This window comes from Somniosus microcephalus, chromosome 6 (assembly GCF_052327205.1).
Source record: "Somniosus microcephalus isolate GS21.2 chromosome 6, FLI_Smic_1.0, whole genome shotgun sequence".
Taxonomy (NCBI): domain Eukaryota; kingdom Metazoa; phylum Chordata; class Chondrichthyes; order Squaliformes; family Somniosidae; genus Somniosus; species Somniosus microcephalus.
Genome location: NC_140992.1, coordinates 102727125 through 102799213, shown reverse-complemented (window position 1 = coordinate 102799213; position 72089 = coordinate 102727125).

Sequence of the window (72089 nt, the reverse complement as noted above, 5' to 3'; positions counted from 1 at the left end):
AGAAGGGTAGCAGGGATAAACCAGGGAATTACAGGCCAGTGAGCCTAACATCTGTGGTAGGGAAATTATTGGAAAAAATTCTGAGGGACAAAATTAGTCTCCACTTGGAGAGGCAAGGATTAATCGGGGATAGTCAGCATGGCTTTGTCAAGGGTAAATCATGTCTGACAAATCTGATTGAATTTTTCGAGGGGGTGACTAGGGGGGTGGATGAGGGAAATGCTGTGGATGTGGTTTACATGGACTTCAGTAAAGCTTTTGACAAAGTCCCGCATAGGAGACTGGTCAAGAAGGTAAGAGCCCATGGGATCCAGGGTGCCTTGGCGCGTTGGATCATAAACTGGCTGAGTGGCAGGAGGCAGAGGGTGATGGTCGAAGGTTGCTTTTGTGACTGGAAGCCTGTGTCCAGTGGGGTACCTCAGGGATCGGTGCTGGGTCCCTTGTTGTTTGTGATCTACATAAATGATTTGGATGAGAATGTAAAAGGTATGATCAGTAAGTTTGCAGATGACACGAAAATTGGTGGGGTGGTAAATTGTGAGGAGGAAAGCCTCAGGCTACAGGACGATATAAACGGGTTGGTCAGATGGGCGGAAAAGTGGCAAATGGAATTTAACCCTGAAAAGTGCGAGGTGATGCATTTTGGACGGACAAATAAGGCAAGGGAATACACAATGAGTGGTAGGACCCTAGGAAGTACAGAGGGTCAGAGGGACCTTGGTGTACATGTACATAGATCCCTGAAGGCAGCGGAACAGGTAGATAAGGTGGTTAAAAAGGCATATGGGATACTTGCCTTCATTAGCCGAGGCATAGAATATAAGAGCAGGGAGGTTATGATGGAGCTGTACAAAACGCTGGTGAGGCCACAGCTGGAGTACTGTGTGCAGTTCTGGTCGCCTCACTACAGGAAGGATGTGATTGCTTTGGAGAGGGTGCAGAGAAGATTCACCAGGATGTTACCTGGGATGGAGCGCCTCAGCTATGAAGAGAGGCTGGACAGGCTGGGGTTGTTTTCCTTGGGCAAAGAAGGCTGAGGGGGGACCTGATTGAGGTGTACAAAATGATGAGGGGCATAGATAGGGTAGACAAAGAGGAACTTTTCCCCTTAGTAGGGGGGTCAATAACAAGGGGGCATAGATTCAGGGTAAGGGGCAGGAGATTTAGAGGGGATTTGAGGAGGAACTTTTTCACCCAGAGGGTGGTTGGAATGTGGAACTCAATGCCTGAAAGGGTGGTAGAGGCAGAAACCCTCACAACATTCAAGAAGCATTTGGATGAGCACTTGAAATGCCATTGCATACAAGGCTATGGACCAAATGCTGGAAAATGGGATTAGACTGGACAGGGATGGATGGGCGGCGCAGACACGATGGGCCGAAGGGCCTCTTTCTGTGCTGTAAAACTCTATGACTCTATGACTCATAAAACCATGCTGACTTTGTCTTATTAAATTATGATTATCCAAATGTCCTGTTACTGTCTCCTTAATAATGGACTCCAAAATTTTACCTACCACAGATGTTAGGCTAACCGGTCTATAGTTTCCAGCCTTCTGTCTACTGCCCTTTTTAAATAAGGGTGTTACATTAGCAGTTTTCCAGTCTGCCGGGACCTTTGCTGAGTCCAGGGAGTTTTGGAAGATTATTACCAATGCATCCACAATCCCTACCGCCACTTCCCTCAAAACCCTGGGATGTAAGCCATCAGGTCCAGGTGATTTATCCGCCTTGAGTCCCATTATTTTACCAAGTACTACTTCCTTAGTGATTTTAATCGTATTTAGCTCCTCCCCCCCTATAGCCCCCTGCTTGTCAAGTGTTGGGATATTCTTGGTGTCCTCTACTGTAAAGACTGATGTAAAATATTCATTCAGTGTTTTTGCCATCTCCATATTTCCCACCATTAATTTCCCGGTCTCATCCTCTAAGGGACCAACATTTACTTTAGCCACCCTTTTTCTTTTTATATAACTATAAAAACTCTTACTATCTGTCTTTATATTTTTTGCTAATTTACTTTCATAATGTATCTTCCCTTTCTTAAGTGGACCCTGGGGCTCTTCGCCTACTATGCCCAATGGGTGCCGAATTATGCGGACAAAGCCAGACCCCTCATGAAGTCCGCCTCCTTCCCCCTGACGGCAGAAGCGTGCGCAGCCTTCTCCCTCATTAAGGGAGACATTGCTAAGGCCACAATGCACGCGGTGGATGAGTCTATCCCTTTCCAAGTGGAGAGCGATGCATCCGACTTCGCCCTAGCCGCAACCCTTAACCAGGAGGGGAGACCGGTGGCCTTCTTCTCAAGGACCCTCCAGGGCCCTGAGATCCGACACTCCTCGGTCGAGAAGGAGGCCCAGGCGATCGTGGAGGCTGTACGACGCTGGAGGCATTACCTGGCAGGCAAACGATTTACCCTCCTCACCGACCAGCGTTCGGTCGCTTTTATGTTTAATAACAAGCTGAGGGGCAAAATCAAGAACGACAAGATCTTGAGGTGGAGAATCGAGCTCTCCACCTATGATTATGAGATCTTGTACCGGCCTGGTAAACTGAACGAACCCCCAGATGCTCTATCACGAAGTACATGCGCCAACGCGCAAATTGATAGACTGCAGGCCCTCCACAACGACCTCTGCCACCCCGGAGTCACCAGACTTTACCACTTCATTAAGGCCCGCAACCTGCCCTACTCCATCGAGGAGGTCAGGACCATGACCAGGAACTGCCAAACCTGTGCAGAATGCAAACCGCATTTCTTTAGGCCGGACAGAGCAAGCCTGATCAAGGCCACCCGCCCCTTCGAGCACTTGAGCATCGATTTTAAGGGGCCCCTCCCGTCCTCTGACCGTAATGGGCCAGAAATTCCAGAACGGGGCTTGCAGCGCGTGCAAGCCCCGTATTTGCACTTACCCCACGCTCGTGCCGATCAGCCTCTGGGACACCTGAACTTGCAGAAATAGAAAGCACATTCCCGGGCAGCGTATGACGTCACGCCGCCCAGGAGTGCAGCCAGCGCGAAGCCAGGAGCGTGCAGTGTAAGTGAGACACGCCCCTTGAGGTCTCAGTTTCACTGGACACGCCCCCAATGTTTCTGTCAAGCTGCTAAAGATTTTTACATGCAAAGCAGCAGTTTAAATAGGTTTTTGGAAGTTTTTTGAAGATTTTGGTAGCTTTTATAAACTTTTTAAAATGTTTACATTATTTTGAGTAATCTGAAGTAGTTTTAAAGAGAATTAAAGCAATTTAAAGACTTTTAAAAGCCCTAAAAGAATTTTTTAAATTCCATTTATTTATTTAGCAATGTCGTCGTCATACGTGTCTTCACACTGTTCCCTTTGGGGAACTGTATGAAGTGGTGGAAGGATTTATGGCCATGATTAATGCTCATTCCGTGACCGTAACCATCTTTGAACCAGCCATTAGGGCGGTTAGCCCTATGGCGGGAGGGTTTTACGGGCTCCCACAAGCTATACAAGGAGGGGGGGCCACCCACACCCACAGACGCAAATATCCCACTGGATGTCAACCCAGAATTTAGAGCCGGAGCTCCGACTCCACTTGCCGGGACTGTCTGGAGCGGGGTTCGAAACCCTACCCTGATCTGGCCCAGCGGCGGGGATCCTACCGCTATGACAAAGGCCCAATCCAATTAGCAACGTGAAATGGCAGCATAGGGCTCCAGTCACGGGGAGGGAAAAGGCGCAGAAAACGTATGGGTGTCACCTTTTGTGCGGAGTGGGCCTTTTGCGTAGCAGTAAGCATCCCCGCCGCTGGGCCAGAAGGAGTAGGGTTTTGAACCCCACTCCAGACAGTCCCGGCAAGTGGAGTCGGAGCTCCAACTTTAAATTCTGGGTGGACATCCAGCGGGATGCTTGCGTCCGTGGGTGTTGGTGGCCCCCCCCCCCCTCAGATGGGTTGTGGGAGCCCGTAAAACCCGCCCGCCATAGGACTAACCACCCTAATGGCTGGTTCAAAGATGGTTACGGTCACGGAATGAGCGTTAATCACGGCCATAAATCCTTCCACCACTTCATACAGTTCCCCAAAGGGAACAGTGTGAGGATACGTACGATGATGACCTCTTGCGCAATGCACCTCCTTGGACCCTCAGTCGCAGATGCGAGGGGGCAAGTCGTGCAATTGTTAAATTTTTTATTTTATTGACATGTAAAATGTTGGCCCAGTAATTCCCTTCCAAATGCGCTAGTACGGTCGGGGTACTTACGCATCTGGCCGGATGAAATGCCGGTTTTCAGCATGCACAGTGCATGTGGGGAAAACCGGCATTTCCTGTCCTCTGAACGAAGGGGTTCAGAGGCAGAACGCGTGCGACTGCACAGGCAGCGCGTGCGCAGTATAATTCGCCGCTTTCATTAATGCTTTCAGTGAGGTCCAGTCATTACAACTTACACATGAAAAAAGCATGGGTACAGTTGCTCCAGAGGCTGCGGAGGAAGATATTTCTTATCGTGGAGCTTCTGAAAGTATGTATGTCTGTATATATTCCTTTGCGTGTTATGTATATATTCCTTTACTTATGTGTATGAATGTATTATTTAATTATGACTTTCAGAGAAAGTAACTTATTGGAAAATCATAATTAAAAATATACATTCATACACATTAGTAAAGGAATATAAAACATACATACATATACGTAAAGGAATATATGTGGACATACATACATAACTCATTCTCACATTCCATTCACACAGCCACAATTGCTTCTTCTACCTACCGTTCTGAAAACCCGTTTAAAAAAAAAAAATTAAAGTTTAAAACTTAGTTAAAATTTCTTAAAATAACTTCCCTCCCTTTCCCAAACCTAAATATTGCATTTCATAAGCTCCTCCATAAAATATATCTCCTTCCCCAGCCAATGAACAACTTTACACTTGCTTTTTGCAGGTGCAAGTTCTAGGGACTTACCCTCACTGAATCCATCAGTGAAATCTACAAAGTTCACTGCGCAAGCGCTGCCTGTGCAGTTGCACGCACTGTGAATAGACCTCGGGTCTGGAAATGCCGGCGTTCCCCACATGCGCTGTTCCTGCTGAACGCCGGCATTTCCAACGGCCAGATGCGTGAGTAACCCGACCGTACTCACGCTTCTGGCCTGGAATTTCTGGCCCAATGTGTACTTCCTCAACATCATTGACGAGTACTCCCATTTCCCCTTTGCCTTCCCCTGCCCAGACATGACCAGTACCACGGTCATCAAATGCCTGAACGACCTCTTCGCCGTGTTCGGGTTCCCGAACTATATACATAGCGACCGGGGCTCCTCCTTCATGAGCGAGGAACTTCGCCAGTTCCTACTAGCGAGAGGTATTGCTGCAAGCAGGACCACCAGCTACAACCCCCGAGGGAATGGCCAGGTGGAAAGAGAGAACGCGACTGTCTGGAAGGCCGTTCTCTTAGCCTTAAAGTCCAAGGGCCTCCCAACCTCTCGCTGGCAGGAAGTCCTCCCGGCAGCGCTGCATTCCATCCAGTCACTGCTTTGCACTGCCATTAACGCCACCCCCCATGAACAAATGTTTGTTTTCCCCAGGAAGTCGACTACGGGAACCACGCTACCAACTTGGCTGACCTCTCCGGGGCCCGTCTTGCTGCGAAAGCACGCGAGGGCCCATAAAACGGACCCCCTGGTCGAGAGGGTGGACCTCCTGCACGCCAACCCCCAGTACGCCTATGTGGCATACCCAGACGGGCGGGAGGACACAGTTTCCTTATGAGACCTCGCACCCTCGGGCATCCCTGAGACACCACCGTTACCCCCTACCACCCACCCAAATCCAGCCCAGGTAGACGGCATGCCGGAACCCCACGAGCCTTCGCCGACCACGCAGACACCAGCATTAACATCGGATACTGCATCACTGCCGCCGCTGCTGCGACGATCGGAAAGGCTTACGAGGCCTCCAGACAGACTGACATACCCGAACTGGTAGTACACTTCACCCCGCCGGACTCAAATCTAAACAAGGGGTGAATGTGGTAAACCACTTTTATTGTTCACTATCGTTACACTATGGTTATCACTGTTATATCGTTACACTATGGTTATCACTGTTTACACTGTTGTATCACTACACGAGGTCACCTCTTGTCACGCTGTTATACCTGGGCTGACCACTGCTGACTCCGCCCATGGCTCCACCTACTTGCCCAGGTATAAAGGTGGTCGACTGGCTGGTATTCCTCCTTGTTGGATCCGATCACCCACGAGGATGGGCTCTGTTATTTAGCCAATAAAAACCTATAGTTACTGTCTTAACTCGTCGCTTTTCATTGGATGAATTGATAGGTATATCACCTTCTTTAACCAGTAATGCTACCCCACCTCCCTTTCCTTTTTGCCTATCTTTCCTGAATATCGAATACCCCTGGATGTTGAGTTCCCAGTCCTGGCCTTCCTTGAGCCACGTTTCCGTAATCCCAACCAAATCGTATTTGTTTACTTCTATTTGCGCAGCCAATTCATCCACCTTATTACAAATGCTCCTCGCATTAAGACACAAAGCCTTCAGGCTTGTTTTTTTAACGCTCTTAGACCTATTAGAATTATTATTTACTGTGGCCATGTTTGATTTAAACCGTTAATTTCTCTGACTGCCACTTTTGTTTTTCACCTTCCTATCTTTTGCTTTTATCCTTGTTTCCCTTTCCTCTCTCTCCCTGCTCAGGTTCCCAACCCCCTGCCATTTTAGTTTAAACCCTCCCCCACAGCACTAGCAAACACTCCCCCTAGGACATTGGTTCCAGCCCTGCCCAGGTGCAAACCGTCCGGTTTGAACTGGTCCCACCTCCCCCAGAACCGGTTCCAATGTCCCAGGAACTTGAATCCCTCCCCCTGGCACCATTCCTCTAGCCACGTATTCATCTGAAGTATCCTTCTATTTCTACTCTGACTAGCACGTGGCACTGGTAGCAATCCTGAGATTACTACCTTTGAGGTCCTGTTTTTTAATTTATCTCCTAACTCCCTATACTCCGCTTTTAGGACCTCATCCCGCTTTTTACCTATATCGTTGGTGCCTATATGCACCACGACAACTGGCTGTTCACCCTCCCCTTCCAAGATGTTCTGGAGCCGCTCGGAGACATCCTTGACCCTTGCACCAGGGAGGCAACACACCATCCTGGAGTCTCGTTTGCGGCCGACGGTGGTAGACACAGCCACGATGGCAGCAGTCAGAGCTTGCGTGGCATCAAGCTGAGACTGCATGAGAGCAGTCTGAGAATCGATGGCACCAAGCATGGACTGCATTACAGCACTATGACATTGCGTTGCTTCCACCTGTGCTGCAATGGAAGCTGCCAGATTGCTCATCACACACAGCATCAGGTCTGGGTTGCCACAGTCTCATTGGGAGTCTACCATCCTTTGCAGACTGGAAATGATGGGCTCCATGTTGTGCGCAGAGCCATGTGCAATGTTGGAAGCAGACTTCTCCATGCTGCTTATCATTGCCGAGAGGCTCTCGGACACCCTTGCCATTGCACCTATCATCTCCGTGTTTATGTCCATCTCCCTTCTTCTAAAGGCCTCCCCATCGAGGCCCTCATCTGAGTCCTGTGCAGCAGAACTTGCATGCGAACTCGCCCTCCGGGGAGCTGGCCCCCGAGCTACCCTTTCCCCCTGGCCTTGCTGCAGCCCACTGGTCCCCGGTGCCTCACCCTGTGCAGATCTTATTACTCTACTAGCCTCTATAGAATGCGTAGTGCCGGTATCTGAGCTGGTGCCTGTCGGTGAGACATGCAGTGACGCGGTGTGTTCTTCCTCCTCCTCTTCCCCCGCCTTGCTCTCTATGGTGCCCTCAGGGACAGGCCACTCAGGTGCTTGCTCATTACCTGAAAGCATAAAAGCATAAGAGTCGGGTTAAGGTGAGGGAAGGGGGACAGGAAGGGGGAAATGCATGCACATAGCATGATTAACTGGAAAGTGCGAAATGCTTGTGGGGTGAGGGGGAAGTGGCATGTGAGAAGAAGGAGTAGGGATGAACATACCTTTGTTGTCCCCAAGGGGGTCAACATCGCCGATGGCCATGGCATCCACTACCTGGCGCCCAATAATCTGCAGCATTCTATTTTCCAGTGCAGACAGTGGTTGGGTGTCAGCTTGTCCCTGACTGTGTGCTCTTTCTCCCTTCTGTTCTGAGCCACCTTGGCCTGCAAGAGAAAGGAAAGTGTGTGAGTGAGTGTGGAGCAATGTGTTTGTTCATGTGCCTGCCATAGTTGAATAGCTGTCATTGTGTGCAAGGTATGAGATGTGGGCGTGAGTGTTGATAGGTAGAGATTGTTGCTGGATGAGTGCTGGGGGTGTGGTGCTTTGGGCAGTGTGTGAAGACTGTGGTTCAGATGGTGGTATGTAGCATTTGTTGAAACATTGCCTCACCCTGACCACCCGAGAGAGATCATTAAATTTCTTCCTGCACTGTGTGCGGGTCCCGGGGACCACAATGCTGCCCGAGACGTGCTGTGCTACCTCCCTCCACATGCTGCGGAATCCCTGGGGCATGGATCTGCCATGAGTGCAGCTGCTTCAGTCCTCTGGCTCCTTCTCCTTGGCCTGCTGCTGCTTGCTGAGGCTGTTGCATAGCCAGCAATGCTGAGAATGGGGTTCTGCAGCATCAATGAACCTCCCCTTTAAGTACTGAATAAAGCCCGTGTCAATCATGACTTGCGATTAGACTGCACCTGATATTGGTCCACCTTTTGAGTGTAACGCCAATGAGCTTGGGCTTAAAGACTTGAATTAGGACTCCAATCATTTCTTTGAGCAGTGAGCATGAATTATGCATGCAGCCTAAAGCATTAGCGCCTGGCACTAATTCTCCAACTGTTCTAATGACACTGCCCATACCTGAGCTACAATGAATATCTAGCCCAAAGAACTTTACAAACAAAGTTGTGAGGCTGAGGAATTCACTATCAGGGTTATTAGTTGAGGCAGTAACTATATCACATTCAAGATTAGACTGGATAGATGGTTGAAGCAAAAGGTGTTTAAAATATATAGGAACAGGATGGATAAAATACCATGTAATACAATATATGTTGATGGGGTTTGATGAATTCGGGTGGGAGGAGGTTTCTGTGGAGCATAAACTGCAGCATGAACCTTTTGGACTGAATTGCCTGTTTCTTTACTGTAAATACTATGTAAGCTTCCTTCTCTGGCTCCCATGTCAGCTGACATTGTTAACGATTCGCTCCCCTCAGGTACTGTTCCCCTCTTCTTCAAATCTGCTGTCATCACCCCTCTCCTCAAAAAACCAACCCTTGACCCCTCTGTACTTGCAAACTACCACCCCATCTCCAACCTCCCTTTCCTCTCCTAAGACCTTGAACGTGTTATCACCTCTCAAATCCATGCCCATCTTTCCCGCAGCTCCATGTTTGAATCCCTCCAAACATGTTTCCGCCCCTGCCACAGTGCCGAAATGGCTCTCATCAAAGTCGCAAATGACATCCTTTGTGACTGTGACAAAGGTAATTGATCCCTCATCCTTCTCAATCTGTCTGCAGCCTTTGACACGATTGACCACACCACCCTCCTCCAACGCCTCTCCACCATCGTCCAGCTGGGTGGGACTGCACTCGTCTACTGTCATTCATATCTATCTAATCATAGCCAGAGAATCACCTGCAATGGCTTCTCTTCCCGCTTCCGCATCGTTACCTCTGGTGTCCCCCAAGGAGCTATCCTTGGCCCCCTCCTATTTCTCATCTACATACTGTCCCTTGGCGACATCATCCAAAAACACGGCATCAGTTTCCACATGTACATTGACGACACCCAGCTCTACATCACCATCATTTCTCTCGACCCCTCCACGGATGCGACATACAGTACTGGATGAGCAGAAACTTTCTTCAATTAAATATTGGGAAGACTGAAGCCATTGACTTCCGTCCCCACCACAAACTCCGTTCCCTAGCCATTGGCTCCATCCCTCTCCCTAACATCTGTCTGAGGCTGAACCAGACAGTTCGCAACCTTGGTTTCATATTTGACCCTGAAATGAGCTTCCGACCACATATCCACAGCATAACTAAGACCGCCTATTTCCACCTCCGTAACATCGCCCGTCTCCGCCCTTGCCTCAGCTCATCCGCTGCTGAAACCCTCATCCATGCCTTTGTTACTTCTAGACTTGACTATTCCAATGCACTCCTGGCTGGCCTCCCACATTCTACCCTACATAAACTTGAGGTCATCCAAAACTCCACTGCCCGTGTTCTAACTCGCACCAAGTCCCGTTCGCACATCACCCCTGTGCTCGCTGACCTACATTGGCTCCCGGTTAAACAACGCCTCAATTTCAAAATTCTCATCGTTGTTTTCAAATCCCTCATCGTTGTTTTCAAATCCCTCCCAGGCCTCATCCCTCCCTATCTCTGTACTCTCCGTCAGCCCCACAATCCCCCGAGATATCTGCGCTCCTCAAATTCTGCCCTCTTGAGCATCCCTGATTATAATCACTGAACCATCGGTGGCCATGCCGTCACTCCCTCCCTAAACCTCTCCGCCTCTCTACCTCTATTTCCTCCTTTAAGATGCTCCTTGAAACCTACCTCTTTGACCAAGCTTTTGATCATCTGCTCTAATTTATTCATATGTGGCTCGGTGTCAAATTTTTGTCTTATAACACTCCTGTGAAGCGCCTTGGGACATTTTACTATGTTAAAGGCGCTATATAAATACAAGTTGTTGTTGTTGTCAGTCTACCATAGCATTCACAATAGGTTTTTATTCTTTATGTTGCTAACATAGGTGGACCATACAGTATACAGATGTCACAAGCACAGCACTTTTAAAACATTTTGCAACAGGTCTTGGAAGATGCACTTTTTAGAAGATAACATGCTTTTAAAGTACCTGTAACATGTTATTTGTGCCTTTTGTTTAACTCTCTTAACCATTATAGATCGTATGGTCTCCTCCAGACTAAATCAATTAGGTGATGCCGATATTGGTGAAAGATGGTCTGGCAAAAGAGAGAAAATTCACATTAAGCAGGATATTAGAAATCAGAGGCAAAGTTGAATGATCTACTTGCCAATGTCAGGACAATTGTATAATGCAAAGTTCATCAATCAATGATGCTCGTGTACTCACCCGACTGAAGATGAGGGCGACAGCCAGGAGATAGATTTCTGCAGTAATATTTAAATAACTCAATGAGTAGTCTGAAATAATTCCAAAAAGAAATATCGATTGGGAGAAGTCAGGAGACAGTGCACTTAAATGTTAATCGCAGACTTCATTCCAGATCTAGACACAGTTTAGCAAAGTGAACAAGTTGTGAAACTAAAATACAAGAGTGTGCAGGCAATGTTTTACTTGCAGCTAAAATCACAATTTTGGAATCTTTTATACAAAAATCCTGTTGTCATGACAGTATTTGACCACATGTGGGTTGGAGTTATGCATTCGATACCAGTAATGAACGCATTAATGTGGAACATGAAATTGTGCTGTTCATTATTTTACTGAAGGTGCTAATCTCTTCAAAGTGAATGCATTAATGCCGTTGTTAAAATAGTGGAATTTCACACACGTTTTAATGGCTTTGTTTGTAATATCGTGCACTTCAACCCCATGGAGTGTTACTAAGTGTTGAAATGGATGAAGTCCGGTTACAGTGAATGGTCAATTCTCCATTAAGTAGCCAACAGTGATATAAAGTCTGCCGTGTGCAATGGGCTGCATTTCTCGCTCAGAGTTGAAAGCCTAATCATATTGGGCCGTATTTTGCGACCCCCACGGGTGCGTACGAGGTGTGTACGCACCCGTAGGGGCCGCACAAGTTCCAGGTTTAGGCATGCGAAGCGCATGCGCTGAAACCCGGCACTTGCGATCTGTCAAGAATTCTCTTGAGAGACCCTCTGCATCCCCGGGAGAAGGGCCTCTGCGGGTGGAGAGATGTGCTATTTACACAACTTCCGCCCGCTGAAAGCCTGTCAAATTCTTATGCCTGGTAAAAGCCGGCGTAAGGCCTGCTTTTACCAGCATAAGAGTTTTAAAAAATAGATAAATAAAATGTTATCACTCAATTATAAATACTCTTCAAAAGATAAGTTCATTTTTAGCCCCGTAAAAACATTTAATTTTTTTTCAAAAAATTAAATTTTTGTTTAAAATATTTAATTAAATGGCATTTTAATTAATTTAAATATGTAATTAAAAAAAAATAATTTAATGTGTTGTTGTATTTATTAAGTGATCCCCATTCATATTTATGACAGTTCCATACATAGAAATATAGAAGCATAGAAGATAGGAGCAGGAGTAGGCCATTCGGCCCCTCGAGCCTGTTCTGCCATTTAATGAGATCATGGCCGATCATCCAAATACAGCACCCTGTCGCTGCTTTCTCCCCATATCCCTTGATCCCTTTAGCCTTAAGAAATATATCTAACATTTCTTAAATATATTTAATGAATTGGCCTCAATTGCCTTCTGTGGTAGAGAATTCCACAGGTTCACCACTCCCTGGGTGACGAAATCCCTCCTCATCTCAGTCCTAAATGGTTTACCCCTTATCCTTAGACTATGACCCCTGGTTCTGGACTCCCCCACCATTGGGAACATCCTTCTTGCATCTAGTCTGTCTAGTCCTGTTAGAATTTTATAAGTTTCAATGTAATCCCCTCTCATTCTTTTAAACTCTGGCAAATATAAGCCTAATCAACCCAATCTCTCTTCATATGTCATTCCTGCCATCCCAGGTATCAGTCCGGTGAATCTTCGCTGCACTCTCTCCATGGCAAGAACATCCTTCCTCAGATAAGGCGACCAAAACTGCACACAATACTCAAGGTGTGGTCTCACCAAGGCCCTGTACAACATCAGCAAGACATCCTTGCTCCTGTACTTGAATCCTCTCACTATGAAGGCCAACATACCATTTGCCTTCTTAACCGCCTGCTGCACCTGCATGCTTACCTTCAGTGACTGGTGCACAAGGACACCCAGGTCTCGTTGCACTTCCCCTTTTCCCAATCTATTGCCATTCAGATAATAATCTGACTTCCTGTTTTTGCTACCAAAGTGGATAACCTCGCATTTATCCACATTATACTGCATCTGCCATGCATCTGCCCAATCACCCAACCTGTCCAAATCATACTGGAGTTTCTCTGCATCCTCCTCACAGCACACAAGCCCACCCAGCTTTGTGTCATCTGCAAACTTGCAGATATTACATCTAGTTCCCTCGTCTAGATCATTAATATATATTGTGAATAGCTGGGATCCTAGCATCGATCCCTGCGGTGCCCCACTAGTCACTGCCTGCCACTCAGAAAAAGACCCGTTTATTCCAACTCTTTGCTTCCTGTCTGAGAACCAGCTCTCTATCCAAGCAGTAGCTTACCCCCAATCCCATGTGCTTTAACTTTGCATGCTAATCTCTTATGCGGGACCTTATCGAAAGCCTTCTGAAAGTCCAAATACACCACATCCACTGATTCTCCCTCATCTATTCTACCAGTTATATCCTCAAAAAATTCTAGTAGATTAGTCAAGCATGATTTACCTTTTGTAAATCCATGTTGACTTTGTCCGATCCCGTCACTGTTTTCCAAATGCTCTGCTATTACATCTTTTATAATGGACTCTAGCATTTTCCACACTACCGATGTCAGGCTTACCGGTCTATAATTCCCCGTTTTCTCTCTACCACCTTTTTTAAATAGTGGGGTTACATTAGCTATCCTCCTATCCATGGGCACTGTTCCAGGGTCTATAGAATTTTGGAAGATGACCAGCAATGCATCTCTTATTTCTGGGGCCACTTCCTTAAGTACCCTAGGATGTAGTTTATCAGGCCCTGGGGATTTATCGGCCTTCTATCCCGTCAATTTCCCTAACACCATTTCCCTACAAATACTGATTTCATTCAATTCCTCCTTCTCATTAGACCCTATGTTCCCCGACATCTCTGGGAGGTTATTTGTGTCCTCCTTTTTGAAGACAGAACCAAAGTATGTATTTAATTGGTCAGCCATTTCTTTGTTCCCCATTATAAATTCCCCTGATTCTGACTGCAAGGGACCTACACTTGACTTCGCCAATCTTTTTCTCTTCACGTATCTATAGAAGCTTTTACAGTCAGTTTTTATGTTCCCTGCAAGCTTACTCTCATAATCTATTTTCCCCGTCTTAATTAATCCCTTTGTCCTCCTTTGCTGAATCCTAAACTGCACCCAATCCTCAGGTTTGCTGCTTTTTCTGGCCAAATTATATGTCCCCTCCTTGGATCTTATGCTATCCCTAATTTCCCTTGTTAGCCATGGTTGAGTCACCTTTTTTGTTTTATTTTTATGCCAAACAGGGATGAACAAATTCTGTAGTTCATCCATGCGATCTTTGAATGTTTGCCATTGCCTATCCACCGTCAACCCTTTAAGTAACATTCCCCAATCCATCCTAGCCAACTCGTGCCTCATACCATCGTAGTTTCCTTTATTTAAGTTCAGGAGCCTAGTCTCTGAGTCGACTACTTCACTCTCCATCTTAATGAAGAATTCTATCATATTATGATCGCTCCTCCCCAAGGGGCCTCACATAACAAGATTGCTAATTAATCCTTTCTCATTTCATAATACTGAGTCTAAGATGGCCTGATCTCCAGTTGGTTCCTCGACATATTGGTCCAGGAAACCATCCCGTATACACTCTATGAATTCCTCTTCCACAGTATTGTTACTAATTTGGTTAGCCCAATCTACATATAGATTAACGTCACCCATGATAACTGCTGTGCCCTTATTGCTTGCACCGCTAATTTCCCATTTAATGCCATCCCCAACCTCAGTATTACTGTTTGGGGGCCTGTATACAACTCCCACTAATGTTTTCTGCGCCTTGGTATTTCTCAGCTCTGCCCATACAGATTCCAAATCATCAAAGCTAATATCCTTCCTTACTTGATGCGCCATCAATTACTCAAAAGACTGAGGTTAAGCGAGTAACAACCAGGCTTTTATTAACTAAAGAATGAAGGTCTTGTCTCGAGTGGTCGACCCGTCCAGAATACTAAGGGACTGGGAGGTAGTCACTTATATACCTGGAATAGTGGGAGGAGTCAGCCGAGGCATGTCCAGACCTGTACCTAGTGGAATACACATACACATACAGACAGGTATAACAGTGGTTTACCACATTCACCCCTTGTTTAAAAATGAGTCCGGCGGGGTGAAGTGTATTTAAAAGTTCATGTATTGGAGTCTCTCCGGAGGTCTTGTCTGCCGCTGTGATTGACGTGGCGATGGCAGGGGTGGTGGAGCTTCCGGCGTCGCGTCCCGTGTAGGCTGGGGCCCTGGAGTGTAGTCCTCGTGGGTGACGGTCCAAGGCGAGCTGGCTGCTGGGGTTGGATATCGGGTCGTGGGGGGGGTGGTAATGGGTAGTGGGTTACAACGGTCCCCGAGGGTGTGAGGTCTCGTATGGAGACTGTGTCCTCCCGCCCTACAGCGGTCCCCGAGGGTGCGAGGTCTCGTATGGAGACTGTGTCCTCCCGCCCGTCCGGGTACGCAATATAAGTGTACTGGGGGTTGGCATGGAGGAGGTCGACCCTCTCGACCAGGGGGTCCATTTTATTGGCCCTCACGTGTCTTCTCAGTAGTACCGGCCCTGGGGACGTCAGCCATGGCGGTAACGATGTCCCCGATGTGGACTTCCTTGAGAAGACAAACATTTTCTCGTGAGGGGTGGCATTGGTGGCAGTGCAGAGCAGTGACCGAATCGAGTGGAGCGCATCGGGGAGCACCTCCTGCCAGCGGGAGGTCGGAAGGCCCCTAGACTTTAAGGCTAGTAGGGCGGCCTTCCAAACTGTTGCATTCTCTCTTTCCACCTGTCCGTTCCCCCGGGGGTTGTAACTGGTGGTCCTGCTTGTGGCTATACCCCCAGCGAGCAGGTACTGGCGGAGTTCGTCGCTCATAAACGATGAGCCCCGGTCGCTATGGATATAGCTGGGGAAACCGAACAGGGTGAAGAGGCTGTTCAGAGATTTAATGACCGTGGCACTGGTCATGTCCGAGCAGGGGATAGTGAACGGGAAACGGGAGTACTCGTCAATGATGTTGAGGAAGTACACATTGCGGTCGGAGGAGGGGAGAGGCCCTTTAAAATCGACGCTCAGGCGTTCGAAAGGGCGAGTGGCTTTTATCAGGTGGGCTCTGTCTGGTCTATAAAAGTGCGGTTTGCACTCAGCGCAGACTTGGCAGTTCTTGGTCATGGTCCTGACCTCCTCGATGGAGTAAGGCAGGTTGCGGGCCTTGATGAAGTGGAAGAACCTGGTGACCCCCAGGTGGCAGAGGTCATTGTGGAGGGCCCTCAGCCTATCGATCTGCGTGCTGGCGCAGGTGCCACGCGATAGGGCATCTGGGGGTTCATTGAGCTTCCCAGGCCGGTACAAGATCTCGTAGTTGTAGGTGGAAAGTTCGATTCTCCACCTCAAGATCTTGTCATTTTTGATTTTGCCCCTCTGCTTGTTGTTGAACATAAAAGCAACTGAACGCTGGTCAGTGAGCAGGGTAAATCGTTTTCCGGCCAGGTAGTGCCTCCAATGACGCACAGCCTCCACAATAGCCTGGGCCTCCTTCTCGACCGCGGAGTGTCTGGTCCCCGGGCCCTGGAGGGTTCGTGAGAAGAATGCCACAGGTCTCCCCGCCTGATTAAGGGTGGCGGCCAGAGCGAAGTCGGACGCATCGCTTTCCACCTGGAAGGGGATGGATTCGTCCACTGCGTGCATGGTGGCTTTGGCAATGTCCTCCTTGATACGGTGGAAGGCCGAGCAGGCCTCTGCCATCAGGGGAAAAGAGGTGGATTTGATCAGCGGACGGGCTTTGTCTGCATAGTAGGGGACCCACTGAGCGTAGTAGGAAAAATACCCTAGGCAGCTCTTCAGGGCTTTTAGGCAGTGGGAGTTCCATAAGGGGACGCATCCGGTCCGGGTCGGGACCGATGACCCCGTGTTCCACAACACAGCCAAGGATGGCGAGGCGGTCTGTGCGGAATATGCACTTCTCCTTGTTATATGTCAGGTTCAGGAGTTGGGCGGTGCGGAGGAATTTCTCGAGGTTTGCGTCATGGTCCTGCAAGTCATGGCCGCAGATGGTCACATTGTCTAGGTAAGGGAAAGTGGCCTGCAGCGCATTTTGATTGACCATCCGGTCCATCTCCCTTTGGAAGACGGAGACCCCGTTGGTAACGCCGAAGGGAACCCTAAGTGATAGAGGCGGCCGTTTGCCTCAAAAGCAGTATACTGGCGGTCTTCAGGGCGGATAGGGAGCTGGTGGTACGCTGATTTCAGGTCAATGGTCGAAAAGACGCGGTACTGCGCGATCTGGTTGACCATGTCAGCTATGCGGGGGAGTGGGTAGGCGTCCAGCAGGGTGTAGCGGTTTATTGTTTGGCTGTAGTCGATGACCAGGCGTTGTTTCTCGCCGGTCTTAATGACCACAACCTGGGCTCGCCAGGGGCTGGAGCTGCCCTCAATAATCCCCTCCTTCAGGAGCCGCTCCACTTCGGTTTTGATGAAAACCCTGTCCCCGGCACTGTATCGCCTGCTCTTTGTGGTGATGGGCTTACAGTCGGGGGTGAGGTTAGCAAACAGTGTGGGGGGTGGGACTCTGAGTGTGGAGAGGTTGCATCTGGTGCGCGGCGGGCAATTTGGAGGTTGCTGGCTGCGGACTGTGAGTGGGGGGAGGGGGCCACCGTACGCCATCGTAACGCTTTTGAGGTGGCACTGGAAATCCAACCCCAGTAGGACGGCAGCGCAGAGGTCGGGCAGGGCCAGGAGTTTAAAATTATTGAACACAGTCCCGTCTACTACTAGTGTCACCACGCAGTAGCCGCCAATGTCCGCTGCCTGGGACTCGGAGGCCATAGAAATCCGCTGGTGCGCAGGCAGGACTGGGAGAGAGCAACGCCGCACCGTGTCGGGGTGGATGAAGCTCTCTGTGCTCCCGGAGTCAAAAAGGCAGTTTATTGCATGGCCGTTTACCTTGACGTCCATTTTGGACCGAGCTAGTTGGTGCGGTCTCGTTTGGTCCAGCGTAACAGAGGCCAGCGTAGGGGTCGGTGTGTCGCTGCGGGTATCAGATGGGGGGGGGGGGTTGGCGGTCTGCTGCGTCCCGGCTGGTGTCCAAGATGGCGGCGTCCATGATTCCCATGTGGCTGGAGTCGTCCAAGATAGCTGCTGCTGCGGTGGTTCGCACATGGCTGGGGAGGCCCAAGATGGCGGCTCGCCTGGCCCACACGCGGCGCTGCTGGCATTCGGGGTGGCTTTGGCCTTGCAGACGCTGGCGTAGTGTCCCTTTTTCCCGCAGCCCGAGCAGGTCGCATTCTTCGCCGGGCAGCGCGCTCTGGGGTGTTTGGCCTGGCCACAGAAGTAGCATTTCTGGCCTTGGGATACTGCTGTCTGGCTTTGGGACACTGCTGCGGTAGTTGGGCCGTTGTTGGGCTGTGGCTGGGGTGGCACGGTACTATGGGGCTGTCCTACCGTGTCCTAGGTTGTTGTTCCCCGTGGCGTCCACGGTGCAGAGGAGTAGGCATCCATGCCCCGGTAGGCTGCGTCCAGCGTTAGTGCGATTTCGGAGGCTTTGTCGAGGGTGAGGTCACTCTGCTCCAGCAGTCGCTGTCGGGTGTAGTTGGACCTGTGGTCCGCTACGAAGGCATCCCGGATCAGTTCCTCCGTGTACTTAGCGGGCGTTACCGCCTTACACCCACAGGCCCGGCCAAGCACGGACAGTGCTTGGAGGTATTCCTCAGTCGATTCCCCAGGTTGTTGCTTGCGACTCCCCAGAAGGTGCCTGGCGTATACTTCGTTCACAGGGCGCGTGTACTGGGTCTTGAGGAGCTGGAGGGCGGCTGTGTACGAGGTCGCGTCCCGGATGACTGAGTACGCTCGGTGGTTCACCTTGGAGATCAGGACAGACAGTTTGTCCGCATCCGTTACGACCGCAGTGGAGGCAGTCAGGAATGTCTCGAAGCACGTGAGCCAGTGAGCAAACTTGGTGGAAGCGTCCGCTTCCCGACTGTCCAGGTCCAGGCATGCTGGTGTGAGGATCTTCTCCATTATAAAAAATTTAGTTAATAAAATTGATGCGCCATCAATTACTCAAAAGACTGAGGTTAAGCGAGTAACAACCAGGCTTTTATTAACTAAAGAATGAAGGCCTTGTCTCGAGTGGTCGACCCGTCCAGAATACTAAGGGACTGGGAGGTAGTCACTTATATACCTGGAATAGTGGGAGGAGTCAGCCGAGGCATGTCCAGACCTGTACCTAGTGGAATACACATACACATACAGTCAGGTATAACAGTGGTTTACCACACTAATGTGTTAATCTCCTCTTTAATCAGCAATGCTGCCCCACCTCCTTTTCCTTTTTTCCTGTCCTTCCTGAATATTGAATACTGCTGGTTGTTGAAATCCCAGCCTTTGTCACCCTGGAGCCATGTTTCCGTAATCCCAATTATGTCATATCTGTTTACATCTATTTGCGCAGCTAATTCATCCACCTTATTATGAATGCTCCTTGCATCAAGACACAAAGGGGGAGAAATTCAGTTGTTAGCGCCACCTGTTAGCACCTTAAGAGGGCGATAAGTGGGGCGCGAAGCAGCTAGCGTCCGGGCGTGGCGAGACCTGCGCCTCTCGCGACATTGAGCGGACATTTAGCGGCAGTGCAAAACCGCAACGCCCACTCAGCCGTGCGCACAGATCCTGATGTCATTTCATGGTGCAATGCCCTTGGGGCGCCCCGAACCGGAACTTCAGTGGCGCCCCCCTCCTTTCCGCCTGGCGCTCCCAGCGACTGGAACGGTTCCCAGTCGCTGTGGGGCTGGGGGGGGTGCTATTTAAAGGGGGCTCTTCCTGGCTTCTTAGTGGTAGCCATTTTTGGACCACTCCTTCTGTGAGACAGAGAGAGATTTGCAGAGAAACAAAGGGAGAGAGCTTTCTGCATTGAGTCAGCGCTCACACAGGTACTTCTGGCTTCAGCCCAGAACTTTGCAGCTGGATTGATTTTTCAGTGCCATAGCCTTGAGTGGCCACATATTATGGGGGCTGCAATGGGTGGAAATGTTGGGTTTCTCCATTGCATTGAGAGGGCTCAGAGACGCCGAGAGAGAGTGCCAATCATGGCCAGATGGAGGAGGGCCAACAGGCGTCGGCACAGGAGGCCTTACCCTCCCAGGGTATTCCGCCAACAGTTTTCCTACCTCAACATGTCTGAGGAGCAGTGTTTTCGGAGGCTTCGATTCAGCAGGGAGGTGGTCACTGAGCTCTGCCACCTGCTTCAGCCAGACCTGCAGCCTCAACTGAGGAGCAGGATGTCTCTGTCGGTGGCAGTGAAGGTGACAGTGGCTCTCAACTTCTATGCCACCGGCTCCTTCCAATCCGCTACTGGGGACATTGCCAATGTCTCTCAGTTCGCGGTGCATTGCTGCATCCGCCAAGTCACGAATGCCCTCTTTAAAAGGAGTCGTCAGTACATTTCCTTCCCCATGACCCTGGACAAGCAGCAAGAGCGCGCAATGGGATTTGCAAGAATAGCGGGCTTCCCCATGGTCCAGGGCGCCATTGACTGCACGCATGTGGCTTTGCGGACGCCGCAACAAAATGCCGAGGTTTACCGCAACCAGAAGGGGTTCCGTTCGTTGAACGTGCAGTTGGTGTGTGACTACAGACAGCTGATACTAGCTGTCAATGCCCGCTTTCCAGGCAGCAGCCACGACACCTTTATCCTGCGCTAGACTTCTGTGGCAGACCTTTTTGAAGCCCCGGCTCACCCAGGAGGCTGGCTTCTCAGGGACAAGGGCTATCCTCTGTGCACCTGACTGATGACCCTGCTCCGTGCGCCCAGCACCCCTGCTGAAGAACGATACAATGAGAGCCATCAAGCGACCAGGAACATCATTGAGCACACAATCGGCATGCTAAAGCAATGGTTCCGCTGTCTGGACCATTCCAGGGGAGCCCTTCAGTACTCGCCTGAGCGAGTCTCCCATTTCGTTGTAGTGTGCTGCATGCTGCATAACCTGGCAATCCTCAGGACTCAGCCACTGCCACCAGACATTGGAGCACCAGCAGAGGAGGAGGAGGAGGAGCACCAAGACGGGAGGGAGGCACAAAGTGCAAGGGCCGTCTGTCAGCGGCTTATTGCAAGTCGGTTCTAGGCCCCCTCTGAGGGAATGGCTTGTGCCATTGAAAGAACATGAATGGAACGGTTCTGCAAACCCTGAGCCGGTCAAGGCAACAAATAGTTCAAAGAGCAAACATGCACAATCTGAATAAAGACACTTCTTGATTCAACAAACTGTGTGCCCTTCCCGCATGACAAAGTAATAGAGAGAAACCCCCAAAAAAGCAGTCAGACACATAACTGGCTCTCACAACCTGGAGACAATGAACAAAAGAGTTAACAAAAAATGACCACGATCCACGGCCTTCACTAAAAAAATTCACAGCATTTTGCCACACCTCCTACTTTTTGCCCTTCGAGGGTGATCTGCTTCGCTTGCGAGATTGGCCCCTTCCCACCTGCAGCTCCTCCGTAATGGGACCCCAGTGGCTGCAGCAAGGCTGGGGGAAGGCTGCTGAGTGTCAGAAACTGAGTCAGCAGATGCCCTTGGGGGACAGCCTTTGACCAGCTCTGGGCCTGGAGGGCCCGGCTGCTGACTGCTCCAACTCTGCATGGGCGGCAGCAGTCTGTCCTACGGGTGGTGGCAGCTGCAGTGGAGAAGTGACAGTGCTGGCAGCAGGAATGCTGCCATCCTGACAGAGAACAGGCACTCCCTGGTCGGATGACACACTGGCACTCCCACGGGGCAGCACTGCAGCATGCGGAGCAATCTGCTGAAGCACAGACTGCTGGCCTTCTGCGGCGTGGCGAGGGCCCCGGCGATTCATGCCCGATGCAGTGAGGGTGGCAGCAGTCAGTGCTCGTGTGGCCTCAATCTGTGTCTGCATCAGACCAGCCACTGACTGCATTGCACCACTAAGCACTTGCGTGGAAGCCGCCTGTGCTGCACCGAAGTCCTGCAGACTCCTTGCCTGTGCTGCACCAAAGTCCTGCAGACTCCTTGCCTGTGCTGCACCGAAGTCCTGGACACTACTTGCCAGTGACGCAATGGATTCGGGCATCCTTGCCACTGCAGCCATGAGCTCAGTGTGCCTCTGCTCCACCTGGGCACCCATTTCAGCGAGGAGCCACACCTCTTCTGCGCTCACTGTAGCAGGATTGGAGGCCAGACTCTCCCTCCGGGGAGAAGGCCGCCAAGCTTCCCTACCTCCCCCCTCCCGCATTGCTGCAGCCCGCTGGGCCCCGGAGCATCCCCCTCCTCAGACCCTTCCCCCCTGCTCCCCTCCAGGGAAGATGTGTCCCCATTATGGCCATGGGCTGCCTCGGCTGATTGTGGCACTGATGGTCCGGCTTCCTCTTCCTCCTCGCCTTCATCACTCACAGTGGCAGCTTGAGGGCCCGCCTCCTCACCTGGCGAATCACCATCTGAAAGCAGGGAGGTACAAGAGTTGCTATAGCGTGAGGACAGGGTGGCAACAAGGGAGGCATGAGTGCTGCAATGCACTATATTGGTTTGATAGTGGCAAAGGATGCTGGTGTGAAGCACAAGTGGAAGGAGAGAGGTCAAAAAGGTGATGACCTTACCATTGCTGTCCAGAACGGGGTCGGCATCTCCAGTGACGACGGGGCCAATCATCCGGCCTGCCATAATGCACTGGACTCGCTGCTCCAGATCACGGAGGTCTTTAAGGTGAGGCCGGCCTCCCCCGGTCCATTGCTGCTGCCTCCTGTTATGGGCCAGCTTGCCCTGCAAGAGAAAGGACGAGCTCTGAGTACAGTGTGAAGCCCTGATCTTGGCTGCACTGCCTCCCATGCTGGATTAGCCCTTACAGTGTGAAGCTTGGCTGCACTGCCTCCCATGGTCGAATAGCCCTTACAGTGTGAAGCCCTGATCTTGGCTGCACTGCCTCCCATGGCGGAATAGCCCTTAGTGTGAAGCCCTGATCTTGGCTGCACTGCCTCCCATGGTGGAATAGCCCTTACAGTGTGAAGCCCTGATCTTAGCTGCACTGCCTCCCATTGTCGAATAGCTCTTATAGTGTGAAGCCCTCATCTTGGCTGCACTGCCTCCCATGGTCGAATAGCCCTTACAGTGTGTAAAGTGGTGAATGTGCGTGTGAGTTTCATGAAAGGCCCATAGGTGTTGGATGAGGGCTGGGCATTGGGGCTTTCAGGACCCTTTGGCCATAAAGTGAGGTGCACATGCAGGGATGAAGAGGTACTCACCCTGACGACCCGAGTGAGGTCGTTGAACTTCTTCCTGCATTGCACAGGGGTCCTAGGCACTATGCTGCTGGAGGTCACTCTGTGAGCCAACTCCCTCCAAGCTTTGCGGTAGTCAGTGGGCAGCAGCCTCCTGCCACTGTCCGCAAACAGGATAGATCGCCTGCGCTCCACTGCGCCAACCAGAACCTGCAGGGTCCCCTCACTGAACCACTGCGCTCGCTCCCTGGCACTCTCCATGGTCCTAGGCATTAGAATGTGGCAGCAGGTCTGTCCAGGCCAAGAATCAGGGCTCCGATGTGCAGGATGTGGCTGCAATCCAAGATCGACCCACCCCTTTAAGAGCTGACTGGCGCCAGCGTGTCTGCGTGCAATCGCTAACTGTCCACACCTGCGCTGCGCCCACCCTTGGTGGTAGCACCTCGCTTCTCCGGCTTAGCGCCTTAGGACAGTCGTGCAGCGCCTGCTTTAGCGCTCCAAGCACCTCTTGGGGCGAAGCAGGTCAATTTAGCTGAAGATGGCGATAATTTGCGCCGGGCGCTAAATTTCGCGCCCGCTCGAGTATAACGCCCCAAATGTGGCGATACTGAATTTCTAGGCCAAAGCCTTCAGGCTTGATTTTTTAACACTCTTATTCTTTTTAGAATTATCATTTACTGTAGCCCTGTTTGATTTACACCCTTGATTTCTCTGCCTTCCACTTTTGCTTTTCTCCTTTCTGTCTTTTGTTTCTGTCCTTGCTTCCCTTTCCTCTGTCTCCCTGCATAGGTTCCCAACCCCCTGCCATTTTAGTTTAAACCCTCCCCAACAGCACTAGCAAACACTCCCACTAGGACATCGGTCCCGGTCCTGCCCAGGTGCAAACCATCCAGTTTGTACTGGTCCCACCTCCCCCAGAACCGGTTCCAATGTCCCAGGAATTTGAATCCCTCCCCCTTGCACCATTCCTCTTGCCACATATTCATCTGAAATATCCTTCTATTTCTGCTCTGACTAGCACGTGGCACTGGTAGCAATCCTGAGATTACTACCTTTGTGTTCCTATTTTTTAATTTACCCCCTAACTCCCTATATTCAGCTTTTAGGACCTCATCCCATTTTTCTACCTATATCTTTGGTACCTATATGCACCACGACAACTGGCTGTTCACCCTCCCCCTCCAGAATGCCCTGCAACCGCCCCGAGACATCCTTGACCCTTGCACCAGGGAGGCAACATACCATCCTGGAGTCTCGTTTGCAACCGCAGAAATGCCTATCTATTCCCCTTACAATAGAATCCCCTATCACTATTGCTCTCCCGCTCTTTTTCCTCCCATCCTGTGCAGCAGGACCACCCATGGTGCCAGGAAGTTGGCTGCTGCTGCCTTCCCCTGATAAGCCATCACCCCCAACAATATCCAAAGTGGTATATCTGTTCGAGAGGGGGATGGCCACAGGGGACCACTGCACTACTTGTCTGTGCCTACTACTCTGCCTGGCGGTCACCCATTCCCTTCCTGCCTGTGCAGCCTTTACCTGCGGTGTGACCAACTCATTAAACGTGCTATCCACGATGTCCTCAGCATCGCAGTGTTGCAATGCGGTCTGCCAGTAGCTGCAGCTGGATACACTTCCCGCACACATGGTCGTCAGAGACACAGGAAGTGTCCCTGATTTCCCACATAGTGCAGGAGGAGCATGCCATGGGGCCGAGCTGTGCTGTCATGACTTACCCTTTAATTCATTCAAATTAAATTAAATCAAATCAATACCACCAATTACACTACAATTAAATGATATACTCAAGGGCCCTTGTTTACTAGCACACCCCGCTACACAACAGAAACCTTACAAACTATAACCACAAAAATTAAGACCTTCTAAACTTTATAAACTATTAACCGTAACTGCCAAACTATAGAGTAGCATAAATACTCACCTGGCCGTTCTCACCCAATCAGCTGCTTCCTCTTGCCCGCGTCACTTTTTGAATCATGACGTGGCTCTAGAACACCGCCGCTCGTCTGTGAGATTGGTAAGCCTCTGAAAAAAGCCCACGAAAGTGAATTTAAATACTCACCAGTTTCTCCCAACACTGGGCCTGTGAAAAAAGCCCACGAAACTGAGTATAAGTACTCACCGGCTTCTCCCGACACTGGGCCTCTGAAAAAAAGCCCGCAAAACTGTGTATAAGTACTCACCGGCTTCTCCCGACACTGGGCCTCTGAAAAAAAGCCCGCAAAACTGAGTATAAGTACCCTCCGGCTTCTCCCGACACTGGGCCTCTGAAAAAAAGCCCGCAAAACTGTGTATAAGTACCCTCCGGCTTCTCCCCACACTGGGCCTCCGAAAAAAAGCCCGCAAAACTGAGTATAAGTACTCACCGGCTTCTCCTGACACTGGGCCTCTGAAAAAAAACCCGCGAAACTGAGTATAAGTACTCAGCGGCTTCTCCCGACACTGGGCCATGTACAGAACTTTCAAAAGTATGAATGGGGATTCCTTTCTTTTATTGGTTGGGCCAGCCCACATGATCCCAGGAGCGCCTACAAACTGCTTGCGCCCCTGGGATACATGGGGCTGTGCCTGGGTGTGCCCGGAGAGGCCCAGGATCACAAGCCTCCATACCTTCCAGGCCACCAGGTACTTTTGAAGACATTTTGCAGGTTGGAGGCGTCCGCCCGCGGGAAGCATCCGATCGCAAATGTTGGCCCTTTAAATTGGATGTGCGTATTCTCCGTTCTCCTTTCAGCTGTGGTGCATGGTCAGTGGTGGCCAGGCTTCTCCTCACTGCTGCATAGGTTGATCTTGTTCCATGTGAGAATGTGTTAGAGAGGTCTCCACAGACTGGGTAGTCTCCACAGACTGGGTGCTTGTTGCAGACTGGTGCCTTTCACAGACTGGGTGCCTTTCACAGACTGGTGCCTTTCACAGACTGGGTGCCTTTCACAGACTGGATGCCTTTCACAGACTGGATGCTTGTTACAGACTGGGTGCCTTTCACAGACTGGGTGCTTGTTACAGACTGGGTGCCTTTCACAGACTTGGTGCTTTTCACAGACTGGGTTCCTTGCACAGACTGGGTGCCTTTCACAGACTGGGTGCCTTTCACAGACTGGGTGCTTGTTACAGACAGGGTGCCTTTCACAAACTGGTTGCTTTTCACAGACTGGGTGCTTGTTACAAACTGGGGACTGACTTATCAGTGTAAAAGAAACTAAAGTTACATTGATGCATAAATTTGTACCGTTAATGCTTAATGAAGAAAAAGTGCTAGTGGAGTTGCTGAATGGGACAGGATTATTTCCCCATGAATCTTCATCTCTTTATTCGTTCAGCGTCCCATAACATTGGTCCCTGGTTTTTAAGTTCTCTAGTCACAAGTGGCCATCACGTCCAAATCCAAGAAGAGCAAAATAGATCAAGAGTGCCGTGCATTTCAAGAGAAATGAGAATTTTGTATTTCTTTGAAGTCTTGATCAGAAAGCCTACATGCTTGATTTGTAGGCAACAGGTAGCTGTGGTGAACGAATACAAAGACACTATGAAGCAAACCATGGTGAAAAATATGTTATGTACACAGGAAAGGTACAGGAAGATAAGTTTTCTGAATTAGCACAGTGGTGGAGAAAGCAGCCATCAATGGTTTACTGCTGCTTGCCACGTAGTGATGCTGCTGTTTAGGTAAGCTGTATGATTGCCCATGAAAGGGCTGTGGCCACAAAACCATTTTCCGAATGAGAATTTTTGAAGAACTGCATGCTGAAAGCTGCAGAAAGAGCGTGTCCAGATCAGCGGCAAGCTTTTGCAAATGTCAGCCTCTCAAGAAACAGAGTCGCTGGGACAATCACTGATTTGCTGAAAATTTGACCCGTCATCTCTGGGGAAAAAGTGAAGTCTTTTGCAGCTTTTTCAATTACAATTGGTGGAAGCACAGATGTAACTGATGTGGCTCCAAATATTGATGCAATGGTTCAAGCCAAGAGGAGCCAAGTATCTGGGAGCCACAGTAGCAGTAAACAGAACTTTAATTTTATATGTATATTTATATATATAATATAAATATATATAATGCCTTTCACAACCTCAGGACGTCCCAAAGCATTTTACAGGCAATGAAATACTCTTGTAGTGTAATCACGATTGCAACATAGGAAATAAAATTCAACGGTAAGTAAGTACCAGTATGTTTTATCTTTATCTATTTCTATTTTAATAAGCTTTGCTGAATGTGGCCCGCATCAAGTGTCGGGATATCAGATCAGGCCCATCATATAAAATGAGTTTGACACATGGTAAGGCCAGTCAGGTTTCCATGATTTGACATTTTTTATCAGTAGTGTTTAGAAATCCTGACCCTGACATAACCTGACAAATTCATTGTGCATTTTTGACATTTTTTGACTGAACACATTTTGCCCAGAAGGTGCTGTAATTGCAGTTTCAAAATAGGGAGGCTTCCGTGTACTTGTTGCAAGGATTACTAGTTATTCTGAGCAAGAAACGATTATGTGTCCTTCATACATTAGGCTTTTGTTCCAGCGTGTGTGCACAGGGAGGTGAAATGAAAGCATTGCTAACACGGTTATCGTTGACTATTTATTTGACCTTAATCCGTCTGCTTTCTTGCGTTGTGCTTCCGAGCTGTATCATAGAATCTTACAGCACAGAAGGAGGCCAGTCGGCCCATCGTGCCTATGCTGGGATTTCTGAAAGAGCTCTCCAATTGGTCCCACGCCCCCTGCTCTATCCCCATAGCCCTGAGAGTTTGCCTCCATAGAAATTGCCTGTCAAGTCTTTCAACAGGCATGAGTGCTTTTTTAGAAATTGCTTCAGTTCAGTGGCTTTATGGATCAAGTGAGCTGTTCAGACTATTATTAATTGATGTGGGCTGTAGGGGGATGGATGTCGTTGTGGCAGTGGTGTCTCCTAAGGAAGTCTGTGGTCGGTGAGGAGGAATGACAGAATCTTATTCTTTATTTAGTGTAGCTTTTCTAGATTGTTAATCCTGTAACTATTCCCGTGACTCAAAATAAAAACATCTGTTTCTTTAGCAAAAATGGGGGAGTGGAGCCCAACGTATTCAGTTGACACTCTATAGTCCACTGAGAGAATTAGGATTTGCTGCTCTCTTGAGAAGGTTCTATAAATAGTATTATTTTCTGTGTGATCATCTTTATAGAATAATGCATGGCTGAAAGTCCTTTACAAAGTTATATGGCCTCCTGGGTTGCTTTTTGGGACAATGTATGCAGTATTAGTTATATCTGCAAGTACTGCCCCAAAGCAGTGAAAGTGCACATTCAATCGGAATTCCTCCCTCCCGCGACCATCCATCGTTTCCTTTTTTACAATACTTGCAGGCTATCATTTCCTTGGATCTTCCATGATCTTACACATGGGGAGTTAAGAAGTGTCATCTTCAGGTAAAGCAGGGTTAGAGGGCAGTGGCCATTTCAAGGTCTTATGTTCCAATTTTATTTTTTACATAATACTTGGATTTTATATAGATAAATGGCAAAATGTATTACAATTTAGGAAGCAGAGAAATGGAGTTGGTTGGAGAAAAGGGATTACTCTCCATTGCAGCCTGAGGAGCTGGCAGATGCAAAGCAAGAGCAACAGTGCCACCACTGCCAGGAGGGTGTAATGACAATGTGACATGTTTATATAGGAAGTTTCGATTCAAAATGTGGACACAGGAACTTATAATGTTAACAAGTTGACAGCAGGAAAAAAGGTTTCGTAGACAGGAAATGCACGCAGGCATAAGCTTTGTAATATATTATACATTGTTTCAGACAGGTTTTTTTCCCCACTTTTCCCCCTCCTCTCCTGAAAGCACTGACTCATAGGTCGGGATTTTATTAACCTCGGCGGGTCCGTGATGGGCGATGTCGGTGGCGGGTCCTGACCCTGATGCTGGCTCCATCCCATTGTTTAGAATGAATTTCCCTTGATTGGGCTTGTTAATCCTGCCCAGCGTGTTTGCGGGCCAATTAGAGGAAGCGGGTCTGGTGACGTCATCTGATGATGCGTCATCAACCGGTTTCCTTCAAGGGACCATGTCCAAATTTATTTTGACAGTTGTGCTGTCAGTGTTCTACAGCATTGAGGTGCTGCAAATACTGACAAGCACTGCACAAAGGCACATGGCTGCAACCAGGGTGTCCCATGACTCCCTCCATATGCTTATAGAAGGAGTCATAGCAAGCAGGGAGGTCCTCTTCCCTTCCCATGGGCGGAAGGGACCTCCCCAGAAGATCAACATAGCCTGATTGCACATTGCACAGGAGGGCACAAGCAGGGATGTGGTCAGGAAGACCTGGGTGCAGTGCCGCAAATGTTTCAATGATCTCAGTAGATCACGAAACGTTAGTACAAAGCCACACTCAACCTCATCCTGCTGTGCCTCTCATCACAACCCCATCACTCTGCCTTCCCTACCCTACTCCTGCACATCCTTATTCACACCAACATGCCTTGCACCTCCACCCATCCCTCTCTATCTACATTATCACATCCCTGTCTGACTAGCCACCCCTCACACTCGCCCTCATCCTAGTGCAATCATACCAACTAACAATACACAAGGGTAGGCACTCGGGTGTTTTATCCAATGTTCATGTAAAGTTTCTGTTAATATGCTGTCAAACATTGAAACCTTTATTTTCAACACTTTGTGTTCTTGGACAGATTTATGTGCACCTTTGGAAGTGGCTTAGTGAGTTGCACTGAATGGTGAGATATAATGGTATCCCCCACAATGGTCATGAGTGTGAAAGGAATGGCTTGGGCATTGTAGGGATGCTTTATGGGGTTGGTATGGGGTGGTGCCAACCTGGTGCATTAGGTGGCAGCCAGGGTGTACAGTGTCAAGTGAAGTAATCTGGCCATCCCTGCCCTCCTCGGCAGTAACGTGGTCGGGTGCTGATGCCTTCTGTCATGTGCAGCATCAGGTGATTGTGGAGAAGGTTGGTGGTGTTATTGTTGCTGCTGCTGGTGTGCTTGGTGCTGCTGGTTTTGGGGCTGATCATGGTGGGATTCTGAAGACCAAGGTGAGAGTATAAAAGGCACCCATGCTGATGGACTAGATGGCAGGTGAAGTAGAGATGACAGAAGTGATCTGTCAATGGTGAGAGACGTAATGAGGTCAGACTGGATGGAGAATTGTGTAAAGACTTGCAGCATGGTGAATCTGTTGTGGAAATGCAGTGAGGAAGTGCTTGTGGCTGAGGGAAGAGGGATCTCTGTAAGGTGGGAGCTTTTACTGTACATTTGAAGCTGTCAATTCAACAGCTGATTCAATGGTCACTGAACTCCCACCTCAGATGTGGTCCATGACCAGTGTGGACCCCGTGGGTGAGCTGTCAAATGCAAAAGGTGAGCTGAAATTCATTCTTCAGTGGCTCTAAACAAGCCACTAATGACCTGAATTGAGTCCCCCGCTGTGAACCCGCCGCTACATGTCGGGTCTGCTCAATGCTGACAGACTTGACATCGGGGAAAGGCATGTGGCGGCAGTTTCACAGCAGGTCCCGACCCCCTGGGGAAAGAAAACACTTTCCCACCTGACCCGCCACCGATCGCGCCCGTTAACCCTCCACAAAACCTCGGCCTTAGAGTACAGCTCAATGGTCAGCAGCCATTTCTCTTGAATGCAACTAGTGAGTGTTGGCTTGCTATTACTCCAATTATATAGGGCCTTGGTGATACCACACCTGGAGTACTGTGTACAATTTTGGTCTCCTTACCTAAGGAAGGATATACTTGTCATAGAGGGAGTGCAACAATGGTTCACGAGATTGATTCCTGGGATGGTGGGACTGTTGTATGAGAAGAGATTGAGTAAACTAGGCCTGTATTCTCTTGAATTCAGAAGAATGAGAGGGGATCTCATTGAAGCATACAAAATTATTACAGGGCTTGATGGGGTGGATGCTGGGAGAATGTTTCCCTTGGCTGGGGAGTCTAGAACCAGGGGCCACAGCCTCAGGATAAAGGGTAGGCCATTCAGGACTGAGATAAGAAGACATTTCTTCACACAGAGAGTGGTGAATCTTTGGAATTCTCTACCCCAGAGGGCTGTGGAGGCTCAGTCATTGGGTATATTCAAAACAGAAGCCGATAGATTTCTGACTAGTAAGGGCATCAAGGGATATGGTGATAGGGCCGGTGAATGGAGTTGAGGCAGAAGATCAGCCATGATCTCATTGAATGGTGGAGCAGGCTCGTAGGGCCGAATGGCCTACCCCTGCTCCTATTCCTTATGTTCTTATGTTCTTATTTACCATGGAGGGCAGCACCACCAGATCTAATCCTGTATTCACAGCAGGTGTAAAAGAACAGATGATTTAAGTCTCCTTTCCTCTAGAATGTTGGGGGTCTTTAAAGAAAGAAGAAAAGTATTTGCATTTATATAGCATCTTTCACAACTTCAGGATGTCCCAAAGTGCTTCTCAGCCAATGAAGTACTTTTGAAGTGTAGTCACTGTTATAATGTAGGGAAGCACAGTAGTCGATTTGTGCACATCAAGCTCCCACAAACAGCAATCAGATATATAACTAGTGATGTTAGTTAAGGGATAAATATTGGCTAGGACACTAGGAAAAATTTCCTGTTCTTCATTGAATATTGGCATGGGACCATTTGCAGCCACTTCAGAGGGCAGACGAGGCTTTGATTTAAGCAGTCAGCAGAAAGACAGTACCTCCGACAATGCAACACTCCCTCAGTATTGCACTGAAGCATCAGGCTAGATTATGTGCTGAAGTCTCTGGAGTGAGGCTTGAATCCATAACCTTCTGACTCAGAGGCGAGAGTGCTACCACTTACCCAAGGCTGACACCTTAAATCCTTACATATAATAATAATACAATTTTGGAAGATGAGCAGGGTAAATTTCAGGATGTTGAGATACAGGGGAGTTCTCCTGGTGTCTTGGCCAATATGTATGCCTTAACCAATACCACTAACATAGATTATCTAGTCATTATCATATTGCTGTTCGTGGGAGCCAGCTGTGCATAAATTCGCTACCACATTTTCTATATTACGGCAGTGACTACACTACAAAAGTATTTAATTAGCTGTAAAACACTTTGGGACTTCCTGAGGTTATGAAAGGCACTATAGAAATACAAGTCGTTCTTTTTTCTTTGTGCTAACTAGTGACCAATTGTTTAAAATCCCTCATCAATTAGACACATAAACCCTAGTTTTTTACATGTTTAATTTGCCTTTATTATTTTGTATCAGCAGCAATTATTTTAATTGATCCATTGATTATTTTGCTTTTTGGATGAAAATAAATTATGTTGCACTATTAACCATCACCCCTCCCCCTCCAACAAAAATCTACAGTTTATGACGAGGGAAAATTGTAATTGAAGTAACTGCGATTGAACTAATTGCCATTAGGATTACACAAATGTTCTATTCCCCAACAGGCTCACGAACAAACATAATTAACCACATTTACTTTTTTAAAAAGGGATTGAATTGAAAGAGAGAAAGAGAAAGGGGCCCAGGGCTGATGTTTGCCTCAACATTTTCAATATTTGGATAATGTGATAAAACAGTTTAAAAAAGCAAACAGAATGCTGGGATATATAGTCACAACAGTGAAAAGTCTAAGCACCTGTGTTTTATACAGTCAGCATCGGGACAGTGTGTCTGCACTCGAAAGTCAGCCTGCAGAGTTAATGGCCCGTAATTTCCGATAGGAGGCATCCTGCCTCCTATCGGGTAAAAATCTACGCCCTTACCCGAGGGCTCCCGAGGTCCGGACTCTTCCGCTCCTGGGCCTCTCCTGGTGTGCGCGTGCAGAGGCCCAGCTACCCCACGGGCGCAGGCAGTTCACAAGCGTCCCTGGGATCACATGGGCCAGGCCAGCCAATGGGAGAAGGGAATCCCCCTTCATACTTTTGACAGATAGACCTGTCAAATATATGAATGGGGATCACTGAAAAAAGACACTACAACATTAAATACATTTTAAAAAATCACATTTTTAAAATGAGTTAAAATTACATTAAATTAAATATTTTAAACAAAAATTTAATTAAAAAAAAAAATAATTGAAGTTTTTTACAGGGCTAAAAATAAACTTACCTTTTTTAAAAGTATTTTTACATTATAAATGAGTGAAAAAAAATTATTCTTTTACTTTTTAAACTCTTATGCTGGTAAAAGCAGGCTTTATGCTTTTACCAGGCGGAAGATTTTTAAGGGATTTCAGCGGGCAGAGGTTCTGCAGAAAGCGGAACTCTCCACCTGCAGAGACCCTTCGCCAGGGCAAGTGTGTGATCTGGCGAAAACGGCACTTGCGAGGTCCCTACGGGTGTGTACACAGCTTGTACACACCCGTAGGCATTGGAAATTACAGGCCATTCCCTTTGTAACTTTTGGGTCTCTGACAATAGGCTTGAACCCACAACCTCTTGACTCAGAGGCAAGAGTGCTACCACTAATGAGGCTGGATGAGCTGAATGGCCTTTTCTTAGCCTTGACCTTTCTCATATTTTTAGTTGAAAAAATATTAAGCAAAATTAAATGTCATTTGATTATCAATTGCCTTTTGTTTATTAATTGCTGAACTTCTGCAATTTGGAGGAGTGGTGAATGTAGCAAAATTATAAATTGTATACCCTTCTGTCAGCCAGTAGTGTGGATTAAAGTTACATATATCCTCCTGTCAACCACAAAGTGTGGACTAGTTATATGTAGACTAGACCAGGTAAGGGTGGTAGGACATTAGGAATCAGTTGGGTTTTTAAGACAATCACTGGTCATTGAATTTATTGAATTCAATTTTACAATTTGCTATGGTGGATTTGGTCTTGTGCCTATGGTGCTCATCTAATATCGTAAGCATTGCATTACTCTACCTGTCTATTCCTAGTGAGGGTCTTACCTTTCCCAAACTACAAAGAGCTGCTCCCTTAAAATGTTCTCTTGTAACTGCGCAGGGTTTTCTAAAACTGCCTGGAATGAAGTGCTCCGGATGTCGGACTTTCCTTTCCAAACAAAATGACTTCAAGAGGTATGTGCTGATTGCGTACGGTGATGTCCCTGTGCATCAGTCAGAGTCTAGCACTAACTGCTCACGTAGGAGATCCCTGACTAATACACAGCGATGCCACCACACACAGTTGCACACACCTGCCTTTTGGAGCTGGCTTTTGGGTGGGAAGTTTCAGAATTGACAGTTCACTCGCCCCAGCAGAAAAAAAATTGAAAGTTGCATACATTGCGTATGCCTGGCTATGATCATACATTCCTGTTTATAAACCTTTCTGAATAAACATTATGGTAGCATATTAACTATGCTTGCAAGAAATTGAAATTGGAACCTTGAGTGGGTAGTGTTACTTAGCAATGAAAATATTTGAACATAGAAACCTTTACATGTTTGTCTTGACTTTCAAAATGGTATTTTCTGTACTTCAAAATCTTTTATTAAGAGTGACATTTTGCATGTGTGCCCTTTGTATTTGGATCAAATCATCATAAAGTGCCTTTGATTGCAGGTGGAACTGAAGCCATCAAACACAATTAGAGTTAACAGGAACACATGGTGCAGAATCCTCTGAGTTTCATCAAACTGATGACCTGTTTCACCTTCTGATGACAGCAGGATTTAGTCAGAAGTGGAGGGGGAGGGGAAGCAGATGGGAACGGAAAGCCGTCTGAATTGTATTAAAGGAAGCCCTTGAGTGTTTGTTGCCTTGAGAATTTGAGACTGTCTCGTCCATTAAATCAGGGTCCATCTGAAAGGATTGAGACAACTAAAGTAGGGCACATTCTCACTTGAATGAACTCTGCCCCCTGAACCACTGGATTTCACAGAAGCTCTCAAAACAACACTGAATTTAGGGTACTCTTTTGTTTGGACCCAAAAAAAAACAAAAAAACAAATTGGACTGTAAATTAACAAAAGTTCAACTAAAACTTAACAAATCAAATTAAAATTGGGTTTTCCGGGTTGATGATGCACTCGAGTCCCTGAATTTAGGGTAAGGTGAAATTCTGATAATGTCAGACAATATTTTCAAAATATTGTTCAAATTGTTAGTGTTGGTGCAATTCTGCTGCATCTACTGGTTTGATATTAGTCGTATTTTGAGTCGTATTCAAAGAAGTGATTAGGCAATTGATTTTTTTTTTCCAAATTTAGAAACCAAAGAGTGGCCCAACAGAAAACCTAGTCTCTTTTGAAACTTCAAAGTATAAGAAGATGGCTTCATGTTGGACGACAGTGATACAGTAAACGGCATGAAGCCAAAGTGGTATCAGGCTGCCTGCTCCAAGTGATTATACACCTGATGTAAAATGCTAAAACGGCAATCTTTTGGCTGTAGCTATACTGTTTATCTTGCATTGCTGCAATGCAGAAACTGCTGTTCGGCCCGTTGTGCCTGTGCCAGCTCTTTGAAAGATATATCCAGTTAGTCCCACCCCCCTGCTCTTTCCTCATTGCCCAGCAATTTTTTTCTTTTTCAAGTAGATATCCAATTCCCTTATGAAAGTAACTATTGAATCAGCTTCAACCACCCTTTCAGGCAGTGCATTCCAGATCATAACAACTCAATGCATTAAAAAAATTATCCTCATCTCCCCTCTGGTTCTTTTGCCAATTATCTTAATACTGTATCCTCTGGTTACCAACCCACCCACCATTGGAAACAGTTTCTCCTCAATAACTCTACCGAAACCCCTCATAGTTTTAAATGCCTCTATTAAATCTCACCTTAATCTTCTCTGCTCTAAGGAGAACAATACCAACTCCTCTAGTCTCTCCGCATAATTGAAGTCCCTCATCCCTCATATCATTCTGGTAAGTCTCTTCTGCATCTTCTCCATGGCCTTGACATCCTTCCTAAAATGTAGTGCCCAGAATTGGACACAATGTTCCAGCTGTGACCTAACAAGTGATTTATATAGGTTTAGCATAACCCTTCTTTCCTTTGGAGCTGTGGCATTTGTAGGATCTGTAAATTCTGTAGGTATTATGGCGAATTAATACACAGACTACAAGAGTAACTTTAACAGGACTTTACTATTCGAAGGTCAGGGCGAATCTGCCCAATAAATCCTGACACAGCACTTATATACCGGTGTGGTCACCGTCGGTATTACAGTATACAGCAGCCAAGATAAAGTAGTGCCACACCTAAAATAGTTCTCTTAAAGGTGAACGGTTACATACAATAGTTCTCTTAAAGGTAGAACAGTTACATACACTACAATCCTCCCTTTTTAGCTTACAACATACTTATTCCCCATTAAACATAACATCATAACATATATCCAACTTCATGTTAAAACAGTTCACAGATGTAGTCTCTGCGGAACCAGTTCACAGATTCAGTCTCTGCGGGAAACAGTTCATAGATTCAGTCTCTGCGGAAAACAGTTCACAGATTCAATCTCGGTGGATGCGCCTTCCGTGCTTCTTGACTCGGTCCTGACAACACCTCAGTGGTGTAGCAGTTCCCTGTGGTGTAGTCGGTTCACGTTGCTGGAGTGACTCATCCAATAGTCCTTCACTGGACTTAACAGCTTGAACTTCCGTCCTTCTGAACCAGCATTGTTGGCTTGTAAAAACTTGAGTACCTTGGGAAGTTTTTCTACTTCCAAACTGATTTGGCTCCGTTCGAAGGGACCCTGTGCGTGATCTAGTAGTGATGATGATGGTCCAGATGATCATCATCTTCTGCTTCGTCTTTTCCTTTTCTGCTTCTTGGAGACTCTCTGGGCTCCACTGTCAGCTGCCAGCTGCATGCACAGTTCCTCCTTCTCGTCCTCCTTTTTCCGTAGTAGCGCCACCATCTCCCGATGTTCCTTAGACTTTTTGTGATTCTTCATGGTTTCTGCACTTTGGGAGTTTTCATCACAAGCTGGGCAGAACAGGTCATGGTAATATTCGATGTCGTCCAACAGGTCATGGTAATAATCGGTGTCATCTTGAGCTAGGCCAGTGAGAGGGTCTTCTATTTCCTCCATACCCAGCTGGACATTAGCTAGCTTTTGTTCCAAATCGAGACATCTTTCCTGAAGAGACTTCTTCAGGCGTTCAGCTTCATCCAGCTTTTTCTGGGCTTCCTGCAAGTCTTTTACTAATGACGTCATTTGTGATTTCAATACTTCAACTTCATTCAGAGATTGGTTGATCGGACTATTCAATCCCTCTACTGCAGCAGCTGTTTCAACCTTCTGTTGTTCAACATTGACGTGAGTCAGTGTACTTTTGGCATCCAAGGGTTGCTCTGCTGCCATCTTCTCAGTCTGTGTTGCAACCTCAGCTATTTCAATAACTTTTGGGAGCTCCAAACCCCTCTCCTTTGAAGATTTAAACTCCTGTTCAATTTGTTCCCATTTCAGAGTCTTGTCCTTCAGCATATGAAGGAGTTGGCTGACCGTTAACTCCAAACCCCTCTCCTTTGAAGATTTAAACTCATGTTCAATTTGTTCCCATTTCAGAGTCTTGTCCTTCAGCATATGAAGGAGTTGGCTGACCGTTAACTCCAAACCCCTCTCCTTTGAAGATTTAAACTCATGTTCAATTTGTTCCCATTTCAGAGTCTTGTCCTTCAGCATATGAAAGAGTTGGCTGACCGTTAACTCTTCTGACCTCATACGTTTCCCAGTAGCTGCAGGGCTGTTTATAACCTTGCCCTGGGGCTCCTTTGCTGTTTCTACTTCGCCATCATCCGCAGCCTCCACCATTCGAATTTCCCCACTTGAATCGTCCGGTGATGCTGCACCCAACTTCAGTAGGAGCTCGGAGTTCATGGCGACCAAATCAGTCTTTTCTGCCTGCAATCCGCTAACAAGCGCTTTCAGTTGCTGAACCTCTTGCTCCACCAGATTAAAGCACGCACCTTCTGAAACCGAATCAGCTTTGATTCGTTTGGCCTCCTTGCCCCGACGGTTTGTGTGCTCCTGCTCCTTTTTCTCCATCAGCTGTTTCTGTTGTCTTTCCAGGTTCTCCCACTCTGTGTCACAGAACTTTTTCATTGCTTTCATCTCTTGTTCGAGACGGCAACTCAATTGTTCTAATTGCTGTTGTAATTTGAAATGGAGTTGAGTTCGAGCCTGGTGTTCCTCAGAATTGTGCATATCTGTAAACTGGACAGACTCAGAATTCTCTGTCAAACTATGTTGTTGTTGTTCAGTGGAATTCTGTTCTGAAACTTTGTTCTCCTCTGAAGCATAAGCATTTATGCACTCCTTCGTTTTTCCAACCTTAGTCAGCAAGTCCATTTTAAACTTGTCTTTCGCACCTGGGCTGGTCTTATCGTCATCCGTTTCAGAGTCTGAGCTGATTGTCTTCACCGAGTTCTCACTCATTATTGCTTTTAAATAGTGCCATTCCATGTTTATTTCCCAGATCCACTCCCGTCCCAGAAGTGGTGGACCTCCCTCAGGTAGTACATATAAATACATTCCTTGGTGTTCTTTGCCCCTGTCTCTCACCTTGACTTTTATCTTTCCCATGGGGTATACTTTCTGCCCCGTGTATGTCTGCAATACGATCTTGGTATCTCTCAAGGGTATGTGTGAGAATAGCCGGTTGTAATCCCTTCGATTTATGACTGATAGGGCTGATCCTGTGTCCAATTCCATTTTCACTTGGACTCCGGCTATTTTTAGCATGACCCAGATAGTTTGCAGGTCAGCTTCCTTACTCACATTGTGAATTCTCAGACTACCCAGTTCCTGAGCGGTTGGGTCTGAATCCGAATTCTGTTCATCTGAACTCTTCTCAGCCACCTTGTGTACCTTATTGTACTTTTCCTGCGGTGACTTTTTTTTGTTGTTGTTGGTCTTCTTTCCTGACCGGCATACCTTAGCCATGTGACCAAGTTTGCCACATTTTCTACATTCCTGGTTTTTAAACCAGCATTGGTTCTGGTCGTGTGTTGTCTTCCCACAACGATAACATTTCGATGTACCCGAAGTAATTTGATCCACACTGAGTACCGCTGCCTTCAGCTGCATTTCCGCTGTGCCTCTCGCTGCGGCTTCGTGCGATGCTGCAATAAGGACAGCCTTATCAAGTGTGAGATCGTTCTCTTCTAGCTGACGCTTTTGTGTTCCTTCCTTCGACAACCCGCACACGAACTTGTCTCTCAATGCCTCTGTCAGATTTTCCCCAAACTGGCAGTATTTTGCTAGTCTATGCAGTTCAACCAAGTATTCCGCATTGCTTTCCTCTTTCCGTTGCGTTCTCGCATAGAATTTGAATTGTTCCGCCAACATCAGTGGTGTGGGGTTCAAATGATCCTTCAGGACAGCAACAATATTAGCGAAAGTCTGATCCGCCGGTTTAGCTGGTGATAGAAGATGCTTCAATAGCCCATATGTCTTTGCCCCCATTGCGTTTAATAAGGTGAGAGCTTTATCATCATCTGCTATCTTATTGGCCTCACAATATATCTCGATACGTTCTACGTACGTGGCCCAATCTTCCACCTCGGAATCGAAGTTGTTGATGTTACCATGCTTAGGCATCTTCACTATCTCTCACTATCTTTCTGCGAAACAAACACAAAATTTTTCTTTAACTTTTTTTTTCAAAATGGCGGTTTCCCGCGCTTGTCTTCTTCCCCCGCCCACTTTCAAAATGGCGGTTTCCCGCTTCTGTCGTCTTCCCCGCTTACTGGCGGCTTCCCACGTTTCTTCCCCTGGCGGGAGGGGTAAGCTTTTCCCTCGGGCGACGACCGCTGGCTTTCGGGGTTCGCAGCCTGCACGTCAGCTTCAATGCGTTCCTTGTTCCCTTTTCTCGGCAGGGCAACCGGCGCTGGGTACAACCCGTTGACGACGAACAGTTTCAGCCGCTGGGCTGGATCTCGCTCAGTCTCCCTCGCTCGGGCTCTGTTGTTCCCTTTTCTCGGCAGGGCAACCGGCGCTGGGTACAACCCGTTGACGGCGAACAGTTTCAGCCGCTGGCTGGATCTCGCTCAGTCTCCCTTGCTCGGGCTCTGTCTCTCCCGCTCGCTCGGGCTCTGTCTCTCCCTCAGCGGCTTCCAATCGCGCCTCCCAGCCCTCTCGCAGTCTGGTGCTTTCCTCCCCGGCTGCGGCTGAGTTCTCAGTGATTTATTTATTTCTATATCTGATGTGCCTCAATTATTCCGAGACTCGAAGTTAGCAGAACAAAAGTAAGGCTTTTATTAACTCAGAACATAACACGTAAAATAGAGAGATGTCTACCTTCAGGAGGCTGATGCCCGACTGAAGTTAGATTACAAAGGAGCCAGGTATGGGCGGAGCCCTGCACACAACCAGTTCCAGCACATTCCAATACATAATACATGAGGACTGGGGGAAGGGAAAAGACACAGAAAGCAGGCAGTTACAAGACACAGAAAACAGGCAGTGATGAATGGAATATATTTCATCACATTCACCCCTTCTATAGATTTAGTCTGTTCGGGGGTTTGATAGTCCTCTGCGACCGACGTGGCTGTTGTGGTGCCGCGGGTGTCGGCTGGGTGTCCCCGGTAGCCTCCTGGGTCTCTGCCGGGGGTGCCGCCGGGGTTGTTGAAGGGGTAGTTGGTGGGGGTGCCGTTGGTCGATGTTCTTCCGGGGGTGATGAAAGAATAGTGGGTGGGTAAGGGTTGCTGTGATCGTCGTCGCTGCTATTGCCGTGGTTGTTGTCGATGCCGGCTGGGGCGATGTCTTTTATGGACACGGTGTCCTCCCTTCCGTCGGCGTGCCGGACATATGCGTATTGGGGGTTGGCGTGGAGTAGGTGTACTGGCTCCACGAGAGGGTCCGTCTTGTGGCCCCTCACATGCCTTCGCACGAGTACCGGACCTGGGGTGGAGAGCCATGACGGCATGGATACGCCTGAGGTGGATTTCCGAGGAAAGACAAACATTCGTTCATGAAGCGTGGCATTAGTGGCCATACACAATAGCGACCGTATCGAATGGAGCACATCCGAGAGGACTTCCTGCCAGCGGGAGATAGGGAGGCCCTTGGTCCTTAGAGCTAGAGTGACTGCTTTCCACACTGTCCCGTTCTCTCGCTCCACCTGGCCGTTACCCCGGGGGTTGTAGCTGGTGGTACGGCTCGTGGCGATCCCCTTGGACAGCATGTACTGGCGTAGCTCTTCACTCATGAAGGACGCCCCCCTATCCGTGTGGATATAGCTCGGCATACCGAACAGGCAGAACAGGCTGTTGAGGCATCTAATGACCGTGGCGCTGGTCATGTCTGGGCAGGGGAAGGCGAATGGGAAACGGGAGTATTCGTCCACAATGTTCAGGAAGTAAACATTGCGGTCGACGGACGGGAGGGGGCCCTTGAAATCTAAGCTGAGCCGCTCGAAGGGCCGTGTAGCTTTGATTAAGTGGGCTCTATCTGGGCGGTAGAACCGAGGCTTGCACTCAGCGCAAGTGCGGCAGTTCCTGGTCAGAGACCGAACTTCCTCAATCGAGTAGGGTAAGTTACGGGACTTTATGAAGTGGAACAGCCGCGTGACCCCTGGGTGGCAGAGGTCGTTGTGGAGGGTCTGTAGCCGATCCTCGGTGGCGCTGGCACACATCCCTCGTGAGAGGGCGTCAGGGGATTCGTTAAGGGCCCCTGGCCGGTAAATGATGTCGTACTCGAAAGTGGAGAGCTCGATCCGCCACCTAAGAATCTTATCATTTTTAATCTTCCCCCTCTGTTTATTGTTGAACATAAACGCTACCGATCGCTGGTCGGTAAGTAGGGTGAAGCGTTTGCCGGCTAGGTAGTGGCGCCAGTGGCGCACTGCCTCCACGATGGCTTGGGCCTCCTTTTCCACGGAGGAGTGTCTGATCTCGGGGCCTTGGAGGGTCCTCGAGAAGAAAGCTACGGGCCGCCCCGCCTGGTTGAGGGTGGCCGCCAAGGCGAAGTCGGATGCATCACTTTCCACTTGAAATGGAGTGTTCTCGTCCACTGCCTGTAGCGTGGCCCGCTCAATATCCTGCTTAATGCTTTTGAAGGCGGCGTGGGCCTCAGCAGAGAGCGGAAAAGAGGATGCTTTCAAGAGGGGGCGGGCTTTGTCGGAGTAGTTGGGGACCCATTGGGAATAGTAAGAAAATAACCCCAGGCACCTTTTCAGGGCTTTGGGAGTGTTGGGCAGGGGCAGCTCCCGTAGGGGGCGCAATCGGTCGGGGTCTGGTCCGATTTCCCCATTCTCCACCACGCTGCCCAGTATGCAGAGGCGTGTGGTGTTGAAAACGCACTTGTCCTCGTTATAGGTGAGGTTGAGTTTTTGTGCGGTTTTCAGGAACCTCTCGAGGTTCGAGTCGTGATCCTGCTGGTTGTGACCGCAGATGGTGACGTTGTCGAGGTAGGGGAAGGTTGCCTGCAAGTGGTGGTCATCGACCATGCGATCCATCTCCCTCTGAAAGACCGAGACCCCGTTCGTCACCCCAAAGGGGACTCTGAGGAATTGGTAGAGGCGTCCGTTCACCTCGAAGGCGGTGTACGGGCGGTCCTCTGGTCTGATAGGGAGCTGGTGGTACGCTGACTTGAGGTCGATGGTGGAGAACACCCGGTATTGGGCGATTTGGTTCACCATTTCTGATATGCGGGGTAGCGGGTAGGCGTCTAGTAGGGTGTACCTGTTGATCGTTTGACTATAGTCGATCACCATCCGTTTCTTCTCGCTACCCCTTACCACTACCACTTGGGCGCGCCACGGGCTGTTGCTGTGTTCAATAATGCGCTCTTTCAGGAGCCTGTCTACCTCGGTCGCGATAAACCGCCTGTCCTCCCAGCTGTACCTCCTGCTTTTGGTCGCTATTGGCCGGCAGTTAGGGGTAAGGTTCGCGAATAGCGAAGGCGGCTTTACCTTCAGGGTAGCCAGACCGCACACTGTGAGGGGTGGCTGGGACCCACCGTACTTGAGCGTGATGCTTTGGTGGTTGCACTGGAAATCCAAACCCAAGATCACGCTCGCACATAGATTCTTCATGATTAATACTTTAAAATTATCATACACAGTTCCGTTAACGCACAATTGTACCGTGCAGTAACCCAGAATGGTCGATGTCTGGGTTTTATCGGCCATAGAGATGGTACCCTGAGCAGGGACCACCTTTAGGGAGAGTTGTTGTGCCAGTTCAGGGTGGATAAAACTCTCCGTGCTTCCACTGTCAATTAAGCATTTAACCCGGCACCCGTTTACCTCGATGTCCACCATTGATTTGGATAGCGGATGCGGCCTGGTCTGGTCCACTGTGACCGATGCCTCTGTAGGGCCCTGATCGAGACAAGATGGCGTCCACGCTGTCTGCTCATAAGATGGCGGACCCCACGAGGTCGGGCAAGATGGCGTCCAAGATGGCCGCTCCCACGGCGCACACGCGGCGGTGGCGGGTTTTCCGGCGGTTGGTTTTCCGGCGGGGTTCCCTCTGCACACCTTCCCGAAGTGCCCCTTCTTACCGCACTTAAAGCAGGTGGTGCCTTTCGCCGGGCACAGGTTTCTGGTGTGCTTTGGCTGCCCGCAGAAGTAGCAGTTGGGTCCTTGACGCGTCGCGGCTGTCGTAGGGCTTCTGGGGGGAGAGCTGGGCCCCGCCGGTGTCGGGCTGCCGGGCGGGGAAGATGCCTTCCAAGATGGCGGCGCCCTCGGCGCACACGTGGCGGCGTGGGCGGCGCGGGCTGAAGAGTAGGCGTCCGAGTTTCTCTGGGCCATCTCCAGGGACCGCGCGGTGTCCGCAGCCTGTTTCAGGTCCAACTCCGTTTTTTCCAGCAGTCTTTGCCGGATGTGAGTGGAGCTGAGGCCTGTGATAAAGGCATCGCGAACAAGCTCGTCGGTGTACACTGCGGCTTTTACATCTCGGCACTTACAGTCCTTGCCAAGTTTTTTCAGGATGCTTAGGAACTCCTCCACCGATTCCCCAGGTCGCTGTGCGCGAGTAGCGAGTAGATGCCTAGCATACACCTCATTCGTAGGCTGCTGGTAATGCGCCTTTAAGGTGTTGCAGGCGGCCAGGTACGTATCGGCGTCTTGGATGAGGGGGTAAACCCGGTGGCTTACCCAATTCCGTAGCATTCCGAGCCTCATCTTCGCAGTGTCCGTAGCGTCTTTGACGGCTGCGGAATTGTCCAGGAAGAATTCCATACAGTCAAACCAGTGTCCGAAGCGTGCTGATGCGTCCGGAGCAAGTTGATCCAAATCCAAACGTTCGGGTTTCAGGAGTTGATCCATAGTGTTGAAAATTGAGTTAATAAAATTGATGTGCCTCAATTATTCCGAGACTCGAAGTTAGCAGAACAAAAGTAAGGCTTTTATTAACTCAGAACATAACACGTAAAATAGAGAGATGTCTACCTTCAGGAGGCTGATGCCCGACTGAAGTTAGATTACAAAGGAGCCAGGTATGGGCGGAGCCCTGCACACAACCAGTTCCAGCACATTCCAATACATAATACATGAGGACTGGGGGAAGGGAAAAGACACAGAAAGCAGGCAGTTACAAGACACAGAAAACAGGCAGTGATGAATGGAATATATTTCATCACAATATCTTCCCGCGCCTTACGATCCCGGTCGCAGCGCCTCGTGGCCTCGGTCGCTGCCCGGCCTTTTTCACTCCAATCGCGCCTCCCAGCCCTCTCGCAGTCCGGTGCTTTCCTCCCCGGCTGCGGCTGAGTTCCCCGCGGTTTATTTATTTTTATATCTTCCCGCGCCTTACGATCCTGGTCGCAGCGCCTCATGGCCTCGGTAGCTGCCCGGCCTTTTTCGCCGGTCGCGGTCTAGCTGTCTCACGACGCCGTTGCGTCTCCCAGCCCGCTTGTACCGCGGCTTCCGTGCTCCACGCTGCCCCAGTCTCAGCGCCTCTGGGCCTGACTTCTGTCCGGCTCCTTTCCCCCGACCGTGGTCGAGTTCACCGCCCTTATCCTCCGTTTATTTTTTTATTTTCCCTTTACTCACAGTCACTGTGGCCGACTTGCTTCTCGTGCTGATCGGCTCACTCACCACCGTGGCAGAAGGGACAATCAGTGCCTGTTGCTGATGGAAGGCTTCGTGTCTGAATTCTTCCTTCTTCCTTGCTCTGCAGACTCGAGTTTTCTCTCAGCAGAACGACGAGGGCGGGTGCCTCTTCTCGACGCTCGTTAACTGCTTCGGAAGCATTGTTGCCGCAGGGTAAGATCGAACTCGTTGCCACTGTAAAGTCTGTAGGTATTATGGCGAATTAATACACAGACTACAAGAGTAACTTTAACAGGACTTTACTATTCGAAGGTCAGGGCGAATCTGCCCAATAAATCCTGACACAGCACTTATATACCGGTGTGGTCACCGTCGGTATTACAGTATACAGCAGCCAAGATAAAGTAGTGCCACACCTAAAATAGTTCTCTTAAAGTTGAACGGTTACATACAATAGCTCTCTTAAAGGTAGAACAGTTACATACACTACAGGATCCGTTCCGCCCCCCCAACGGTAAAAATTGGACTATGAAATATAAAAACCCAGAGCTGCACAGCCTGCAAAAAGAGATGGGCAATAAAAGGGTTAATTCAAACATTGCAGCCGAAACTATGAACCATCAAGAGACTGGATATCAATGATCACAGACAATCTAAAATACGAATGCTTCTGAACAAGAACATTCGCATATTCATTTACCTTAAGGGGTTACATTGTTAAAGAAGACCATGGCCCCAGTATAACTAGTATCAGTGCAGGCCTAGATAATGGGCCGGGCCTTGAACCATTTGAATATGAATGCTAACAGAAACCAACAACTAGCATATGCAGTCACCTTGGGAAGGCTGCATTGTCACAAAAGTATTTCTAATCAATGGACAATACGAGGGACAATTAGCCATCAAGAGTTCTCTGCTAGAGATATTCACACATTTTGAAATGGCCATCGTATGCTCAGGAGGGGGCCAGGAAATGTGTTTCAAGATTGCAAGTTGGTTTTGGTTTAAAGCAAGAGGCACTTCGAAGAGAGACTGCATCGGGAGCTAAAGCAAGAACAGCAAGCAGAAAGATTCAGGCCTACAATCAACTCCAGGAGACAGCCGATCAGGAGTGGTGATTGTATGTTTCAGTCAAATCATAGAGGGGGCTTTTGTGATTGAGTCTGGGTAACTTTATATGCAACAGTCAAATCGTGGACAAGTTTAAATGTGTCATATTGTGTCGATGCAAATGACCCTTGCATCAGGGTTTGTATTTTGGGGTTGTTAGCCTAATATAAATCGTAGGGATTTATACTGGGGAGGTAATTGTGTGTGTGTGTTCAATAAATGAATGAATCAAAGGTTGAGCCAAAACCCTGTGTCGTGTGTATTTTGTTCTTATAAATCCTGATGTCAAAGAACTGTGTGTAATGGGGGACCAGTAACGGAGAAAACCCCTTACATGTCTTTAATGAAAGAAGGAAAGAATCTGCATTTGTACAGAATCTTTCACAACCTCAGAATATCCTAAATAGCTTCACAGTCAATGAAGTACTTTTGAAGTGTAGTTACAGTTGTAACGTAGGGAAATTCAGCAACAAATTTGCACATAGCAAGGTCTCACAAACAGCAATAAGATAAATGACAAATTAAATTATTTTAGTGATGTTTATTGAGAGATACATTATGGCCAGGACACCAGGAGAACTTCCTTGCTCTTTGAATCGTGCCATTGGATCTTTTATGTCCAGCTGAGAAAGCAGATGGGGCATTTGGTTTCACGTCTCATCCGAGAGACAGCACCTGCGACACTGCAGCACTCCCTCAGTACCGCTCTCAAGTGTCAGCTTAGATTATGTGCTCAAGTCTCTGGAGTGGGGCTTGAATCCACAACCTTCTGACTGAGAGGTGAGAGTGCTACCCACTGAGCCATGGCTGACACTTAAAAAGAAAGTTTTAAAAGAAAGATCCTATATATATACATACTAATGTTTTTGTCGTCATCATATCATCCTACTGTGGTATAGTTTACAAGGTGCAATTCAAATAACTTTGGCATGTGACCAGAATGTATACAAAACAGTTACCAGGGAAATTGTTGGACCAGGATTTCAAAGGCTGAAATACAAGGAATATAAGAGAATAGAATATGCCATTTATCAAGCTTATTGACTGGAATGTGTTCTTCTCAGTATTCAAGGATCAAATTCAAATATATAATCCAACAAGCGCAAAACACATTTTCATATTCTAATAACTTATGATAATAGCCTGTAAGTTCTGTCTTTTATTACGCTGGTACAGAACAAGATTAGTTATTTTTAATGAGAATTTTACCTATAATTTAGGAAAAAGTGGCAAAGAATGAATGATTCTCATATCTTGGGTATTTCATTACGTATCTTAATAGTCCGGGGGAATAGTGGTAGGCTAGATATGATGAATAATTAAAGGTGGCAGTAGAGAATTGTTCTTATTGAAGACTTAAAGGGACTTAACCCTGAAAAAACACAGACCTCAAACTATAGCTTATTCTGTGTCAGCCTTCGGTCATCAAGGCACCGAGAACTGACATGAATGATCGAGGTTAAATTTGTTGAAACCTAAGTAGGCGTAAGTTCGGACTGCTAAAAGACCACCCTAAAGCAGCCCTGTCTGGAGGTGTGCAGCTTTTTGTAAAAATAGTTGAATAAGGTGACGCTGATGCACATTGACATGGCACATAAACCTTTAAGGACATCATATAGTGCCACAGTAACTTCATGTACTATTTGCAACATGTTATTCTGGGAACAAACTAATGTATTATTTAATGCAAAGAAAAGTACTTTCTACAACTGCCCACAAAAGAACGAGATCGAGGGATTGAGATGACAACAGAAATCACAAGAGCAAACCTTGAATAGTTTATAAGTACTTGAAATACAAAATCACATTGCAGCATTGTAATCACTGCTAGGGACGTTTTTAGTTCATTTTGTGGGGGAGTTCAATTATTTTGTATCGGTTTAGTATAGATAGGGCAGAAGTGAAGAAAAAGTGCAGAATAACCTCAGTCGAACAGCTATAACTTCAAGATTTGACTTCAGGTGTGAGGGCACCTCTATACGGGCTTCACACTGGTTGCAATGTTACTGCAGTTGCTGCAAATTGAACTTTGTTTGAACTTTAGGCCTAGAAATTCAGTGGGCTGCGCCACCAGTTAGCGACCAAAGAGGGCACTTAGTAGCTTTAGCGCCACTGGCCACACCCCCTGCGAAATTTAGCGGGGCGCTAATGGCGGCGTTAGCCTGTAGCGCTGCGCCACCACCGATGACATAATCGGTGTGCACAGCGCCCCGCTACCGCCCCGATCGCGATATTGGGTCGCGCCCCCCGCTGTAACGCCGGTCGCAATCTGTGACCGGTTCAGGGGGGCCGACCTGCGGCGGTAGTGGCGCTAATTAAAGGGGAGGCGCGGGGTGGCCATTTTTTTGCTGACCGCCTACCAGCACCTCCTCGCGCCGCCGTCCCCGGCCTCCTGAGCCCCCCCCCCCCCCCGGGCAGTGCCGACTGTGTCCCAAGAGCCCGGCACTTCTCCTCGGTGCCGGGCTCTTTTGCCGGCACTCGCGATCTCTGATCGCGCTGGTGCAGGCCCCTCCCCTTTAAGAAGGGGAGGAAGGCCTGCAGTACCGCAGCGCGCCATGCCACAGCGTGTGGCGCTGCAGCACGTTGCGCTGCGATATTCAGTTTCAGTGCCCCAAGAGGGATGCGGGGTGCCTCGAGCAGCGCCCCGCTTCCGTTTGGGGCGCTGAAACTGAATATCGCGCTGGCGCAATCGGCTCCTTCCGGGGCGGAACTTCCGGCACCCAGGCAAGCTTGGTGCCCTGAATTTCTAGGCCTTAAAGTTTAAAAAACTCCCAGGTCTGTCAGTTCTTTTGCCTCTGAGTCAGAAGGTTGTGGGTTCAAGTCCCACTCCAGAGACTTGAGCAGAAAGTTTAGGCTGACACTCCAGTGCAAGATCGAGGGAGTGTTGTACTGTTGGAGGTGCTGTCCTTCTGATGAGACGTTAAACTGAGGCCCCGTCTGCCCTCTCAGATGGACGTAAAAGATCCCATGGCACTACTTTGAAGAAGAGCAGGGACGTTCTCCCCGGTGATCTGCCCAATATTTATCCCTCATCCAACATCACTAAAAACAAATTATCTGGCCATTATCACATTGGCACCTTGCTGTGTGCAGATTGGTTGCTGCGTTTCCCACATTACAACAGTGACTATACTTCAAAAGTACTTCATTGGCTGTAAAGCGCTTTGGGTCATCCTGAGGTCATGAAAGGTGCTATATAAATGCAAGTCTCTCTTTAACGTTAGACATTAATTGTTATGGTGCTATCTTTTAAGTTGCTTGAGAAGTAACTTGCAAATAATTACTGTGGAATTCGATCACTAGTAGACATTGTTTCACACTGTTAACAATATGTGCTCTCCCATACACGTGAATTAGAATTGGAAACTGCCTGGACATAACTTTCAGAAAAGAAAATGTATTCAAATTATGCTTAATTGAAGCTCTGTTTAATAATTCTGCTGAGCTCAGTTCTTTGTTCCCTGTTACTTAGGCTAACTCAATGGCCTCTATTATACTGGCAAAAAATAAATCCTCTTTGAGTTTAAATCAGAATAGTAAATTATTCATATTATGAGAACATTATACTGAGCAGAGTGATTATTATTTCACCTAGGAGGGAATTTTCAAAGTAGATAATGAGTTGTCCCTTGCTTCAAAGATAATTCCTTAGGTTTTGCTGGGCTTTCTGGGTTTTTCTCCATATATTCCATCTGGATTTGATTGTCATTGTGCACTTGGATTATCAGCTTCTATCAGAACAGTCGGAGCACACACCTGGTGGTAAACTAATCCCAGCTACCCCAACCTTCCATTTATGTTCACCTATGCCTTAATTGTTATTAAATAACCTATATCAATAACTTAGATGAGGGGACTAAGTGTAATATATCCAAGTTTGCTAATGATACAAGACTAGGTGGGGAAGTAAGCTATGAGGAGGACACAAGGTGCTGTATTTTCCCGGGTCCCACTCTCACGGTTTGGGGGGATCCAGAAGTTCAGGTTTCCCGGCAAGCTTACCCCACAGCGTGCGTGCGACGTCAGGGGCGGGTTCCCCGCCCAGAAGTTAGCTTAATTGACAGGCTGGCTTCCAGTTGTGCGGGGAACATGGAGAAGGAGGCCGCAGCAACAGGTAAGTGCTGGGCCCAGGATGGTGGCGGGGGTGTCCAAGGCTGGGGGGGGGCCCGATCTCCCGGGGGGTGGGGTGTTCCAGGCTCGGGGGGTCCAATCCCTGTCCCCGGGGTTGGGGGGGGGGGGGAGTTGCGATCCCCGGGGGGGTGCTGATCCCCAACTCTGGGGCCAAATCGCGATTCCCGGTGGGGAGTGTGTGCTCCAGGTTCGGTGGTGGGGGGGGGTCCAATCCTGGCGGGGGTCTGAACCCTGACTCCGGGCAGGGCCAGGCTGCTGGTGGGAGAGCTTGGGAGGCTGGAATGAAGCACTCCTGCTCCTCCCGGCCCACAGGGATTGCTCCCCAAGACTGAGGCCACCTCGTTGCAGCCACCGGGAATGCTGTGCCCCGGGATCCCCGGCCGTCTGCAGTCAAACCCGCAAAGCAGATTAAGGTAGAGGCTGTTGAGTCTGTGTTTACAAGTACAGTTATGATGAATAACCGGACACAGACAACAGAAGTAAGTAAACAGGTCTTTAGTGATTGAGGGTCAAGGCGGGAACTGAGGTACACTTGCTCCGCAGGGTTTATATACCGGTGTGGTCACCACCGGTACTACAATGTACAGGAGCCATTAAAAAGTAGTCCATCACTTTAAGGTATCCTCTTAAGATAGTACAGGTTACATACACTACAATTCCTCCCCTTTTAGCTTAACAGTGGACACCCCAATTAATACACTACATGAATAATATACATATATACAAGTTACACACAAGAACTGTTCAAAGATTCAGTCTCTGAGGAGACCTCCTGATGCGGCCCGGATAACGCTTTTCAGGGATCTCTGGTTCCCGTTGCTGGGGTGACTCATCCAATTGATCTCCTATGGATTCAACATCATCCAATACGTTCGAGTCTGAGGTAGATGCTACAGGCTCAATAAGTTCTTCAACTGGTGTCTCTGCCGTAGACATGGGGTCGACCCTTGTTCTCGATTCCACAAGTTGGTCAGCATGACGTCGTATTACGTTCTCTCCAACGTCTACCTTGTACATCAAAGGTCCCTGTCGTGCACAAATTGTTCCAGGTTGCCATTTATCATCCCTATAGTCCCTGGCCATCACTGGTTGTCCTATTTCAAAACTACGAGTGGCCTTTTTATTTACATGCTGGAATTGCTTGTTTTCGACTTCCCGTCGCACATTGGGTTTTAACAAATCCAACCGGGACCGCAACCTTCTGTTATAGAACATTATGGCAGGGCTTTGATTTGTCACTGCATGCATGGCGTTTCGATACGCCATTAGGAAATTGTCCACCTTGTGTTGTAGTGGAATATGATCTTCACTCATGGCCTTTATTGCCTTTTTGAACGTTTGTACAAATCTCTCGGCCAACCCATTTGTAGCCGGATGATATGGGGCAGATGTATAGTGTTTCACCCCATTCTTTTTCATGAATTTCTGAAATTCTTCTGACACGAACTGTGGTCCGTTGTCTGAACATATTTGCTCCGGCAATCCATTCCTTGCAAATATGGTTCTTAGAACTGCAATCGTCTTCTCAGAGGTAGTGGTCGACATCTTAATCACTTCTGGCCATTTAGAATGTGCGTCTACTGCTATCAAAAACATGGAATCCATGAATGGACCTGCAAAGTCGATATGCACACGTTGCCATGGGGCTGAAGGCCATTCCCACGGATGCAGCGGTGCAATTGGAGGTGCGTTCTGAACTTTTTGGCACCCTGAGCAGCTTTTAGTCAGACCCTCTATTTGTTTGTCTATACCTGGCAAACACACATAAGCCCTAGCAAGGCTTTTCATCTTGACTCCCCTCAGATGACCTTCGTGCAATTCTTTTAGAACTCTCTCCCTTAATTTAGGAGGAATAATCACCCTTGTTCCATACATCAATGTTCCTTGACATACGGACAGCTGTTCTCGTCTGGCTGAGAATGCTGGTAACAGTGGTTCGCCATGTGCTGGCCATCCCTTCACTGTCAAGTCGTAGACCCGAGACAGTGTCGGGTCATTTCGGGTCTCTCTCTCAATACCCGCATTGGTGACTGGTAAGCATTCGATGATGGTCGAGTGAAATATCTCGACAGGGTCAACTGCCGGTGCCTCTTCCGCTGTAGGTAGTGGCAGGCACGACAGCCCATCAGCATTACCATGCTGCTTTGTACCTTTGAACTCAATATCATACTGATGTGCCCCTAGGAAAAGGGACCATCTCTGAAGCCTCTGCGCCATCATTACCGGAACACCCTTCTTAGGGTTAAAAATGGAAACCAACGGCTGGTGATCTGTCAGCAGCGTAAACTTTTGGCCGTGCAGGTAATGGTTAAATTTCTTAACTCCCCACACGAGGCTGAGAGCCTCCCTATCTATCTGAGCATAATTGCGCTCAGCGGAGGTCAATGATCTGGATGCAAAAGCGACTGGCCTTTCCGAGCCATCTGGAAATTTATGTGAGAGCACTGCCCCAATACCATATGGAGATGCATCACAAGCTAAGCGAATAGGTAGCGTTGGGTTAAAGTGAGCCAACACTTCCTTAGAGGTGATCAATGCCTTGCTCTTTTGAAAAGCCCGCTTACAATCATCGCTCCACTTCCATGGTATTCCCGTTTGCAAAAGAGTGTTTAGTGGGTGTAAGACCGTGGATAAATTTGGAAGAAACTTGTGGTAATAGTTAACCAACCCGAGGAACGACCTCAACTGGGATACATTTTCCGGTGCTGGAGCCTTGACTACAGCTTCGATCTTGTCAGCGGACTTATGGAGCCCCTTCTGGTCAATGACGTGGCCGCAGTACGAGATTCGCTTTTGAAAGAACTCGCATTTCTGGCGATTATCTCTTAGCCCATATTCTTTCAATCTGATGAGCACCTGCTCCAAATTCGCGAGGTGATCATTATCGTTATCTCCTGTAATCAGGATGTTAACCAGGTAGCATTGTGTGCCTGGGATTCCCTGCAATACCTGCTCCATGGCCCTTTGCCAAATTGCTGGAGCCGATGCCACTCCAAAAACCAGCCTATTATACTGATATAAGCCCTTATGTGTGCTGATCGTGAGATACTGTCGTGACGCTTCATCAACTTCCATCTGTAGGTACGCCTGCGCCAGGTCTATCTTGGTGAAGTGCTTTCCGCCAGACAGCGAAGCGAAGATATCTTCGATCCGCGGAAGCGGATATTGCACCATGTGAAGAACTGGATTAACAGTGATCTTGAAATTGCCACAGATGCGAACCTTCCCAGGTTCCCCAGGCTTGTTGCTCAACGAATGCTTCATGACAGGAACAATGGGTGTAGCCCATTCGCTCCAGTCCACCTTCGACAGTACCCCTGAACGTTCTAGCCCTTCCAGCTCTGCTTCCACAGCAGGTCGTATCGCATAGGGCACCGGTCTGGCTTTGAAAAATGTTGGGTTTGCTTGTTCTTCAACCTTGATGATTGCAGTAATTCCTTTCAGTGTTCCCAGTCCCTGTTGGAACATTTCCCTAGCATCGTCTAAGATTTTGGACAGCCGTTTAGGTTTGACGTCATCCTCCTTACAGGCATCCACAATCAGTGCTTTTATGGAATGCCAGTCCAATTTTATTCGCCTGATCCATTCCCGTCCTAGTAGTGGCGGACCTCCATCAGGTAACACGTACAAGTCCATTTTCTGACGTTCTTTACCATTGCAGACCACATTTACTTTTATTTTTCCTTTGGGGTATACTTTTTGCCCCGTGTATGTTTTCAATACAATCTTCGTATCCCTCAGGGGAAAATGCGAGAATAACCTTTTGAAGTCTTGCTTATTTATGACCGTTAATGCCGACCCTGTGTCCAGCTCCATCTTCACTTGGACTCCTGCTATCTGGAGCATGACCCAGATAGTTTGGTGGTCTGCTGTGTTACCCACATTATGTATTTTCAGACAACCCAGTTCCTTGCTGCTGGAGTCTGAATCCGTCTTCTGTTCATCCGAACTGTTCTCTGTCACCTTGTGTACTTTTTTGTACTTCTCCTGTGGTGACTTTTTGCTGCTGGTCTTCTTTCCTGACCGGCATACTCTCGCTATGTGACCAAGTTTGCCACATTGCCTGCATTCTTTGTATTTGAACCAGCACTGGTTCTGGTCATGCGTTGTCCTTCCGCAACAATAGCACTTTACTGCGCCCAATGCCATTTCATTGGTGCTGAATTCCAGTGGCCTTTGCTGTATCTCTGCAGCACCCCGTGCTGCTGCCTCGTGGGATGCTGCAATGCTGAAAGCTTTGTCCAGCGTAAGATCCTTTTCCTCTAGCAGTCGCTTCTGGGTTCCTTCCCTTAGGAGCCCACACACAAACTTATCTCTCAGTGCGTCTGCTAGTCCTGTTCCGAACTGGCAGTACTTTGCTAACTTGCGCAGTTCTGTTAGGAATTCAGCGTTGCTTTCTTCTTTATGTTGAATTCTTCTGTAGAATTTAAACCGTTCCGCTATCAACAGCGGTGTGGGGTTTAAATGCTCTTGCAGGATAGTAACAATATCCGCGAAACTCTTTTCTACCGGTTTGTCTGGGGTTACCAGGTTCCTTAATAACCCGTACGTCTTCGCACCCATCGAGTTTAATAGGGTTAGTACTTTCTTATCATCTGGTACATTATTCGTACTACAGTAAACTTCGATGCGTTCCACATAAGTGGCCCAATCTTCCACATCGTTGTCGAAGGCAGTGATGTTACCCATTTTCGGCATCCTTGCTGAATTTCTTCTTTCCCTTCGGATATTATTTAATATGATGACTTTTTTTAAAAATTAAAGATGGCGGCTTTTCCCGCGCTTGGCGGCTTTTCCCGCGCTTGTCTTCTTGCCCCGCCGACTCAAGATGGCAATTTCCACGCTGTTGCTGCCCACGCCTCCCAGCTGTCCTTCCTGCCTTTCTTTTCCCGTGTATACGCTTCCATGCGCTGCTGCTCTTGTTGCCCCGCCGCTCCCCCGGTCCTTGAGGCAATAAAGCGCCTTCCTGGCTGCTGCGCGTCTCTGCCCCGATTGCAGTTTATTTTAAAACTGCTTTTCAGCGCTTCTTCTGCGCTGTTGCGCTGTTGCCCTGCCGCTCCCGCGGTCCTTGTGGCAATAAAGTGCCTTTCTGGCTGCTGCGCGTCTCTGCCCCAATTGCAGTCCGGCCCCTGACACCGGCTGTGGTCGTGTCCTCCGCCCTTTCTCTTTGTTTTTCCTCCCCTTCTCCCTCTGACAACTCGGCCGACTTCCCCCCCGTGCCGCTCGATCGGGCTTACCCGCCGCTGTCGAAGAAGGGATGATCACTGACTGTTGCTGATGTTGGACTTCGTGGCCAGAAGACCAAACCGGGTTCTCGATGGCCTCCCGTGCGATCCTCCTTGGAATGAACCCCAGAATCAGTACTGGGGGAGGTGATGCAAAACTGCCGCTAGGTACGATCAGACTCGTCGCCACTGTTGAGTCTGTGTTTACAAGTGCAGTTATGATGAATAACCGGACACAGACAAAAGAAGTAAGTAAACAGGTCTTTAGTGATTGAGGGTCAAGGTGGGAACTGAGGTACACTTGCTCCGCAGGGTTTATATACCGGTGTGGTCACTACAATGTACAGGAGCCATTAAAAAGTAGTCCATCACTTTAAGGTATCCTCTTAAGGTAGTACAGGTTACATACACTACAGAGGCTTCAGGCCTCATTATAATATTTAAATTGCCAACCCGCCTCTTAGCAGCTTGCACCACCCCTCCCCTCCTCCACCCCCCCCCGCCTCTGCCGTCTCACCTGAGTGAAAGGTGAAAGTGGGCGGGTTGGAGGCGGGGTTCACATTTTTCAACTTTCACTTCCCCCCATGCCTCCAACCCACCCGCTCTTACCTCTGAAAGTGCCAGTCAAAGAGTCTACAAATGGATGTAGACAGGTTAAGTGAATGGGCAAGAAGGTGGCAGATGGAGTATAATGAGGGGATATGTGAGGTTATTCACTTTGGTAGGAAGAATAGAAAAACAGAATATTTTTTAAATGGCGAGGAACTACTAAATGTTGGTGTTCAGAGGGATTTGGGTGTCCTTGTATACAAAACACAAAAAGTTAACATGCAGGTACAACAAGCAATTAGGAAGGCAGATGGTATGTTGGTCTTTATTGCAAGGGAGGTTTGGAGCACAAGAGTGGGAAAGCCTTGCTGCAATTGTACAGGGCTTTGGTGAGACCACACCTGGAGTACCGTGTGTTATGTATTTTGTGTTCTCCTCCCACCTGCGGTGGCGCTGTCACAGCAGATGAATGGTTGGGTTTCATAGAGTCAAAGAGTCATAGAGTTATACAGCACGGATAGAGGCCCTTCGGCCCATCGTGTCCACGCCGGCCATCACGCCCTGTCTAATCTAATCCCATATTCCAGCATTTGGTCCGTAGCCTTGTATGCTATGGCATTTCAAGTGCTCATCCAAATGCTTCTTGAATGTTGTGAGGGTTCCAGCCTCCACAACCCTTTCAGGCAGTGAGTTCCAGACTCCAACCACCCTCTGGGTGAAAAAGTTCTTTCTCAAATCCCCTCTAAACCTCCCGCCCTTTACCTTGAATCTATGCCCCCTAGTTATTGACCCTTCTACTAAGGGAAAAAGCTCCTTAGTATCCATCCTATCTATGCCCCTCATAATTTTGTACACCTCAATCATGTCCCCCCTCAGCCTCCTCTGCTCCAAGGAAAACAAACCCAATCTGCCCAGTCTCTCTTCATAGCTGAAGCGTTCCAGCCCTGGTAGCATCCTGGTGAATCTCCTCTGCACCCTCTCCAAAGCTATCACATCCTTCCTGTAGTGTGGCGACCAGAACTGCACACAGTATTCCAGCTGTGGCCTAACCAGTGTTTTATACAGCTCCATCATAACCTCCTTGCTCTTATATTCTATGCCTCGGCTAATGAAGGCAAGTATCCCATATGCCTTTTTTACCACCTTATCCACCTGTTCCGCCGCCTTCAGGGATCTGTGTACTTGCACACCCAGATCCCTCTGACCCTCCGTCTTGCCTAGGGTCTTACCATTCATTGTGTATTCCCTTGCCTTGTTAGTCCCCCCAAAGTGCATCACCTCGCACTTTTCTGGGTTAAATTCCATTTGCCACTGTTCCGCCCACCTGACCAACCCATCTATATCGTCCTGCAGACTGAGACTACCCTCCTCGCTATTTACCACCCTACCAATTTTTGTATCATCCGCGAACTTACTGATCATACCTTTTACATTCATATCCAAGTCATTAATGTAGACCACAAACAGCAAGGGACCCAGCACCGATCCCTGTGGTACCCCACTGGCCACAGGCTTCCAGTCACAAAAACAACCTTCGACCATCACCCTCTGCCTTCTGCCACTAAGCCAGTTTTGTATCCAACGTGCCAAGGCACCCTGGATTCCATGGGCTCTTACCTTCTTGACCAGTCTCCTGTGCGGGACTTTATCGAAGGCCTTACTGAAATCCATGTATACCACATCCACTGCGTTACCCTCATCCACACACCTAGTCACCCCCTCAAAAAATTCAATCAAATTAGTCAGACATGATCTTCCCTTGACAAAGCCATGTTGACTATTCCTGATTAATCCTTGCCTCTCCAAGTGGAGACTAATTTTGTCCCTCAGAATTTTTTCCAATAATTTTCCCACCACTGATGTTAGGCTCACTGGCCTGTAGTTCCCCGGTTTTTCCCTACTCCCCTTCTTGAATAATGGAACTACATTAGCGGTTCTCCAGTCATCTGGCACATCCCCTGTGGCCAGAGAGGTTCTGAATATGTGTGTTAGAGCCCCCGCAATCTCTTCCTTTGCCTCACACAGCAGCCTGGGATACATTTCGTCCGGGCCTGGGGATTTATCCATTTTTAGGCCTGCTAAAACCGCCAATACCTCCTCCCTCTCGATGTTAATATGTTCGAGCATATCACAGTCCCCCCGCCCTATTTCTATGTCTACATCATCCCTCTCCATAGTGAAAACAGATGCAAAAAATTTATTTAGAACCCCTCCTACATCTTTCGGCTCCACACACAGATTTCCACTTTTGTCCCTAATGGGCCCTATTTTTTCCCAAGTTATCCTCTTACCCTTAATATACTTATAAAACATCTTAGGGTTTTCCTTTATTTTGCTCGCCAGTGTAATTTCATGGCCCCTCCTTGATCTCCTAATTTCTTTTTTAAGTATCCCCCTGCACTTTTTGTACTCCTCTAGGGCTTCCTCCATCTTTAGCCTTTTGTATCTGCCAAAAGCCCTCCTTTTTTTCCTAATCCATTCTCGTATATCCCCTGACATCCAAGGTTCCCTGTGGTTTTTGGAACCACCCTTGACCTTTACGGGAACATGTTGCCATTGTATGATCTCAATCTCCCTTCTGAAAGCCTCCCATTGCTCCGATGCGGATTTTCCTACAAGTAGCTGATCCCAGTCCATTTTGGCCAGATCCTGCCTTATCCTATTAAAATCAGCCTTCCCCCAATTTAGAACCTTTATTTCCGGCCCATCCCTGTCCTTTTCCATGACCACCTTAAATCTCACCATATTATGGTCACTGTCACCAAAGTGCTCACCTACTAGCACTTCTTCCACTTGGCCGGCCACATTCCCTAGAATTAGGTCCAGTACCGCCCCGTCTCTTGTAGGGCCTTCTACATGCTGGCTCAAAAAGCTCTCCTGGATGCACTTTAAGAATTCGACCCCCTCTGTGCCTTTCACACTCTGACTATCCCAGTTAATATTGGGGAAGTTGAAATCCCCCATTACTATTACCCTATTATTTGCACATTTCTCTGAGATTTGCCTACATATCTGTTCCTCTATCTCCCCCTGGCTGTTTGGAGGCCTATAGTACACTCCCAGCAAAGTGCTTGCCCCCTTCTTGTTTTTAAGCTCCACCCATATGGCCTCATTAGAGGAACCTGCTAATATGTCATCCCTCCTTACTGCAGTAATTGACTCCTTAATTAATATTGCGACACCCCCTCCTCTTATACCCCCCGCTCTGTCTCGCCTGAAGATTCTGTACCCCGGAATATTGAGCTGCCAGTCTTGCCCCTCCCTCAACCATGTCTCCGTGATAGCAACAATATCATACTCCCATGTGTTTATCAACACCTTCAGTTCATCCACCTTATTTGCAAGACTCCTTGCATTAAAATAGATGCCATCCAGCCTTGCCCTTGTATATTTGCCCTGTCTACCAAGCTGACTTGTTTTTTTCTCTATAATTGGCAGCACATCACCACCTATTTCAGCTCCCCTCTGTATCCCATCCCCCTGCCAAGTTAGTTTAAACCCCCCCCAACAGTGCTAGCAAACCTCCCCGCAAGGATATTTGTCCCGCTCTGGTTCAGGTGCAACCCGTCCGACTTGTATAAGTCCCACCTTTCCCAGAAGCAGGCCCAGTGATCCAGGAAAGTAAAACCCTACCCCCTACACCAACTCTTTATCCACGCATTCATCTGCTCTATCCTCCTATTCCTATACTCACTAGCACGTGGCACTGGGAGTAATCCAGAGATTACAACCTTCGAGGTCCTGCTCTTTAATCTGTTACCTAGCTCCCTAAATTCTTGATGCAGGACCTCATCCCCCTTCCTACCTATGTCGTTGGTCCCAATGTGGACCACGACCTCTGCCTGCTCACCCTCCCCCTTAAGAATGCCCTGTAGCCACTCAGTGACATCCATGACCCTGGCCCCAGGGAGGCAACAAACCATCCTGGAGTCACGTTTGCGGCCACAGAAACGCCTATCTGTTCCCCTTACGATAGAATCCCCTACCACTATTGCTCTCCCACTCTTTTTCCTCCCTTTCTGAGCAGCAGAAGCGTCCCTGGTGCCAGGAAGCTGGCTGCTGCTGCCTTCCCCTGGTGAGTCATCCCCCTCAACAGTACCCAACTTGGTATACCTGTTTGAAAGGGGGATGTCCGCAGGGGGCCCCTGCACTTCCTGCCTGCCTCTGTTGCTCCGCCTGATGGTCACCCAGTTTCTTTCTGCCTGTGCAGCCCTACCCTGCGGCGTGAACAACTCGCTAAACGTGCTATCCACGACCCTCTCAGCATCGCGCATGCTCCAAAACTCATCCACCCGCAGCTTGAGCGCCGCAATGCGGTCTACAAGTAGCTGCAGCTGGATGCATTTCCTGCACACATGGTCGCCAGGGACACTGGCAGCGTCCCTGACTTCCCACATGGAGCAAGAGGAGCAGAACATGGGTCTGAGCTCTCCTGCCATGACTTACTCCTTTAATTAATCTAAAAATTGATTCAATACCCCAGTTACAGGTATACTCTAGGGCGCTTTATTTACCAACTGTCCTCACTACAGCACAGAGACCCTAGAAATTTAACACCACAGAATTCAAGCTTGTAATGAAAAGAAATACTCACCAACCAATCACTTACCTGCTCCCTGGTGACGTCACACCCCGATTACTTTTGACCTCTCTGCAACTTCTGAGCTCGCAGACTGGAGTTTGGTATGCCTCTCCTGGCCCCACTGCCGCCTTTTGTACCTCGCCGCCGCCGAGTCTCCCACAGGTCCCGCCTCTCTCGCTGCCTGCCGCCGCTGCTCTGAGGCCTCTCCTGGCCCCGCTGCCGCCTTTTGTACCTCGCCGCCGCCGAGTCTCCCACAGGTCCCGCCTCTCTCGCTGCCTGCCACCGCTGCTCTGAGGCCTCTCCTGGCCCCGCTGCCGCCTTTTGTACCTCGCCGCTGCCGCCGAGTCTCCCACAGGTCCCGCCTCTCTCGCTGCCTGCCGCCGCTGCTCTGAGGCCTCTCCTGGCCCCGCTGCCGCCTTTTGTACCTCGCCGCCGCCGAGCCTCCCACAGGTCCCACCTCTCTCGCTGCCTGCCGCCGCTGCTCTGAGGCCTCTCCTGGCCCCGCTGCCGCCTTTTGTACCTCACCGCCGCCGCCGAGTCTCCCACAGGTCCCGCCTCTCTCGCTGCCTGCCGCCGCTCTGTACTGTTCTATACTTTTCTCCAGAACTTTCCTTTTGAATAAAGAAGCAGCATGTTTGCAATCTCAGGGTTCTGAGCCCTAATTGTGTTTAGGTATAACGGCACAGGTACAGACACAACAAAGTGGCGACGAGGATGGGATGAATCTGCATTGTGGGAACTTTCTTGTTTTCGACTACAAAACACTCAGAACAGAGATTGCAGCATTACATTAACGTTACGGGTGCAGTGAGTAAATAGAAATTAAAATTTGAAACGCGAGATGGCTGCTATATTCAGAAACATCGGTGATTTTGATGAAAATGTTGAGCAATGGAGCGCTTATACGGAACGTTTTGACTATTTTGTTTTGGCGAATGCAGTGGCAAACAATAAGGTCGTGCCTATCTTTTTGAGCATAATGGGAGCAAAGACATTCAAATTACTGCACAGCCTTGTACAACCAGTTAAGCCAGGAACTAAAACATATAAACAACTAGTGAAAATTCTTGGAGCACATTTTTCACCGAAACCTCTGGTTATTGCTGAGAGATTTAGATTTCACAAACGGAATCAAGAGGAGGGGGAAACAGTGATTATGTTTATTGCTGCTTTGAAAAGGTTGTCAGAACACTGCGAGTTCAAGGAGGTGCTGAATGACACCATTAGAGACAGACTTGTGTGTGGCCTGCAAAGTGCAGCCACACAGAAGTGCCTTCTTACTGAGGACAACCTTACTCTTGAAAAGGCCATTGAAGTTAGTGTCTCAATGGAGATGGCAGAAAAGGAGGCTCAACAGTTTAGTTCAACAGGGAGAGTTCACAAGGTGTCATCTGAGCCTAAAGGTGCACGGAACGGCACATGTTACCATTGTGGAAAAACGGGCCATCATGTTCATGACTGCTGGTGCACGGAGCTGGAATGCCGAAACTGTGGCAAAAAGGGTCACATTGAACGTGCCTGTAGAGGTAAAAAAAGAACAGACAAAGCTGGGAAGCATGAAAACAAAATGTCTGTATTTGGACAAGAGAAGAAAAAGAGTGTTCATTCAGTGCAGCATGATGGAACAAGCAAAACAGAGGGGAGCGACACCTCTGAGGAGGAAGAGGTGCATATACTGACAGTTGCAGGTGGTCCAAATGGCTACTGGGTGTCACCACTGGTGGAGGGACAATCAGTGCGGATGGAGGTGGACACAAGCGCGGCTATGTCCCTTGTTTCAGACACTGTCTACAACAAAATGCTAAAGCACCTTACCTTTCAGCCAACAAACATTGTGCTGAAGACGTATACCGGCGAACCTGTGGCCAAGAGTGGCGCCATTGAGGTGACAGTTAAATTGAACGGACAGACTGCGAAACTGCCACTATATGTGGTAAAGGGAAATTACCCATCTCTACTGGGACGTGCGTGGCTAGAGAAAATCACGCTGGACTGGCCTGCAGTCCGCATGATGTCAAAAGGGGAGTCAGGTCTGACTGCAGTTTTAAACAAACATGCAGAAATCTTCAATGGTGAATTGGGAGCATGAAAAAGATCAGCGTGAGACTGGATATTAAACCTGACAGCAAGCCGAAGTTTCACAAAGCCCGACCTGTACCCTATGCAATTAGGCCAAAAGTTGAGGCTAACTTGGAGGCCTTAGTCGAGAATGGGGTCCTGGAGCCTGTGAGCATGAGCAAATGGGCCACACCCATTGTTCCTGTCCTGAGAAAGGATGGATCTATTCGAATCTGCGGAGATTTTAACATGACTATTAACCCGGTGCTGTCTGCGGAACAGTACCCTCTTCCCCTCATTGGTGATCTCTTTACGGGCCTGGCCGGAGGGCAAAAGTTCAGCAAAATCGACTTATGCCAGGCTTATCTACAAATGCATGTCAATAACAAATCAAAGGAGCTGCTGACAATTGTGACACACAAGGGGCTATACAGGTACTGCCGCCTTCCGTTTGGAATTACGTCGGCCCCTGCTCTATTCCAAAGGGCAATGGATCAGATTTTGAGTGGACTGCCAGGAGTCCAGTGCTACCTGGACGACATCCTTGTCACTGGGACAAATGAGGAGGATCATCTTCTGAACTTGGATGCGACACTACAGCGACTGAAAAAGTACGGACTCAGAGTTCGTAAGGACAAATGTGAATTCTTTCAGTCTTCAGTTGAGTACCTGGGGCATGTGATTGACGCTACCAGCCTGCATAAGGCACCATCAAAGGTCAAGGCGATCGTGGAGGCCCCAGCATCCCAGAATGTGAGCCAGTTACGTTCATTCCTGGGGCTACTTAACTACTGTGGAAAGTTTATTCCAGACTTAGCAACATTGCTGAAGCCACTACATCAGTTGCTATGTCAAGGCAAAACATGGAAATGGACTGAACTGTGCAATGAAGCTTTCGCCCAAGCAAAGAAAGCATTGCTGAAGTTGGAGGTCCTGACATACTTCGACCCAAAGCTACCCGTGCAGCTGGCATGTGATGCATCACCATATGGTGTGGGAGCAGTCATATCCCACATCATGCCTTCTGGTGAAGAGAAATCTATCGCCTTCGCATCACGCACCTTGAACAAGGCCGAGAGTAACTATGCACAGATTAAGCGCGAGGCCTTGGGAATCGTTTTTGGAATTCGAAAATTTCATCAGTACCTGTTTGGGAGAAGGTTCACACTCCTGACGGACCACCGTCCATTGACTTCAATCTTTGGGCCCCACACCGGAATTCCATCTCTTGCTACAAGCAAGATGCAAAGGTGGGCTTTACTGTTGTCGGGACACACATACGACATCAAATATCGCAAATCAGACTTGCACGACAACGCAGACGGTCTCTCGAGGCTGCCCTTGCCTGTTACTCCCCCAGAGCCTCGTCAGATAGACATCTTCTACTTCAGGCAAGTGGAGGGAGCACCTGTCACTGCAGCTCAGGTGCGAAGACACACCCGCAATGATCCAGTTCTGTCTGAGGTAATGGACGATGTCATTCGAGGGAGAGCTACAGGAGATTCTCCTAGTTTGAAACCTTATGTTTCAAAAAGAAATGAGCTCTCCGTCCAGGCAGGTTGTCTTCTCTGGGGACGCCGTGTCATCATTCCGCCACCTCTGAGGGAACCTGTACTGCAACAACTTCATACAGGCCACAGTGGGATGGTTCGGATGAAGGAAATGGCAAGAAGTTACTTCTGGTGGCCAGGTCTCGATGGAAATATTGAGGAGAAAGCCAAAACATGTTCCCCGTGTCAAAGGGTCCGGAATGTTCCACAGCTGGCAACCATACACCCCTGGGGTTGGCCTGAAGAAGTGTGGCAGCGCGTACATGTGGACTTCGCCGGTCCTTTCGAAGAGAAGATGTTTATGGTGATTGTGGACGCTCGTAGCAAGTGGCTGGAGGTCGCTGTGATGAGGTCTACCATGGCAGAGAAAACAATTGAGAAGCTTGGTGAGATGTTCAGCTATTATGGCTCACCGGAACAACTCGTAAGTGACAACGGTCCACAATTTGTGTCACAGGAGTTTGCAACCTTCCTGCAAGTGAATGGTGTCCAACACATCAGGTCTGCGCACTACCATCCCTCTGCTAACGGCCTGGCAGAAAGGTTCGTGCAAACTTTGAAGCACGCCTTGAAGGCATCGCAAGGTCAGGGCTCAATCCACCAACGTCTGAACAGCTTCCTGTTGTCCTACAGGAACGAGCCGCATGCCACAACCAAAACTTTCCCCGCTTCGCTCATGATGAAGAGGCAGTTGCGGACAAGTTTTGACTTACTCAAACCTCCAAGGGCAGAGCAGGTTGTCCAACGTCAACAACAAGCTCAAATTGAAAGAAGAGAGAAAAGAGCCAAGGAGAGACGGTTTCATCCTGGAAAGCACATCCTAGCTCGAAACTACAACACTGAACCAAAATGGGTCCCTGCTACGGTGATCGCGCAGACGGGCACTGTGTCTTACACGGTTGAGACTGCTGAGGACATCATCTGGAGAAGACACGCTGTTCAACTGTTGCTAGGAGCAGAGACAGCCACAAAGGCTCCAACGGCTGGTTGGCCTGAACTGTTTCCGGATGATACCGCAAACCAGCATCCTTCGCCACAGTGCTCTTCTCCAACACAGGAGGTCAAAGAGACTGTTCCACCTGTGCAAACTCCAGACTTTTGGCTGACACAGGCACCTTCTCCATCCAGGCCTGTGTCAATGCCTACTGCTGTGGAAGCCAGCGATGACCGCCGGTATCCTGTCAGAGAGCGGCGGCCTCCAAGACGCTTGGATCTGTAGGCTTAGCGACTTACCCACAAGACTGGGGCAGAATAAACCCCAGGGTAAAGTCAGGGTTTGAGGCAGTCTACCTCTACCCTTGGGGTAGATTGGGTGACCGCTTTGCGGAACACCTCCGTTCAGTCCGTAAGGGTGACCCCGAGCTTCCGGTCACCTGTCATTTTAATTCACCGCTCCATTCCCACTCGGACCTCACCGTCCTTGGCCTCTTGCATTGTTCCACGGAAGCTCAACGTAAACGCGAGGAACAGCACCTCATCTTCCGATTAGGCACTTTGCAGCCTTCCGGACTCAATATCGAGTTCAACAATATCAGATCATAACCTCGGCCCCTATTACATTTTTACTTTTTTTTCCCCACCCCTTTGTTTTGGGTTTTCCCTCCCCCCCTTCCTTTTTTTTCTCTCTCCCACATGGCAGCTGTCTCTCTTTCTGCCAGTACACTTCACACCTAATCTGAGCCGTCTTTTGTCTCCACTTGTCCTATTACCATCTCGTCTGGTTTTGAATACCGCTTAATATCTCTTTACTTCTTTTGTTCTATCGCAGCCCTGCCTTCGATCTATTTCATTTCCTTTCCAGTTTTGAAAAAGGGTTCACCCGAAACGTCGACTCTAATTTCTCTCCACGGATGTTGCCTGGCCTGCTGAGTTTTTCCAGCATTTTCTGTTGTTATTCCGGATTTCCAGCATCTGCAGTATTTTGCTATCCTACCTCTCCCCTTGGTTAGTTGAGTGCATTGAAAGTAACTTACCTGTTGAGGAATAATGTGGACATTTCATTTAAGAGGGGAGGAATATGTTATGTATTATGTGTTCTCCTCCCACCTGCGGTGGCGCTGTCACAGCAGATAAATGGTTGGGTTTGTTCTCTTTTGTTCTGTACTTTTCTCCAGAACTTTCCTTTTGAATAAAGAAGCAGCATGTTTGCAATCTCGGGGTTCTGAGCAATAATTGTGTTTAGGTATAACGGCACAGGTACAGACACAACACGGTGCACAATTTTGGTCTCCGTACCTAAGGAAGGATATACTTGCCTTAGAGGGTGTGCAACAAGGGTTCATTAGATTGATTACTGGGATGAGAGGGATGCCCTATGAGGAGAGATTGAGTAGAATGGGCCTATTCTCTCTTTTGAGTTTAGAAGAATGAGAGGTCAAACCCCTGTAATGATCAATAACATGTCATTCTATAGTGGACACTAGGTGGAGCCGTAGAGCTGTGTAGAGCTGTATATAGCTGTATGTATATTAAGACTACATTACCCATGAGGCACTAGGCTACCCACAAGGCAGCAGTCAAGATGGATGCCTCTACAGATAGTGTACCTAGTCCACAAGTGCTCAATAAAAGTGTCTAGCAAAAGCTAGCTGTGTTCATAATAAGAATGTCTATTTATTAATGAACATAAGATGGTACCAGGATGGTGAAGATCTGCTGAAAATTGTGAAAAGCGAAATGGAGAATTTGAAGCCACCAGAGCGTTTGAAACTCACAGGAAATATTGACTACAATTGGCAGACTCTTAAACAACAATTCGAACTCTACATTGCAGCCATCGGATTCGGTACGAAGCCAGACACAAGGAAGATAGCGTTGCTGCTTATGGTTACAGGCCCACAGGCGATAGAGGTATTTAATACATTTGTATTTAATCCAGAGGAGAACAGAGAAAAATTAGAAGATGTGCTAAAAAAATTTGATGCACATTGCTCTCCCAAAAAGAATGAGATCTATGAAAGATACATGTTCTGTTCAAGGACACAGCAGCAAAATGAGACTTTTGATAGCTTTATAACTGATCTGAAACTGAAAGCACAGACATGTAATTTCTCTGAGCTCAAAGCATCCATGATTCCTGACCAGATTGTGTTTGGTATTCATGATAAAAAATGTCAGGGAACGTCTGTTGAGAGAAACCGAACTAAATTTGGAAAATGCGGTGAAAATATGCCAAGCCAACGAGCTAGCTCGAAAGCACGCGAAGACTTTCAGTGAAATCAATAATGATGCGATTGTAATGAGTGATAATGCTGCTGTCAGTGCTGTGTCCTACAAGGGGAAGAAACGTGGGCAGAACAGAGGATGAAATTTTTAATTGTAAACGCTATGGTTACAAACACCAGTTAAGACAATGCCCAGCGTTTGGAAAAATGTGTACAAAGTGTAATGGAAAGAATCACTTTGCCAAACAATGCTTTTCAAAAGTAAAACCTAAGAAAGGGCAACGAGTTAATGTAATTGAGGACACTGATTTAAGTTAGACATTTTTTGTAGGAATGGTGTCATGTGACAATATCAAAAAGGATACAGAAAATGTGCAGCCCTCAGAAATGGACAATGCTGAACATAAAGTTAATGCAGTAAAAGAGGACAAATGGATGATCCCACTGCAGGTAAATGGAGCATTAGTTACCTTGAAACTAGACACTGGGGCAAAAGCAAACTTAATCAGTATGAGTGACATTAACAATATGAAAGAAAAGCCCAAAATACAGAAAAAGTCAGTACTACTGAAGGACTATAATGGACAGAAAATAGATAGCTTAGGTGTATGCAGACTTAAAGTGACAGTCAAAGACAAAGTGCATCATCTCATGTTTTCTGTTGTGGCTGAAAGACTTGATTCACTACTGGGTGACAAAGCTTGTGAGGACTTAGAACTGGTCAAGAGAGTCTACCGTATAAACTGTGCCATAAGCAGACCAGATGACTCGGTGAATTCTGTAGTGAATAATTTCCAGGATGTGTTCAAAGGATTTGGAGTTCTACCATTCACTTACAAGATCCAGCTAAAGGAGGATGCTCAGCCAGTGGTACATGCTCCACGAAGAGTTCCAGCACCCCTGCGTGACCGGCTCAAGAATGAACTGGACAGAATGACCACACTAGGAGTCATCAGGAAAGTCGAAGAGCCAACAGACTGGATTAACTCCATGGTATGTGTAAAGAAAAAGAACAATGATCTAAGAATATGCATGGATCCAAAGGACTTAAATGCAAACATAAAACGTGAACACTACCAGATTCTCAAGCGAGAAGAAATCACCAGTGAAATGTCAGGTGCCAGATACTTTACAAAGCTCGATGCCTCACAAGGATTTTGGCAACTAAAACTGGATGAAGAGAGCACCAAATACTGTACCTGCAACACACCATTTGGCAGGTATTGTGTCCTCAGAATGCCTTTCGGGATAATATCTGCATCTGAAATCTTTCATGGAGTGATGGAACACATAATTGAAGGTCTGGAAGGAGTTCGGGTCTATGTTGATGACATCATCATCTGGGGCTCCACACTGAAAGAACACAATGAGAGACTGACTAAAGTGCTACAGAGCATACGCCGGAATGGACTGAAGCTCAACAAAGCCAAGTGTCAGTTTGGCATCCAGGAAGTCACTTTCCTAGGAGATAATCTATCTGGTAAAGGAATAGAGCCAGATATGGAAAAAGTAAACGCCATACTCAAAATGCCCCGACCCACTGACAAAAAAGGAGTGCTACACATCATGGGGATGATAAGCTTCATTGGAAAGTTCATTCCTAACTTGTCAGCCAAGACAGCCTGTCTGCGAGACCTGCTACATAAAACAAATGAGTTTGCATGGACAGAAAGACATGAACAAGAGTGGATAAACCTCAAAACAGTGCTGACAACCACACCTGTACTCACCTTCTTTGACCCAACAAAAAGAATCAAAGTGTCAACGGATGCAGCAGAAGATGGCCTAGGTGCGGTCTTGCTACAAGCAGAGGGTGAAGATTGGAAGCCTGTTGCCTATGCCTCCAGGTCTATGACTGATACTGAGTGTCGATACGCCCAGATTGAAAAGGAATGTCTAGGCTTGGTAGTTGGACTCGAAAAGTTTCATGGCTACATATATGGACTTCCCACCTTCACAGTTGAGACAGACCACAGCCCTCTGGTTGCCATCATTAAAAAAAACCTGAATGAGATGTCTCCAAGGATTCAACGACTCATGATGAAGCTGCAAAGATATGACTTTGAACTGATCTACACACCAGGCAAATACATCGTGTTAGCAGATGCACTATCCCGAGCACCCACAATGAGTCATGTGAGCTCTACTGAAGAAGACGTGGATGTTCATGTGAGTATGGTCACTGCTGCGCTGCCTGTGTCAGACACAAAATCAAAGCAAATAGCAGAAGAAACAGTAAAAGATACAGTATTACAAACAGTAATAGAGAACATTCATCATGGTTGGCCAAAAGGTTCCTGTCCAAAATATTTTCACATGAGGTCAGAATTGAATGTCGCAAGTGGACTATTACTAAAACAGCACAGAATAGTCATTCCACAGGCTCTACGTCAAGACATGCTCAAAAGAATTCATGAGGGACACCTCGGAATTGAAAAATGCAAAAGGAGGGCAAGAGACACTGTTTATTGGCCTGGCATAAATAAGGACATTGAGAACATGATAGGCAAATGTGAGACATGTCAGAAACACCAAAACAAACAGCAAAGTGAGGAACTGAGACAGCGACTTCAACTGTTAAAGCTGAAACAGAAATCATACTATGACAAGTCATCCAAAACTCTAAAACCATTGACAAGGGATGATGTTGTCAGGATTGAGGATCCAGATGCATGGAACAGGAATGCTATAGTTCTTGAGGAAGTAGGACCAAGGTCATACACTGTTAGAACTGAGGAAGGACAGATTCTCAGGAGGAACCGCCGTTCCCTCCTAAAAACACAAGAGACTATTCAAGACCAGATTGATGACAATGCCGCAACGGCTTCTTGTCATTCACCGCCAGAACAATCTCATGAAGACACATCAGACTTACCCGTGTTGAGAAGATCCACACGTGAAGTAAAAAAGCCTGATAGACTTAATCTTTGAGTACAATGTAAAGCTTTGAAAATGTGTTGACTGTTTTGAAAATGTTTATGTTTATAGAGCACTAACAAAAGTGTTACTGATATTATCTTTATTGTTTTCTTGAAAGTTGATTGATATTGATTTTGTTAAACCTCAAAGAAAGGGGGATGTAATGATCAATAACATGTCATTCTATAGTGGACACTAGGTGGAGCCGTAGAGCTGTGTAGAGCTGTATATAGCTGTATGTATATTAAGACTACATTACCCATGAGGCACTAGGCTACCCACAAGGCAGCAGTCAAGATGGATGCCTCTACAGATAATGTACCTAGTCCACATGTGCTCAATAAAAGTGTCTAGCAAAAGCTAGCTGTGTTCATAATAAGAATGTCTATTTATTAATGAACATAAGAACCCCTATAAGATTCTGAGAGGGTTTGACAGGGTAAATGCTGAAAGGCTTTCTCCCTTGACTGGAGAGTCTTGAACTAGTCTCAGGGTACGAGGTCGGCCATTTAGGACTGAGATGAGGAGACATTTCTTCACTCAGAGGGTTGTGAATCTTTGGAATTCTCTACCCCAGGGGGCTGTATCAGATGCTCAGTCATTAAGTATATTCAAGTCTGAGATTGATATATTTTTGGACTCTAAGGGAATCAAGGGATAGGGAGATCAGGCAGGAAAGTGGAGTTGAGGTCGAAGATCAGCCATGATCTTATTGAATGGCGGAGCAGGCTCGAGGGGCCGTATGGCCGACTCCTGCTCCTATTTCTTATGCTCTTATGTAAGAGTCTTATTTTAAAAATAAGAACCTATTGGCCCGTATTTTCCGATCGGAGGCTTCCTTCCGATCTGGAAAAAACCTATGCCCTTACCTGAGGGCTCCAGAGGTCCAGCCATTTCCGATCCTGGGCCTCTCCATGATGAAATACGCAGGGCTCACATATCCCAGGGGTGCATGCGGTTCGTAAGCATCCCTGGGGTAACGTGGGCCATGGGGAACCAATGGGAAAAGGGAATCCCCCATCATACATTTGACAGGTAGACCTGTCAAAAGTATGAATGGAGATCACTCCAAAAACACATCAAAACATTAAATAATTTTTTTTAAATCACATATTTAAAATTAGTTAAAATTACATTAAATTAAATATTTTAAACAAAAATTTAATTTTTTGAAAAAAATTAAAGTTTTTTACGGGGCTAAAAATAAACTTATCTTTTTAAAAGTATTTTAAAATTTTAAATGAGTGAAAAAAATTGGGCCAGAAATTCCAGAACGGGGCTTGCAGCGCGTGCAAGCCCCGTATTTGCACTTACCCCGTGCTCCTGCCGATCAGCTCCAGGGACGCCTGCACTTCCAGAAACTGAAGCAAGAATCCCGGGCAGCGTATGACGTCACGCCGCCCAGGAGTGCAGCCAGCGCGGACCCAGGAGCGTGCAGTGTAAGTGAGACATGCCCCTTGAGGTCTCAGTTTCACTGGACACGCCCCCAATGTTTCTGTCAAGCTGCTTTGCTTTTTTACATGCAAAGCAGCAGTTTAAATAGGTTTTTGGAAGTTTTTTGAAGGTTTTGGT